Raw genomic sequence first — 72089 nt, forward strand, 5'->3', positions numbered from 1 at the left:
ATCTAATTTTGTTTGTAGCAATTCCTGTGGTGTTCTGGGAAATGAAATGTGATGCCTTATCCTTTGCAACATTGCATTGAGGAAAGCATCAAAGAAACGCGATAGGGAACTTTGGGACACACCTCCAGCAGTAGCTATGACACCCTGGAAGGACCCCGACGCAAGGAGGTGTAGGGAACAAAAGACCTGTACATGGGTTGGTATGGCTTGTGTCCTGCGTGTCTGTCTCTGCAATATTGGGTCTAATTCATCAATCAAATAAAAGATTGAGTCAGCATTGAGTCTATACTTATCATATATTTCAGCTTCTGTCTGCCCTAGTAAGGTGAAACACACTCTAAAAATCCTCTCAAATATCCTCCTCCTCCTTGCTGCTGCTCTCAGCCTCCGTGCCGCGAAAAAGAGTGCTGCCATTGTGAGACATTTTTGGAGCCATTCTGGGCTCCCTTAAATACTATCCTGATGATTTTCACCTGTTTTTTTTTTTCTTCAAATTTTACCACCTGGTCTGAGTTCTTCTAAATTTAAGAATTCTTATTTGCGATTTTTTAAGGAATCGCAAACTGAGGCTTTTCATGCATGTACTTTTTTTCCAAAAAATGAGCGATTCCTTAAATTAGGGAAAAATTAAGGAATCGCAAAAAAATACAGACTCCTTAAATTGCGAAAATGCACAAAAATTATGATGCATCCCCAATATTGAAATTGCATTAGCAAACGGCCGAATTTTGCGATTCGCACCATTTGCGAATGCAATTTCCAATGATGCATGTGCCCCTAGGAATGGTATTCCACTAGAATATCTACTACAGAATATCGTGGGTCAAAAATAATGTGACAAAAGTATAGAGAACCAAAATATTGTAAAGATAATTTTAATCATATGTTTATTATGCTTAACTCCAGATATATGAACCCTGATGATATGCATTGCACAATGTAGAAGATAATGTCCCATACCTTCACTTATGTGAGGACATTTGTCAGCTATGGAATGAGTACAGGTGATCATAGTAGAAATTGGAACACATTTTGGATATGATTGGCAGATCTGTAAATGGATTTTTCAGAATTTCAGTGTATTACAGTACAGTAATGAGAAATAACAATCGAAGGTTTTAAAGAAGATAAAGTGATTATGCTAGGTTTGCGTCATTTAAAAACACGTTATTACAACATTATCCTATTGAGATGAGCTTCTGTAGTGATACTCTAAGGTGGAATAATTGGAGTAATTTCCGTAATATCTCGTTACATTTGTGATGTGAAATTACTACCAATTATGCCCTTTGTATAGTTTGGGGGGAAAATGCCTCCCGAAGAGTACAGGAACATGCTCAAGTGTCTGCTGCTAATCCTGTTCCTTTGCATATATCGCCATTATTTTAGCACAAAATGGATCCTCTGGTTAATTTTGGGCACAAGGGTGTATTTTACTCTAACAACACAGAGCTAATGTTCATTATTTATGGCACTTACTCGCGGTTGAGGATTAACTGGTAGAAATCCCTGATATTCCCAATACATGTTTGGTCGGCGGGGCTACATTACCCCTTCTGCTGAAAGTATAAACTAGGTTCTTCAAATATCTGGGTTTATAGATCTCCAGGGAGGGCTGTACACATTACACGGATAACATAGGCCCCCTGCTGCAGTGACTGAAGGCTGACGTAAAACCAGGGCACAAGTCCTAAAAAAAAAAATGGGGGGACGCTCCAAGTTAGGTGGTGTCACTGGAAGTGACGTCACGACAGGAAGTGACGTCACGAAAGGTAGTCCCCTCTCATTACAGGGAGTCCTTCACTTTGACCTTCAGTCGCCCGTCCGCACTCAGGTCCTGGCTGGCTGACTTAGTGTATGATATTTTTTAAGATTTATGAAATTAGTAGATTAATAATGCATATTTAAGCCATCTCACGGGTTGTCCCGGAAGAGCTCCGGAGCCTCAGTCATCCAGCTCTTCTACCAAGAAAGAACAGTGAGGGGGGGGGCAGCGTCCACCCGGTAAAATAAGTGGGGGGATGCCGTCCACCCGCGTGGTACCCCGACTTGAACCCTGCGTAAAACATTGGAGGACCCTGCCACTCTCACTTATGGGGAGGCCAGCTTTATTTAGGATGATTGATTTACCCATATTTACATACATCTTGCAAAACAACCCCCTTTCAATCCCTGACACATTCTTCCAGGCCACAAATACACTGTTGCAGTCATTCCTCTGGTTGGATGACCTAGCAAAAATTGCACTTTCCACATTGCAGAGATCAATTTTCGAGGGGGGCATAGTGCTCCCGAACATTCGGAAAACCTATGAGGCAGCACAGGTACACATCTGCCACTCTGACTGACCCTGTGTTTGGATGGACAAGTTGATACTGGGACAGGGGGTTACTTTCATGGACCGGTCGATACATGGACAGGGAGTTACCTTCATGTGTTGAATGTTGGGGAAATATCATTGAATGCCCCCTGGATACTGCAATGGCCATATCCATATGGTGCAAACTGACTAGAGAAGTGGGGTGCCAAAAGCGTTATAACAGACTTACCAGGTACTAAGAAAGAGGACTTAATTGGACTCTCAGTCCTGCAGGACATGTGGATGCTAATGGAATGGTTCCATTTACACACTTACAGGCCCAACGTGAAATGGCCACAACCCAGATAGTTAAAAACTTGTAACTGGCTCAACGAACCTTGAGGGGGCCCCCCTGCAGGGTACGTGAAGGGTCCCCCTTCGGACTCAATCTAGAGCTCCCCAGCAGAAGTGCCGTGCTGACGGGGCCCCCTGGAGGGTGAGGGCCCCACCCCCGCACCGCGGGGGCTGCAGGGACCTGTGTTACATCCCTACGACATGCCCTGGAGGCCAAGGTCCCTAGGGACGAGGAAATAAAGGAAGACTTCCCACTAGAATGATGGCTGCTAGATGGCCGCTTGACTGCAAAAGTCATCTCGCTTACATATGCTACACTGATGAGAAACACACAGGGAGAGCTAACATGATAAAGGGCTCGATGGCGAAATAGGGGAGCTGGAGGATGAGAACTGGGTGCCCTACAATTCCAGAGGAATGTGGGCATTCAGGCCAACTTCTATCTCATCCAATTAAAAGTCCTGCACAGAACATTACGCCCGGGTACTGCCGCACAAGATAGGTAGGGCCTCGGACGATCATTGCTTCCGGCAGTGTGGACGGTAAAGTACCTTCTATCACACTGGGGCTGCCCAAAAATTCAGCCCTTCTGGTAGGCGGTGACGAGGTCCCTGGCAGAAGCTGCAGGAGTACCATTGCCACTGTCGAGGTTGCATCAAAGGGTCTAGACGGACTCTGAGGCTACATCATACAATAAGCTACTGATTAACCCGGGCTATATAGTAGTGAAGAGAGATATTGCATACATGGGGCAGCCCTCACTGCCAAGGGTTCCCGGAGTAGAGGGAGGGAAGGAACGGAAGTGCGCAGGACCAGAGTACACATTTCTATGAGAGTAGGGGAAGCAATGGCAAATATGAGAAATATGGGTGACCTGGGAGGAGGAGCTGTAGGAACCTGCCAATGGGAAGAACAGATTGTGGTGCGCGACGGCTGAACAAGAAAGCTTGGAATGCATTTCGAACACATGTGCGACTATGGGATGTCCTGATGAGACTCTGTGGGGGAAAAGGTCTAGGTCATAATTATATGCCAATAATCCATGGATATGACAAGGGGGAAGAGGAAGAGACAGGGTCATGGTTGCTCCACGTTGGCTGCAGTGTCTGCTTTTATTTTAAATGTGTTGATATGTTTAATGACGTTGACCTTTTTTAAATCTGTAAAATGTTTGATGAAAAAGAAAACAGAGCAAAATACAGGTATGTGTTCCTTGCATGAATCGGTGTAATCTCGCATAATATTTGTTTTATTTTCGCTCAATAAATTGTTAGGTCCCCTTCACGATTGAGTGGGCACTCCCGTTAATGCACATAGGACCCGGATCCCCCCAGCATGGCCCCGCCCCCCCTAGTTGACACACCAACCCACAATTGAATCTTCAAAGCATTGAGTGGGTTATAAAAAAGGCCATGTTTAATTTCAACATATCATAAACATGACAAAAGCAAAGTAACATGCATAATCATCATCACAGACACTTTTAATATTCATCTTCATAACTGCAAAATCATAAATGCAAAATTATCTCATTGCCCCCCAGCACCAAGGGGCCTTCAGGCTCGCATCTCGCACTGAGCCTACCACGCCAGGTGCACCGCGCCTGCGCCAAAGAGAAGTGGGCCCCACCCTCTGATCCTTGTCCGCCAATTCCAGGGCCCACTCCCCGACCACCGGACTGCCCAGGGACCCATGAGGCTCGTGATCTGTCGCCCTAGCCTCCCCAGCCGGTGGTCACATCTTCCCAGCGAAGAGCTTACCGTCTCCCCCCTCAGTGCTGGCCTATGGAGTACGTAAGGCAGTCCCTTGTGTTAGTCAATGTCACTGATCGCAGGTCTCTCTTCCGCCAAAAAAACACCCCCTCCAACTCCTAAGCAACAGGGATGGTGGGTGGGAAATTAAGTTTAAGTCAAATGGTGAGGGGGTGGAAAAAGGAGTCGCCCGGCGAGGTCGTCAGCTGGGGTGGCAGAGGGCAAAGAGAGACAGAAGCCACGGTTCCTGACCCTAAATAGGGCAAAGGTCTCCGCCCCCCGACACCCCAGCCGGACATACGTATGCCTGACCCGGAAGTACTTGGGCGACCGAGTGCCGATTGGGCGACCGGCCGCCCATGATCACGTGACCGGGGGCGTGGCCCGGGGGGCCCGGGTCCTAAGGGCGTGCTTCATGATATTCACGCTTGGCATAGGACCCGGATCCCCCCAGCATGGCCCCGCCCCCCCTAGTTGACACACCAACCCACAATTGAATCTTCAAAGCATTGAGTGGGTTATAAAAAAGGCCATGTTTAATTTCAACATATCATAAACATGACAAAAGCAAAGTAACATGCATAATCATCATCACAGACACTTTTAATATTCATCTTCATAACTGCAAAATCATAAATGCAAAATTATCTCATTGCCCCCCAGCACCAAGGGGCCTTCAGGCTCGCATCTCGCACTGAGCCTACCACGCCAGGTGCACCGCGCCTGCGCCAAAGAGAAGTGGGCCCCACCCTCTGATCCTTGTCCGCCAATTCCAGGGCCCACTCCCCGACCACCGGACTGCCCAGGGACCCAGGAGGCTCGTGATCTGTCGCCCTAGCCTCCCCAGCCGGTGGTCACATCTTCCCAGCGAAGAGCTTACCGTCTCCCCCCTCAGTGCTGGCCTATGGAGTACGTAAGGCAGTCCCTTGTGTTAGTCAATGTCACTGATCGCAGGTCTCTCTTCCGCCACAAGGGTGGCCAAGGCCCTCAGGTCTGCCACCCTCCCCACCTGCGCTCTGTATAAATGACCACAGTCCTTTTATCCATGTGTCTGTGCCCAAGTCCGACAAATGCACTCCGTCGTTGTGGTACATAGCCTCTCCCGAGATCATCCGGTGTGGAATATGACATAAGCGGCCCTTCACTGAGCACAACCTTGCCATCTCCCCGTTGAGTCGTCTTACTGACACATTCAAGGACCTTGTTCGAACTCCCGGGCCCCATGTCCTGCGCGGTATCATTGCAGACCAAGCAATCCTGGCCGATGGGAAGATTTTCCCCAACCACGCAAATTCTGTCAGCAACGCCTCTTTGACTGCTAAGCGACCACGATCAACCATATCATTTCCTCCCAAGTGAATGATAATCCAGTCTGGGGACTTGTGCCCTTCTTGATCTCTTAACTCCTCCACGAGCCGCCTTAGGTGACGAATTCGCATGCCCCCGACGCCTCGCCACAGGAATTCCGTCCCGCCCAAGTCTGCCGGTTTCACCACTCGCCGTTGATGTAAACGCACCGTAGCGCGACGCACGAACGAGCGCCCCAACACCCACACCAGCTTCGCGGGCATACTAAGTTAGAGGAGAGAAATGGAAAAGTCAGGCACAAGTCACAGTCAATCCTTGATCCATCATCACAACAATTCAGGCCTCACATATCTGAGATAGCAATCGGACGACCAGCGCCCCACCCTTTTAATCGCATCGCTCTGCAGGCCCGCCCCTGCGGCCAAGGTAGCTGCGCCAATCCTGAATGAATGAGACGAATATCCTGCATCTCCCAGACCTAAACGCGCTAGCACCAGTCCCAGGACCGCCTTAAACTGAAACTGGGACAAACAGTCCCCGTTCTCATGAACAAACAAGGCCTGCCCGCTCCCAACTGGGCGCAGGGCCAGATACGCTCTCATCCGGGTTACCGGGCAGGCCGAAACCCCTGGCGCAGGACCCAGCCGAATGGTGACCCCTTTGCCCAATTGGTCGGTCTTAGATCTCCTTAAAGTCACTGCCAAACTATTTGAAGACAGGCAAATGTCCCTATGTTGGAGGCCCCCTTCCTGGTCAACTCTAGAGGACCCCACCACTTCACCCAGACGGAATGCCCCATAAAATGTTAGAGTGAAGGCCGCCCCCAGCAGATTGCCTTCGAAGGGGGAATCACAAACCAAAGGCAAGAGGTCCACCATAGCACATAAGGTCGGGATGTTCAAAGGCCTACGAGAATCCCGCCTAGGTCCCTCCAGTCTAGCCCAGCCCGCCACAGCTTTCCTGACTAAAAAGGAGCAACCCGGGTCGCGTACCCCTGCAAGTTTTGCAAAGAAGCCTATCGCTGACAAGTTAGCCTTAACGAAAGAGACAGCCCTGCCCTGATCCCTTAACTTCTGTAGGTACCCATGAATAGCATCTGGAGCAAACAATTGAGGCAACCCAGCCTCATCCACAAACGACCTGTAGGAATTAAAATGCCTTTGGTAAGATTTCCTGGTGCGATCGTTCAGGGAAGCACCTACCAGCCCCGCTAATGCGGGGCACCAATTGTCCACAGTGATGGTGGGAACTCTGTCATCCGCTCCTCCGCTTGCGGGTGGAACCTCCGGAATTCCTGCAACTTGGAACGAGACAAAGCATCAGCAGCATTGTTGTCAACCCCCGGTATATGCGCTGCCTTGAAAGTCAAGTTCAGCTTCAAGCATACCAATACCAGTTGTTTCAATAGTCTGAGCACATGCACACAGGAGGCCCCCTGCCTGTTAATAGCTTCCACCACAGCCATGTTGTCAGACCAGAATATCACTGCCCTGTCTCTGAAGCGGTCGGCCCAAATTGTCACCGCTACAACTATAGGAAAGAGTTCTAGGAATGCTATGTTTTTTGTCAGGCCTGTCCTGTGCCACTCTGCTGGCCACTCTGCCCCACACCAGGAAGGACCTAAAATGGCTCCAAAACCGATGCTGCCGGCCGAATCAGTAAACAGGCCGAGTTCCGAGCTGGACACCGGCGGGGCAGGCCATACCACCCTACCATTGAAATCTCTGAGGAAACTGCGCCAAACCCTCAGATCCTCTTTCACCTCTGCCCTCAGCCGAACACGGTGGTGTTTGTGCGTTAACCCCCCCATTGACCTGGCTATGGATCTAGAGAAAGGGCGCCCCATGGGGATGATTCTTAGGGCAAAATTGAGCTGGCCAACAAGTACCTGAAGCTGGTGAAGAGTAACCTTAGGTCCCGCCAGAGTGGCGTCAATCGCTCGGGAAAAGGCCTGAACTTTGTCTAAAGGCAGTCTGCACTCCCCCGCCACCGTGTCAATTTCTATCCCCAGAAAGGACATGCACGTGGCCGGGCCCACTGTTTTTTCCGGGGCCAGGGGGACCCCGAACTCCCGAAACATTGACACCAGTTCCTTGAGCGCTCTGGCGCACTCCCCTGACTCTGCCGGACCCATCACCATGAAATCGTCCAGGTAATGTACCACATTAACACAACCTGTCCTGCGCGAAAAAACCCATTGCAGCATGGAACTAAAGGTCTCAAAATACTTGCAAGACACAGCACAACCCATGGGCATGCACTTATCAAAGTAGAATTGCTGCTGAAACTGGAAACCCAATAGTTTGTAATCCTCGGGATGCACTGGCAACAGACGGAAGGCAGATTCAATATCAGTTTTTGCCAACATCGCCCCCCGCCCTAGTTCCCTCACCAGCTGCACAGCGGTATCAAAGGATGAGTAAGTCACAGAACACAAAGCTGGGTCAATGCAGTCATTCACAGAGAAACCTTTAGGAGCTGAGAGGTTATGTATCATCCTAAACTGCCCAGGATCCTTCTTAGGCACTACTCCTAGGGGGGAACAAACATAACCTGCTAGAGGAGGAGCGGGGAAAGGGCCAGCGACCCTGCCTAAGGCCACTTCCTTCTCTACCTTTGCTGCTACTACTGTTGGGTGCATTCTAGCTGACATGAGATTGTTGCATTGGTCAACAGGAGGAACGCCTAGGGCGGGAATGCGGAAACCTACAGAAAAACCATCAAACAAAACCTTGGCTGCTGCCCTATCTGGGTACTGATTGAGCCAGTAAATCAATTTCCCTAGGTCTACAGGAGAAGGAAGCCTATTGCTGAGGAGGCCTGTGCTCCTTGTTCCCAGCCCCCCCGCGCTCTTTGAACTTCTTATTACATTTAGACTCTGGATGCGAGGAGTGACCACAATAGGAGCAGGCATGTCTGAATTTGCACTGCCCTGCGGGATAATTACATGACTTTCTATTGAATGCCCAGCAGGCTCCTTTCTTTTCCCCTGGGCCACCCTGTGAGGTCCGAAAAGGCTGTTTCGTGTGGTGCCCCCCACCATTAACGTTCTCAAGCCAGGCATTTATTTCCACCTGGTCCCAGCCAATACTCGGGTTCTCCTCTTTAGCCCACCGGAATTCCCTATCATAATCCAGCCATGCAGACCCCCCATGTGTCGCATGCGCTTTCACAATTTTATTCGTGTAGTAAACCAATGGTATCGCTAACTCTGGCCTTTTTTCTAACAGCACCGTCGTGTACACATGGAAGCCAAAGAGCCAATTAGTGAGAGACTCCTCCACCCTTGGCCTCCTGTCTTTGAAGGAGCCCTCTTTACCTTCTCTCTCCCTGAACTCCATGTCCCTCCTAGTAGGCCTGATGAGCGCAAATATATCTACATATGTCCCTTTCCAGATTTTCTCTCTCATTTCCGTGGACACATGTGTGGCTAACATTCCCGGTTGGGATAACACATTCCCGTGCACCCCCCTCGGCGCCATCTCTGCCTCCCCGCCCTTGGTCGCCACCTCGCATGCCTTACCTCCTACAGGTACCGTTGCTACTGCTGGTGACGCTCCTGTAGTCCCACTGGGCTTTGCACTCCGCGCCTCTACTACGAGTGCTAACTGCCTCTGGATTTCTAACAGCGCCCCCTGTTCTACAGCCTGCCCAGGTGCCCATGGGGCTGCCGCTACTGTGCTGGGAGTCTGCCCCGCTGCCGGGGGTGTTAGCTGTCCCACTAGGTTAGCCACAGATGCTAAAAGCCCAGCCATCGGGTCCTGTGTGCCTGCTGCCGCCACCACCACTGGTTGAGGGGGGGGAGGTGCTGGCACATTCACCACGGCCTGGTGTGGATTCCCCGGGGCCAATGCTTTCAGTGCTTCCCTGATCTCTGCCAATGTTGAGCCCACCGCGTCAGCTGGCGTTACTGCAGGTATGGGTGCTCCCCCCACAGGTCCTGCTCCTAGAGGTAGGTCCGCCCTAGGTATGACTGGCATGGGAGCATTAGGAAGTACATCTTCTAATGGGGTAGCAGGTATCTCCTCTAACAGAGGGGGGACGGGACCTACTGATCTCTCGTCCTCAGCTACCCTGCCATGAGATTTCCGCCCTTTCTGTGATGTACCCCCTTTACGTTTTTGCTGGGCTCTAGGCTTCTTTACTAGGGGGGGGAAAGCAGCCCTGGGTGGCACCCCTTCCCTGCGCGGGCGCTCGCTAATGCTCTCCTGCTCTGGCTCATCCTGCGAGGCATCGCTATCACTCGCGCTCTCCTGATCCTTGCCCAGCTTAGCTAATACAAGTTTTAATAACTGCGCAAGCTCGGGGTCCTTCCCCTTCCGTTTATGGCTAACCTTCTTGGGGGCCATCGCTCTCTGCGTGAGGACCGGTGCTCCCACAACGCGATTTAGCGCGGGAAACTGACTGTTGTACCCTCGAGGTGAGCGCTACTACTAACTTCGCCAATGCTGCCTCGTGCGCCCGCCCAGACTCCTGCTGTGCAAGTACCAGCCCCGCTCCCCGGTCTCCCCTTGCCGAGCCGCCCACGCCGCCACAAAGGAACCCGGACCCCAGGAGCCCCACCGGCAGCCACCAACCACCGGAAGTGAGCCCCCAAAAAAACCCGCGAACCCCCTCCCGCAATCAGCGGCTGCAAGCAGGCCCCCAGAACTCCCGGCCCCTTACCTGGCACAATGGGCTTCTCTTCGCTGCGCGCGCTGATCTCCGCCGTCTCTCCTCACAGCCGCCGAGCCTCGCCGCCGGGCTCCGGATCACCGCCTCCAAGCAGCTCCTCGCACTCCCTCGACAATCCAACGGGAGGTGCGAGCGTCGGGGGACGAGGGGCAATCTAAGTCAAATTAAGTTTAAGTCAAATGGTGAAGGGGTGGAAAAAGGAGTCGCCCGGCGAGGTCGTCAGCTGGGGTGGCAGAGGGCAAAGAGAGACAGAAGCCACGGTTCCTGACCCAAAATAGGGCAAAGGTCTCCGCCCCCGACACCCCAGCCGGACATACGTATGCCTGACCCGGAAGTACTTGGGCGACGAGTGCCGATTGGGCGACCGGCCGCCCATGATCACGTGACCGGGGGCGTGGCCCGGGGGGCCCGGGTCCTAAGGGCGCGCTTCATGATATTCGCGCTTGGCAAACTCTTGACTTCCCCCAAAACTTGGATTACAGTGAGGCCGCGACTGGTTGGTGTTCGCTTCTGAGATGTGCGCGTGTGGCGGTGAAACCAGGCACAAATCATGCGAGCAAATAGCTCACAAGTGCTGTTTGTGTTCGTTGTAACAAGGAAATACACACAATATTCGTGCATTTTTCTCCATTCTCAGGTGTCCATCAAATAACCGTGGGCATACTAAACACCAGGGGGCTCATTTATGAGCCCTTGCGTCACTTTTACGCCGCTGGTGCGTCACTTTTTGTGATGCACCAGGGAGTAAAAAATGTGCCTTGTTGCACCATATTTACAAAGTGACGCATCTAGGTAGATGAGTCACTTTGTAAAGCCCTGCGCCATCATACCTGCCCCAGGTATAATGTATGCAATGGGGGCGTTTTGACGCAAGAAAGGGTCATGGAAGTGATGCAGTGAAATCTATAAGATTTCACTGCGCCACTTCTAGGACGCAAATGCGTAATTTTTTTTACGCCTGCCTCACAGCAGGCGTAAGACTGGCGCAGGCCCTTTCACATGGGGCTTGCCACATGTGAAAGGACACATTGCTGGAGTTGCATCACTTTTGTGACACACTCCAGCAATGCGTCACTTTTGCGCCATACAGATTCGTCAGAAATACTGACGTATCTGTAACTTCTTGCGCCATGATGCGTCATACTGTAAATATTACGCATCATTGGTGTCGCAAGGAGGGCGCAGTGAAAAGTGACGCATCGCTGTTTTCACGCAGCGATGCGTCACTTTTCATAAATGAGGCCCCAGCTAATTTGAGAAAATAATGCAATCACAAACCGGCGGTAGCCCCATGTTCTGAAAATATAGGTGGCCAATCACGATCGGGCCCTTAGCGTCGTGCTGCAAATAAAGGGTCATATTACCAAAGGCAAGTATCACCGCTTTCTCGGCAAATTGTGCCGAGAAAGCGTCGATACTGCTAGAGCCCTATTAACAAGGGCACTTTAAAGCCTGGCCCAAGCCCACTTTGCATGTCGGCGATAAACATCGCTAATGACATGCAAAGTGGGCGTTCCCACGTCCAACCACATGAAAAATGTGGTTGGAGGTGGGAACACCCTATTACCAAGGAAGGCGATGGGAGGAAAAGACCTGCGATAAACTCATTTATCGCAGGTCTCCCAATCATAGTTCCCTCTAAACCGCGCGCCTGAGCGGGCGCCCACACTTTGATTTCTCTCCGCGCAGAGACCTACAAACGCCGCGCACAACAAAGGATTCCTCTGCATTTGTGAAGTGTTAAATCGGAGTCTTTGAAATGCGTCCATAGTGATTAAGCTGCGATGTTAAATGCATTTTTAAAGACGTGTTTTTGTTTAAAAATGCTAATCGACCCCGATTAAACGCCTGCAGTGAATGGCAGTCTACATCAGCAGGAGAGCAGCGAGAAACCTTCACTGTAGCCCGAGTCGAAGTTGAGGCTTACCTTGGGAATTATGACCGTTTTCAGATATTAACATACTCTGGAAGAAGTGGCAGCTGCCAGCAGGGATAAATTGTGGGGCAGCGCGGGGGACAATTATAAACTTTTTTGGACCAAAATAACTTCCAAATTGTTTAGTATAGATGTACTAGGTGGTGCAATAAAATAAAGGTGGTGCCTTCTTATGATCGGGCTGAAAGTTTGTTGATAACTCCTCTGCAGCACAACACTAGTTTGCTGATGAGGGTAATTTTTGAAGGTGACAAACATGACAACGAAGTTTGTGAACCCTGGCCTTTCACAACACCCTTGTACACACTGGAGCTCTGTCTCAGGTTCAAAGTTGCTATTTACAATGGATATAGCTTTTTCTTAGTATATTTTTTTAGTAGTTGAATATAAGCAATCACAGCCTTGTTTCTGTATGTTTGGACAGATCTGTAAAGGAATTTTTGTTTGTCTTCACACAAGATACAGGTATAAATCACACAATCCTTCGCTGTAGAATTGAACAAATAACGGGACTTCTGACTGCATCCATGTACAGAGCCATCAGTCTGCAACTGCTGACACCTGCTGGGAAGTCTGCAAGGAATGGGCTCAGAGAAATGTTTTGCATTTCAGTGCTGCCCCTCTGCCTCTGACTCCTTGCACTTCATACAACCGATCTCACCGCAGGCTCTGCACTTCCTACAGATCCCCCAGGGCCGCCCCTTCCAGTCCTTGCCTGGGAGGTTGTGTGGTTAGGTCAGGATGCACAGTGGTGACGTGTCTAGTGAGGGTCTTAACCTTCCCAGGTCCAAATGCATCATGGTTGGTTTCTGCTTTGCATTCTGGTACCTAGAGTGCTATATATCCTATTACTTCAAGACTGCAAGCTCCATAATTTAAAATAAAAACATAGATGGACTGAGCTGCTCCTGCATCATCCTGGGGTGATTGGGAGCTCAGAAAGACGGTGGAAGGGAAAAGTCTGCAATAGCACATTACTGAATAAGTATGCACAGCATTAGGGGGGGCACACTTCTTCCAATTTAGTAATGTCTAACACACCACTGGTGGCACCAGAATCACAAACCAACTCTCACTAGTTATAAGCTTTTACGCACTAGACCGGTTATGGTATGAAGTCAAGGAAAATTACTATATTTACCTTTTTTGAGAATTTTATGTCCGTCTGCATAAAAAATATATTCTTTCGTTTTTGAGCCCATGCTAATTTGTCTAAGTAAGGCCAGCATTATTATATCTGCAGATCCTTTCGTCGCCCATGGTGTATTTTGGGGTTGCTAGCTATTTTTTGAGTGCTATAAGAATTAGGAAAATGTTGGCTCCGGTCTAAATTAATTTGCACTCTCCTTGATTAAATGTAGGTGACCCTTTTTTTAATGATGAATTTTATATGTTGAATTTTTATACTCTGTGAGTTATATACTTATTTTTATTCTCTATTTTTATATGTTTTTACGGAAAATTATATGTGTAACCTGTATTTGCTGTGTATTTATAATGTTCCATTGTCTTGTCTCAATAATTGCTGCTGGTGAATGTATTTATTTATTCTGTGCTTTCATTAGCCGAATAAATAATTTTTGACTGACTGCCTGACTATAGACCTGTTCGATGTTATGTCTGAACTGTTTATTATAAAAAGCTATTACAAAGGCAGTAGGACTGGCTTGATTATTATGAAAGCATCTGTAAAGCCAATAGGCCTATATTGTGGATTGTTACAATACTTAGATGGAATTTCACAGATTACTGTAGTAGGCAAGGGTTTTGGTATGGGCGCCTGACTCGAATAAACTACGGACATAGAAGATTTTCACTAGGCTAATCCTTGTTAGGTCTTCTTAGAGAATTATTTGTATTTTTTAGACAACTGTAATTTTGTATATGTTTACAATTTTACTGATGGTTGCCCTGTAGTAAAGTTTATGCTCAGTACAGTTGGCCTGCCTCTATTACAGTGATGATCCAATCACAAAAGCTATAGATTTGATTAGTTTATTGGGGAATGTAATTGCATATACCATAGGTCGGATCTATCCCTTATGAAAAATTCTAACCCTGGCAGTAGACTTGATTTATTTATTATGAAATACACCTGTTAAAGCGAATAGGCCATTACGGATGGGTTGTTATTGCATCCTGTTAAAGCCTCCTTTGTTACGTGGAATCTCACAAATTCGTTTTTGGCAAGACTGTTGATCAGATTAAACAAGCAGGAGCAGGAGAGCACCAGATTTATCGAAATATGGCACTCTCCTCCCCTCTCCCTAGCGCCAGCGCTGAAATTAGCTCATGTGCACCATGGAGACAACTTTGCGCCACAGTGCAAGGGTGTCTCATGAGTCAAGCATAGGATTTGTACTGGCAGGATATCCTTCCATTACAAAATAGTATGCTTACACTACATATAAACATTTTCCAACTTTGTATGTGTGCTGTACAATGCAGCACACACGTGTATTCAGAAAATAAATATGAAAAACAGCATTCTCCTTCATAGTGCCTTGTTGAAGGGTGCACTATTTTCTGACGGTAAACCCTGTCTACTTTATTTAGTAAATTGGGTTCAGTGCCAGAAACGTAAGGAGGTTCCACGGGAATGTCCATGCACCACCCATGGTACGCACTGCTTTACATTACTTTCACATTATTTCCAGCATTAAACAAGTTTAACGCTGTAAAGAAAATTGGACAAAAAGATTTTGGACCCATTTACATCAATTTTGTGACACAAACAGTGTAAAATCTTAGTAACTCTACCCTATTGTGTTTATTGCTATTTGGACAAACCTGAGGGGTACACAATTTGGACTGTAATGATTTTTTCTAGAATCTCTTCAGAAGGTCTGACAGGCATACAGTGGTATTTATATAAATATATATATATATATATATATATACAAACAACACTTCAGTCATTGACTAGCTTGCCTTGTAAATTACATTTATCTGACCATGTGCACAGCCACCTGAAAATGAGTGCATTTCAGTGCCAGGGATACCGGGTAAGTCCTTTTGTTTTTCAAGTTATAGCTACAGGTCTCTTTTCATTTCGTTCCTTCTTCTCCTTTTATTTTCATGATTAAAGCCTGCCACACCTCCAAAGACAGTTCTAACTCACTGCTTCCTTGTCGCTCACTCCATCTGCAGTGTACCCCAACATGTACAGCCACTGCATCTAAACCACCCGACCACCATGGAATAATATTGATATAAGGTTTTATTGTTTTTAACATTGAAAAATGACCAACATGTTGGTTTTAAACGTGGCAGTTAGATGTAACTATAAAACAATACACTATGTACAGCACCATTGCAAAATGGCCACCTGCTGTTGTGTTCAATTTCATTATTGCAAGCATATGTCTGCCATTTTTAGGATATAGCTTGTTTTCTTTTTTGTGGGGGGGAGGGGTTAATTTCTTGCCTATGTTGCTGAGTTTGTGTATGCATTTTATTGTGGTTGTGTGAATGGGTGAACGCCAGAGTGACTCAGTGATGAACAGATGCATGAATGCAAGGATGAGTAACATATTGCATGTATGGTGACTTATTCTGTACCTAAACCCATAAATGTCTAAAGAGTCAATTTCATATATAAGCCACACCTATTGACATTGCCAATGCTTGTTATCAACCTTCAAGTGGTAGCTAGTCGATTTTCCTGGTTGCACTCGGTTGCGCACACAAGCTAGAAACATGTGCACGCAAACATTCTGTTGCCGCACACAAGGATGAATAATTAGAGGGAACGTTGCTCCCAATGCCTGCTCTGACCAGGCATTAGGCATTGATAACATGGGGGTGTGGATCATAAAGCTGAATCCACCCCCCCATATTATCAAGGCCCACATTAGCGCATGAAAACGTTTGTTTTCATGCGCTAATGTGCCATATCGCCGACTATCGCCGGATTCCTAATCACCTGCCTGATGCGCATTGATAATTGCGCCCTAAAAAGGCGATGAAATCCGGCGATAGCCAGCGATACGGGAATGTGCGTTGTGCGTTTTTCAACGCACTCCTCGGTAATATGCACCAGAAAGCGTTAAGTGGGCATAAACAATCAACTAACGAAATAAATGCTTCTGCCGGTTCAAGAGATGTGCTGGCAGCGTGTCCATGGCGGTGGATAGAGCCTCTTTCTCCCCCACCTACACTAAAGTTGGTACGGACTGGTTCCAGTCCAAGTGGAAGCGTGGCCCCGACAGGCATCAGCCATTCCCCGGCATCTAGAATGTGGTAATATTTTTCCTTGATTCGCGCGCTTTTCCCTGAGCTGCTCCCGAGGCATGGGTCAGCCAGTTTTGTGACCCATTCTTCCCATCTGTTAATTTAACACCTGCCCCTCTGAAGCGCGCACATCCAATCCCATCAATGTTTGTCACAGTCAGTTAGCAGTATCTCAACGGCACATATCTGGCAACACCTCATATTTCCCCCTTCACTATGGAGTATGCAGAAAAGGTCGCCCGTTTGCTTCATTGCCAAAGTTTAATCATTTTACTGTAATGGCTTTTGGCAAAAATGAGTATTATTTGACCAAACAGTTTATAGTTCAGGCTTTGAAAATTTGCTTTATATTAATGCCAATTACAGAGATTGTGTAAGGGGAGTTCTTCGTCTTGTTTTCGGTAAACATGTAGCTCGACGTTGAGCACTAGAGAATGTTTACAGTATCTGATTTATTTTGCAATCGTGATGAAATAAGTGGTAATATTAAAATGCTACCAAAACACTTCAGCTGCGAGTTTTAGTTGGAGTAGACGGTGGTTTTGCATGTTTTAAAGCAACAGTATTACATTCATAGTTGCCTACACAACTTAAATCACAGCTGCCTGTAGCCCACACAGCCAGTGTCCTGCATATAAACTTCTACACAACTAGGCAGACAACTGCTCAAAAACAAACTCACTCTCTCCTCCACATGTGCATGTTTGTTTGTTTGAGTCTCATTCTAAGGCAGCCGCCTTAGATAAGGGGCACTGCAGGAAGGTGTCTTATGATTTCACCACAAGAGACCACAAGAGGGTGCCAGACTGAAACAAGTGCCCTAAAAATGGCACCACTGTTGGAAACAAAATGTGATGCAATAGACCAAGGGAAAAAATATTCTTTTATATTACTGTGATACCAAATGGAACAAAGTGACCTCAATTAAGAATATATTATAAGCTAAATGGTTTCTTCACTACCAATTCTCCATGATCTTTAGCAATGTCACACAGCTAAAGTATGTTAACATGTTTTTAGGGAAATGTGCCTACTCTCAGAAGCAATAAACAAACCTTATGACATTAGAGAAACAAAAAAAATAGTATATTTCCTTTTTCTTTTTACATGGAAATGTATTTTCCATGGAAAGTCTTTCCTTCTTCTCTAACCCTTGTGAAAATCTGAAATTCGGAGACACTTTCTCACTCTTATTACACCACTTACTTTTGAATGCCCCAGGCATACGTTTAAAAATGCAGAGAAATGTGAAATTGTCCATTACCCCCTGATTTTATATAGTATATGAGGGTACGGATGTCTTTCATAGGAAGGAAATAAATGTATACTTTTTTTTAATAAATCGCAACCCTGCAATTGTGGATTTTTCACAAAGTTGAAAATCAGCAGTCCTAGTGGTTCATTCTTACCCTATACAAATTTTGATTCAGCTGCAATAGTTTGTGGCTGAATACAAATTGTGGATTTTTGTTCTTGGTAGTTACTGCTGCCCACTCCCTTTAAACAAAAATTGCCAAGCTTTAACTCATTAAAGTTTGCAGGCGGAGCACATTCTAAGTTTGATCTCCAAGAAAGAGGGTGAAAATATTATTAGCAATTTGCATGTTGATCCCCATTCAGAAGCTCAAAACTCAGACTAGGGCCTTGTTGGTCCGGGCCCTCTCTGCAGGGTAACCACTAAACAGTTAGCCTTCACCCTTTCTGTTTTCTTACCCGTTTGTTTGCCTTTTAGGACTCTCTGTGCTTTGCCTCTGTTAACCAGTTATAAAGTGCTTGTGCTCTCGCCTTTAAACATGGTAAAATTGGCTTACACTCAAGTGGCTATCTAATTTACGTGTAAATCCCAAGTAAAGTGGTACCACATATACCAGGGTCTGTATATTATATGCTAGTAGTGGGCACGCACCCTGATTGTGCCTGCCAATTAAGTAGCCTCTTAAAACATGTCCCAAGGATGTCATTAGAGCCTATGTGTGCAGTTTTAAACTGCCATTTATACCTGGTGAAATAAATCATTTTCCAGGCCAAAATCTTCCTTTTTTTATTACATATAATTCACCCATAGGGTAGCCCCTGGACAGCCCAGAGAGCAGGGTGCAATGTATGTACACGTTGGACATATACTTTAACATTTTACATGTCCTGGTAGTGAAAAACCGCTAAAATCCCATAGAATAACATTGGGTTACCTTATTATATTTAATAAGTGATAACTTTTGATCAGGAGCAGTTAGGAAAGTCATGTTTGGTGCCCGAGGAATTTGCAATTTAAAATCCTCTTTAATGGTAAAGTCAGATTTCAAGTCACAATTCTGAAAATACCACTTTTATAATTTGGCATTTTCTTGTCCTAACCATTTGGTGCATGTAGCCTGTTTATGGGTAACATGACTAGGTGTAGTTGTCAGTTGGCCTTTTATGTATTCCATCCAGACAGTGAGACAAAGGGTATTAGTGGTTGGCAGGATGGGCCATCTCTTGCAGGATGAGAAGGCAGAGCTGTAACCTACCACACTTGTACTTTAATGGGGGTAACTCAGCACACAAACAACGGACTTCACACTAGCCTAGTGTGCCCCCAGACTGGGACCAGGGCAGGGACGCAGGAAATTCCAAACACCTCTGTTGGGAAAGACTTCATAAGCTTCTCCCACTGCAAAGTGGGCACCAGGTATACAAAGGGGACCCTTAGACTCATTCTTTAGTACACTCCTCAAATGATGGAATGAATGAATGAATGAATGAATGAATGAATGAATGAATGAATGAATGAATGAATGAATGAATGAATGAATGAAACTTCTATAAGGCACAGCTACTCAAAATAGTGTCCCAGTGATTTTAGGCTGTGGGTGGGTGCAGCAGAGATTCGCAGATCTCCTGACACCACTGAAGCCTATATAAGAGTGTTTTCAGTTCCTTTTTAACACGTTCCATGCTGATGATGGAACCGCTCCGTCATCAGCTGCGGTTGGGCTGTGCTGATGACGGAGTGGTTCCGTCATGGCCCGGCCGCCGTGCCTGCGCGGCGCTGATTTTGCGCCTGGGCGGCGCGTTCTATTGAGCGGGGCGGGCCATGGCGGAACCGCTCCGTCACGAGCACAGCTCAACCGCGGCTGGTGACGGAGCGGTTCTGTCACCAGCATGCGGCCGCCGCGTGGCCGCCCCGCCCTGTTAGCGCTGCGGCGGAATAGCCACCGCAGCGAAAGGGTTATATTTTCCTTCCTCTGAGATAGACCTCAGTTAGGCAAGCAGCTGATTCCAAATATCATCCCCTCAGACCACGAAGGAAGTGCCTCCTGTCTGTTGTCTTTGGAAGTGAGGAACCATATAAGGCTCTCTTTATTGAAAGGTAGGAACCTCACTGGGCTATATTCCTTAATCCGTTCATTAAGCTACCCTGGCCTCCTGTTGTGAAGGGCTTGATGCGTTAGCGTCAATGCCTTGCACCATATCCGTTGATGAATTGGCAGCCAGAGGAGCCGCTCCTGAATATGATAGCTCTGATACATTGTTCAGTATTTTATACAGTAGGAGGACTGATATGTTCTGCATTATTTATAACTCCTGGATCAGATATTCAGGACATTGGCCCAAGTTACAGTGGTCAGGACCCTGTAACTTTGGTCTCAAATGGAAGCAAATGAAGAAACGTCTTCAATATGCGGAAGATCCAGAAGCAAGCTTTCACCTCTGTTGAAACCTGTACCCCAAACGAGAGTTGAATATCACACATAACGCCCACATTTCTAGCCACCGCCATTGGAGGGGGAGGAGGGGAAATACCATTGGGCCAAACTCCTACCCATCCTGGAACGGGATCCCACCCAAACCATAAGATTTCTGCTTTGTCTGGGTTTAATTGTAGTCTGTTGGTCTTCAGCCAATCAAGCAGCGCAGCCATGCAACAAGCAAATGCAGCCTCTGCATCTGTGGAATCCCCTTCATACATGAGTAGGAGTGTATCATCAGCGTATGAGATGATCTTGATGTTGAAGGATTCAACCAGATATGCCAGAGGAGACATGTAAATGTTGAATAGTGTGGGACAGGGTGGAGACTTGCGGCACTACCCACTTCAACCTTTTTTGCTCCTGAGACAAATGGCATAATCCAGACCACCTGTTCTTATATCATGAGGAAGGAGCCCAGACAACTTAGTGCAGAGCCTGTTACTCCCAGATGTTCTAACCTGTGCCACAAGATATTATGATCTACCATATCAAAATGGATGACAGGTCCAATAACACCACAGCCACATTGAGGCCAGAGTCCAGAATGGACTTGATGGCTTCTGAGACCTCTAATAATGTGGTCTTGGTGCTGTGATGGACTCTAAACTCTTGGGAAGGGTGTAGCAGGTTGTTCTCAGACAAAAACGTGGTCAGGTGTTAATTAAGCAGATTCTCCAGCACCTTTGAGGCTGCTGGAAGCAGAGAGACTGGTCTAAAATTAGCTAGGAATTCAGTATCGGCATTTGCCGTTTTTTAGGAGAGGAATCACATTAGCTCTTTTACAGTCCTCAGGTATGACACCTGAATGGAGGTGGTTGATGAATATCTCCCAATAAATCGGAGCAATAATATTCAAAATAGACCTCACAATGTGATGGGGTAGGGGACCCATTGTGGACCCTGACTTCCAATTTGCGAAAGAAGCTGTCACTTCTTCCAAGGACAGGGTCTGACAAGTTGACAGATTAGAGTTCAATAAAGGACTAGTGAAGTTTCTTAGATCAAGCCCTCCAGTGGCATTATTCACCCCTGAAAGGTTGAACTGAATTCTGAGGATTTTATCCTCCAAAAAATCACTAAAACGGGGACATAGGGGCTGATTAGGCTCGAACAGGGGAGACGTAAACTTGTAATGCATAAAATTGGCTAAAATTTTGAAAATCTCCCTCCTGTCATTGTCAGTCTCCCTAATGCATTTTGCATAGAACATACTACAGTCTTCTTAAGATTTTTATGGTAAAATTTCAAGGCCATTTTGTGGTGGGTTTTATCTGATTCCCGATAAAAACACTGTCATGCTCTTTCCAGTTTCTTGCACACAGCTCTTTCCAAAGATAGTTCCTGTGAGAACCAGCTATCTGAGCGGGTCTTAGTAGCCTTTTAAAGGATGTAGTATGGACAACCAGATCTGCTGCCCTCTTCAGCCATGAAATAATTACAGTTTTCCCTTCACTACCATGTCTGGGTTGAATGTCTGACAAAATATCGAAATCAAAAATATCGAAATACAAAAATATCGGAACAAAAATATCGAAGTCAAAAATATAGGAATCCTATCCCTAACAAGGTAAGTACAAAAATATCGAAAAATTAATATCGTAGTACAAAAATATCGAAATTAAAAATATCGTTTTTTTAAATGTATAAATAATAATGTAAAAATAATTATAAAATACATATAATGTTACAGATATTAAATAAAAATATTAAAACATAATTAAAAAATTAAAACTAATACATATACATTTAAAATAAATTAAAAACTTAATAATTTAATGTAATTTTATATTTTTTAATTTCATTTAATTGATTTAATTTAAATTTATTTTATTTTTACCCTGTACGACTGTACCCCAAAAACCCAAAACTGACCCTGAACCCTAAAAATACCCCTTTACCCAAAAACCCAAAACTGACCCTGAACCCTAAAAATACCCCTTTACCCAAAAACTGAAAACTAACCCTGAACCCTAAAAATACCCCTTTACCCAAAAACTGAAAACTGACCCTGAACCCTAAAAATACCCCTTTACCCAAAAACTGAAAACTGACCCTGAACCCAAAAAATACCCCTTTACCCAAAAACTGAAAACTGACCCTGAACCCTAAAAATACCCCTTTACCCAAAAACTGAAAACTGACCCTGGACCCTAAAAATACCCCTTTACCCAAAAACTGAAAACTGACACTGAACCCTAAAAATACCCCTTTACCAAAGAACTGAAAACTGACCCTGAACCCTAAAAATACCCCTTTACCCAAAAACCCAAAACTGACCCTGAACCCTAAAAATACCCCTTTACCCAAAAACCCAAAACTGACCCTGAACCCTAAAAATACTCCTTTACCCAAAATTAATTAATATTATTTAATTACCAATTAATTATTAATTAACAATAACAATAAAGTAAATATATTAGCACATTAGCTGTAATTAATTAAATTTAATAATTAATATTATTTTTTCCCAATTAATTAATTAACAACAAAAAATTATATATATAAAAAATTACTTTAATTGTTGTAATTAGCTAATTAATATTAATTAATTACCAATTCATTATTAATTAAAAATATGTTCAAAATTATATTAATGAATTAACTAATTAATATTAATTAATTACCAATTAATTATTAATTAAAAATATTTACAAACATATATTAATTAATTGATTATTATTAAATTACTTCCCACCCTATTCCCCTATAAACCCACAACCCGCTACAGTACTATAAGACAATATTTAATTAAATTACATTAAAAATTACATAATATATACATTATAATATAGACAAAATATATTTAAAAATCGATATTAGTAAAATCGAAATTATTGATTTCGATATTATTGACATCGATATTTCAAACTTCGAAATTAGTGATATCATACTCATATCGATATTAAGACTGTCGATATTACTTACCTTCTATATTATGTCCCATCGATATTTAAACTTCGATATAATTGTATTTCGAAATTTAAATCTCGATATTTTGTCTGTGTACCGTCTGGGTTTACTGGCTTTAACTCCAACAGGGTGTTCCTTAAATCAGCCGGGGGTCTCTTGTTCCAACATCTATTCTTGATCTGCGGCAGGGAGAGTCAGGAGGCCTTTAAATAGTCAAATTGCCAAGAGAAGGAGAGTAGGAAGTGATCCGACCATGGCACTTGATGGGGGACCCCCATGTTAATGCTACATTTGGGAATATGCCATCAATAGCATGACCAGCTTCATGAGTGGGTGCAGTAGTGGCTTGCAATAAGTTAATAGTAAGTGTGGGCGGAGAACTCTGCTCTGACAGCTGAGTTCTCTGAGTTTTTGGTACTCTGCCCTCAGCTTGGATTGCGTAGTTTGACAAAAAACTCCACCCACCACCGGTGTCGTTCACCCCTAGCTAACACCCGTAGTTCTCCAAGTGGAAGGGCAATGTTAGCTGTAAAATAGGGTACACAAGCTATGCCACAATGCCACTTGTTCAGTGAACACACATTAAGTATAATGGATAGATACGAATATGTTGAATAAACTTTAAGACACAAACAATATTAAATACATGCAGCAGTGTTAAAAGATGCCATAAAACCGGAGGCCCTGTTTACAAATAAGAGCCCCTGAGTGCTGGCTGCGACAGCCCTTTGCAAACTCCTGGGGCTTATGAATGGCCAGAGTTTGGTTGAAATGTGCACCCCTCTTGCCGGTAGGTCTGAGAGTCTAAAGCTGCCGCCATCTTCCTCTGCCTTTCATCTAGAATAAACCAGTCTTTGCGTGAATGGCTGGCTAATGTTTTTTTAATGTATTGTACCTTTTTGTAGTGCTTAAAGTTACTCAGACAGTAGTAACATGGTCTAAAAGGCAGTTTGCTCCTTGTTTTAATGCAGCCATCTTTAATCTGGCTTACGCTTTCTACAGACAGTGAGCCATAATACAGGCCTGTCCATGAAAGCTACAGGCTGATAGCCACCCTTTGTTCTACTAGTTCATCATAATTTGTACTCCTGTTTCCTCTTCATCATTTCTCCTCCCACCAAATTCAGCGCAGTCTGCACAGAGTGCCCCTCCCCTGCCTGCCGCCACTGGAAGAGGCGGAGTGTGGGCCCAGTTGAGCCTGGGCCGCCAGGGAAAGGGCACGCACAGCTCAGTCCGGTCGCCATTCCGCTGTCCCTGGCGACACCTGTTACTGCAGCAGCAGTGTGGATGGAAGGTAAGAGACTGGAGGCCGCGCGCCAACCCATCCGCTGCACTGAGGAGCAGTGCAGGAAGGGAAAGTGCTGGGAGCCAAGCTTAAAGTATGAGGATTCCCTCCTGCTCACTCATGTCTGCTTCTTTCACTGGTGCATACAGGTGACTCACACCCACGCTGCTTCCCATCAGATACATTGTTTTAGGCAACTCATAGTGGAGAGGACATGTACTTACCAGGTGATGTGTCTGAGCAGTGTCCAGTCACAGCCAGATCCGAATGGAACGTAAGGATGTGCAATTCATTCAGGACACACAAATGGTTTAGAAAGAGGCCTGAATGTTCCCCCTCACAAAATGAAAGGGATGGCCCTTGAATAAAGGGAACTCTGCTTGCCTGCGGAACTCCGCAGAATCCCACTAAGTTATTGGATGATTCTGTGGAATTCCACAGAGTGAAACTCAGTGAACTCTGCCCACCCCTCGTTAATAGGCTAGGGTTTCCCCCAGGAGCATAGTTAAGGGATCCTTTGCCTTCTCTAGGTGAATGTTAAAGTCACAGAGGATGGTGAAATTGGCATATGAGATATAGTAAGGGACTAGTGCTTGGTCAAGAGATGCAACAAACACCCCTGCCTATACAAGGGCGGTAGACCAAGACCACTGAAAAGCAGTGTTGTACATCAGTGGATAAGCTAAAGCCTAGAGCTTCTTCTCGACTTGTGGATATTACAGAAGATGGACTGCCCAGCTGTCCTGCTGCACTTGACCTGCCTGGACCTGAAACTGTACTTGCCTGAGACCTTCAATGCTGTCTGAGAAGGAAGACAGATACGCACTCATCATCGCAGGCTGAAGTAACTTCAATGGTCAGCCAACTGACCTCCTGTTCTGAGGTGATGGGGCAAAACAAGCGCCAGAGGCCTCTTTGCAACTGCCAGCTGAACCTGCTGCAATGGACCTGCAACTGGAACTGTCTGAGCTCTGCTAGCCTCTGATGGAGTGAATTCCGGATCCCTAAGAGGTGCATCCTAGGCTCTGGGCCTTTAGTGCAGAATCATTTTAGCTCCTCCTTAAAAAAAAGGAGAAATCCTGAATAACTTGGTATTTTGCAACCACAAATGGGGCCGTCCACGTAAGATCTTGCTGCCTGTGCCAACTGCCATTATGAAGCTCCAGTGAACTCGACTCTTCTCGCTATAGCGACTGCCAATGCCAGATCTGCGCTTTGCACTACAGCATTGACAGCCCGCGGTGACTACCAATGTAAATCTCCGGCAACCACTATCTGTGACACCCAAAAATATATTGGCGCTACACTGACAACAGTCCATGATGCTCTCTTAGCCCCTCGCTGCCTCCTCCCCTGCAAACTGAGCTCTTTGTGCTGGACTTTAGAAGGTGACTTTTTCAGCAGGATTGACTTGCTCTCTGTATCTGGCCCGCACTCCATTGTGGTGAGCCTGAACTTGTGACTTTCATCTGGTCTCACAAGACCAGATACACACATGTTGTACTGATTGGGTTTTTGTTGTTTTGGTGTGAAATAATATAATACCTGGGTGGTGGTTTTTCTTGTGTTTTCTTTTGTTATGTTCTCACTTTATACTGTTTAAGTGCTGCATACATACTTTACAGATTGCCTGTATATTAAACCTGGTGGCTTTTTGTGCCAAGCTACCCGATGGTTAAGCACAGTTTAATTTGGTAACTTTGTGGTTCACCCTGACGAGGATTGTTGTTGCTGCTTGAGAAGGGCTCACACCCCCCTGAGTCAACAACCAAAATTCCCACAGACATTAATACTGCGAATACAAAATATGATATCTGCAATTCCAGCCAGTACCCTTATACAAAAATGTGGTAATTATGAGATTTGTCTCTGGAATAAACAGTAACCACACATACCTGGAGATACTAGAATATTTTCCCTGATTTCAAGGACAAACCCGTTGAGGTTTTCCACCTGTTCAGAGCAATTTTGAAAATGCCTGTAGAAGGGGGGATCATGAGGGTCATCACAATAGGGGTAAAGGGGAGTGTCCATCTCGAGCAGTGGCACAGGAACACATTTCTGAGTGAGGATTCTGCCATCATTTTTACATAACTGTTCTGGCTAGGGAGAGTGGAAATTTCAAGTGTCATACAAACAAGTGTCGCAAATGAACAACGTCCATTCAGTTGGATAGTGGTAAGACTGTAATTTGTAGCCAGTGGTGCATTTTGGAGCACACTGGTGCAAATATGGTGTGGTAGAGCACACATTTACAGACAGAGCATCTTCCATTGAAATGGGCACTTCATTTGCAAAGACATACATTTTTACTGAGCAAACTAAATAGTTCACATTTGACAATGTAGGGAATTTTGATTCAGCACATATTTGTCATTTGCACATCACCAAGTAAAGTGTCCTGATTTATTTTTATCCTATGAAAGTCTTTGTTTTCATCACACTTCAGAATTACAAAAAACACTTGATTTGTGCTTTCCTAATTGTTGAAATATTTGAAAATATGTGTACAGTTCATTTATAGATATTTAAAAGCCGTTGTGTGTTAGAAAAAAAAATCTCCTGCAGCTATTCCTTTCCCATCAGCAAGATGTCACATAGCTCATTTTATAAAACAAAATTCACTTTAATGTCAGAAAAGGTCACATGAAGAGAAATTACATGGTAAAAGAACAAGTAGTAATTTGTGTGAAAATATAGGCTGACAATAGGCCTGGCTTTGAACACCTAGCCAATGTGACAAGCCAGAAACATGCATCACTTTTTGTGACGTGCCGGTAGCGCAACCTTCTGCCCCATATTCACAAGGACAAGTAAAGCTACCCTGCGTGGCTTTTCGTGTCCTCGTAAATATGGCCCCTTGTTGTAACTTGTAATGTTGCTTTACATCCTTTCCCTTAGATACATGTTCCTTGCTACTCAGCCAGTATGAACGTGATGGGTGTGTGGAATGTTAGAATGCCTGATGACGTAGTGGAATGCTGGAGTGCCTGTGGAGTGGAGAGAGAGACAGTTGGAGTGTGTGGGCTGAGTAGCAAGGATGCTGCTCCTGGGAGGGCTCAACTTTATATATTCTACTTACCATCTAAACCTGCCTGTAACTAATCGTAATAAACCATCTACTTACAACCTACCTCGTGGCTACCAATGGGCTTCTTTCGGAGTGTGACACCCATTTACACGCAACACTTTAAGTGAAAGGAGTATGCCACAAGTGTTGCTGTGGGTGTTCTCACGCAACACCTATGGCTTCTGCCACATTTTCAGATTACAAGAACTTGTAAACATGGAAATGTGTCAGAATGCTTCACCTCCTCAGGGGAGATGTAGGGAGGATCAACTAGGAGAACTGTTTTCATTTATCCTCGTGTTTTCCTCTTTCTATGTGTGCTGCATTCGGCAGCACACATAGAACAAGGAAATCACCTCTTGTGATTGTTTATGTGCAGGAAGGTGTCCCTTCCTGCGCCTATTTTTGTAGATATATAGATATGATGCATCCCTGTGCTTCAGAATTAACGCAGTGCAGCACAGCTAAATGGCTTGCAGCACTGTGCTGTGTTAATTCCTTGTAAATAAGGCCCAGCATTGAAAGGCATCTCTATTTCTCATTAACTTTTGAAACTCCAGCTTTTTCAGGGTGCTGCAGCGCAGCCAGCAGGGGTGTAACTTGGTCCGTAAGTTTGGGGGTATGTGAGCAGCAGATTTTTCAACAATCATGCTGGCATATTTAAAATACATTATATGACAAGCAGGGCACAATAGAAGGGCTATAGTTGAAGTTTGAAGGGAGAGTAATGTGGATTGGTAGGGGTAGGGGTACTAAGTAAGAGAAAACTATTTTTTAAAATAACCAACATTCTTTAAGAGTTTGAAATCCAAGAAAGGGAGAGAGTATGGGCCAGATTCACAGAATGAACTTAAGACTAAATCCTAAACTTACTACTATTTGGTATTCACAGAATGCACTTACTACTTTCGGGATTCACAGAGTGAACTTACTACTTTCGGGATTCACAGAATGAACTTACTACTTTCGGTATTCACAGAATAGATTTAAGACTACTAACTTTACGTCCGCACTCGGGCCGGAAATTCCGGCCCGGAGGCGGAGTTTCCGGCCTGGGAGCGGAGCTTACAGCCCGGAGGCGGAGCTTCCGGGCCGGAGGTGGAGCTTGCGGCTTGGAGGCGGATCTTCCGGCTCAGAGGTGGAGATTTCAGCCATGGCTAAATACCCATCTCCGAGCCGGAAGCTCCACCCCCCGCCGGAAACTCCGCCTCCGGGGAGTGCGGACGTAAAGTTAGTAGCCTTAAATCTATTCTATGAATACCGAAAGTAGTAAGTTCATTCTGTGAATCCCGAAAGTAGTACGTTCATTCTGTGAATCCCGAAAGTAGTAAATTCACTTTGTGAATCCCGAAAGTAGTAAGTGCATTCTGTGAATACCAAATAGTAGTAAGTTTAGGATTTAGTCTTAAATTCATTCTGTGAATCGGGCCCTATGTGTGCAATTTTGTCTCTATGTGTATATAAAAATTCCTGGTGAAATCTGTCAGACACCTCACAATGCCCAACAGAAAGCACCTGTACCCAACTATTTTCTTGAGAATAAATTTTTTAGGGAGCTGTAACACCCCCAAATACTCGCTGAAGCTATGCCCCTGACCGCCAGCACCCCTACTTCAAGCGCCAATGGTCCAAAAGGAGCATTGTCTGCTCCCCCATGTTGTTTTCTTTGTGCGTGGAGGTTGGGTCACACTCTGTGCAGGACTCTGCTAGTGGTGATTGGAATGTTCCATGCCCCCCGCCCCACCCACCAGGGAGTTAACGCCCTGGATGGAATACTGTCACTTTCAATGAGGGCATTATTGTTAAATTACTAATGCCCAACCCAAGCGAGTCATAGAAAGCATGAGTGTTTCATGGAGTAAACCTGAGGTCTTTGTGAATCAGGCTTGCGTTTGGAAATGTCATACCTAATGTAATCCATCTCTCTTCGGAATACAACGGGCTGGGTAGTCGTTGTATAGAGGCGGTGGAGGAAGTTTTCCTGTTTACCCCATGAGAATGAACACTCTTTGGCTTGCTTCGTAGAAGTGGGGGTTGTCTTTTGGACATCTCAAACATCACATTGGGTGTCATTGGAACCCACATAGCCCCCACCTACCCAGCTCCAAAGTAAAGCTGTGGTCAGGGTTTGAGTCAGGGAACCACGGGGTGGATGGCGTACCCCGACCTATTTTACCGGGAGCTGGATAACTGGAGAAAATGGAGCCACACATTCACTCTTTGGCCTCTCTGGGGCGCGATCGGAGCTCATTCAGAACCCTGCTCAAGGCCTGGCTTCTCTGATGCAATTGCATCTAAGGGATGAGAGAGGGGAGGCAATGAGTCTGCTGGTGCAAGCCACCTTTCGTGACGTCGCTTCCTGTCGTGACGTCAGCATCCCCCCACTTTTTTTAGGACTTGTGCCCTGGCTGGGGTTTAGCGGCAAGGAGCAAACGGGCCCTGATGCAAGCAAGGTCAATGCCCCCACCGCTCTGTTGTTTGATAGTGAAAAATAGTCCCTTCCACCCCATATCCCAGTTGCATCTGCTGCTGTAATGGCAGCTACGTCCCTCCAGGGTGCACCAGAGGCTCTCCGTCATTGCCTTTCAGATATTAATTGGATGGAATTAAAACGCTCGAATCTCTCTTAATTCAGATCAACTCAGGCTATAATGTAGTTTGTTTTTCGAACTGCGACATAACTGAAAATCTTTCTCATTGTCAACAAGGGTTGGATAGCTGTTTAATGGCAATCGTGCAGTCGGGGCTTGTAAAGGGACTGCGAGGCTTCGATTTGCCGCCATTTGTTTTTATGTCTTGGCCTCAGAGCAGGAGCAGGTGCAATTCGAAGCATAATAAGAAATAGGGTTCCCGGTGGAAACATTCAGCTGTGGGAAACACACCGAAATCTATTACAAATGTGAGCAGAGTGTCAATGTTTACAGAGGGAGGTCAAATAACAGAACTCTGTTTGATAAATGTCAGCGCTCGTTGAGCGCATCACATTAGGGCCTTCGCCAGCCTTGTCAGGCAGATGCCCCGCCATGCTCGCCTACACTGGGAACTATTTCGAGTTTCATTTATTTCCTTTCTGCCTCAGTTTGATCCAATCAAATCAGACGTGCTCTTTTCACTTCCAGGATGAGATTGGTCTCATCTATTTAGATGCCCTCCGGCCGCATTAAAATGCTGATCCGTAATTCTTATGCATATTATGCATTTGTGCCGCTGGGCCGAGGTGCGAGGGTTGTGATTGCAGACCGATGACCGTCAGTCCCAGAAGACAAATTCCTTATGGCAAGCAAGCCCCAGCCTCTGGCACCACTTACTGACACTGAATACGCTGTAGAACATAATGAGCAATAGGTACTGTGAAACACCTCAGACAGCAACAACGCTGGGGGAATAAACACTTGTACTACTCAACAGGAGCGTAAAACAAGCCCCTGCAGGCCCCAGCCTTTCAGGGGGCGTAACCCTTTAGGGCCCCCCATTCACACCTGGCCAATTAAAATCTGTGAGATATTGGAGGTTAGGGGGCCGCCTTCACATTCTGCAGAGAGCGCCATAACGTTGTGTTTTGCCACTGATTATCAGCTGCTTGGAATAAGTCATGTAACTGACTTTGGGCACTATTCTGAGGCCAACAGGCATAGTGGGTGGTAAAATTACCTGTAGAGAAATTCATTACTGCTATGGGGGTGATTTTACCACGCCGTTCAGATGCCGTTATTTACTGAGGGCCTCATTTATGAGAAATGACGCATCTCTGCGTAAAAGCAGCGATGCGTCGCTTCTCAGTGCGCACTCCTTGCGACATACCTGATGCGTCATATTTAATGTATGACGCATCATGTCGCAAGGAGTTACAGATACGTCAGTTTTTCTGACGTATCTGTAAGCGCAAAAGTGACGCATTGCTGGAGTGTGTCACAAAAGTGACGCAACTCCAGCAATGAGTCCTTTCACACGGGGCAAGCCCCATGTGAAAGGGCCTGCATCAGTCTTACGCCTGTTGTGAGGCAGGCGCAAGATTTTGACACAAGGGCGTCCAAGAAGTGACACAGTGAAATTTCATAGATTTCACTGCGTCACTTCTACGAGGCTTTTTGCAGAGGAACGCCCACCCTGCATACATTGTACCTGTAGCGCAGGGGTTTACAAAGTGACGCATCTGCTTAGATACGTCACTTTGTAAATAGTGCGCAACAGGAAGCATGTTTTACGCCACTGATGCGTCACAAAAAGTGACGCATCGGAAGCGCAAAACTGACGCAAGGCCTCATAAATGAACGCTTTGCGTGGGCACTCATCTAGCACGAAGTAGAGCAAAGCATTACATTATCTACTTACCTTCATAAAAGTCGGTGGGTACAGCACAGAGTTGTGTAGTGCCAGATATGTGGCTCTGCAACCCTTTAGTAAATAAGTCTTTGAGTTGTTCAGGTTTGAATGCAAATATCGTATACTTTTACAACACCCAAATTCTGCAAATTGTCCCCACTGCCAACCTCTTGACGAGCGCGGATAGCTGAACAGCAATCTCTTTGTGAAATTGTCAAATATATTTCCTCATTGGTGGTATGGACCTTTGTCAGTGAACTTGAAGCGAGATAAGGGAGCAAACATCAGAGATACATTTCCAATTTGGTGAAGTCTATGTGACTCCACAATAAAGACCAAGAATCAATAAATTCAACCATGAAATTTATTTAAAAAAAATCCAAACAGTATATTAAGGTACAAGGTTCAAATACACTTTATTTGGATAACGTCGTATCTATAAAAGCACAAAACACAACAGCAAACAAATAAAAACATGCAGGTTAAAAAGTCGTAATAATCATTAAAACCATAACAGCATACAATATACAATAATATTATGATTCATTCATAAAAGACATAAAACCTAGGGACTGGACATCGTTCGTCGTGCTCGAGCAGCAATTCTTAAAAAAGTGCCAGTGCAAAAAACCAACTCTTCATCGTCAAGGTTAAGTAATTTTAAATAAGCATGTTCCAGACTGATTGGTGTATGTTTTTAAAAATATGGAGTTAAGAAACACTTAATATATTTTAAATAGTATTTGCAGAAGAACAGAAAATGCTGGATAGATTGTCCGCTCTGACCATCGCACGGGCATGGAATACGATCGAGGTCATGGTGGTAACCAAGAGGGAAACATAAGACAAATTTGATGGTACCAGCCCTTAAGCGAAACAGAAGGCTCCTCTCCCAATGGCTCATTGGCAGTCTGATATAATTAGCCAACTGATGTGCACAATCTGCAATGGCCATGTAGCTATGGACAGGAGGTTTATTGTATTCCTTCTCATATCTTTCTCTTCTATATAATGAGTAGAGCACGCTCCTAAGCTCACTTTTATTTGCGGCCATCTCTGAACTAGGGTCTGTGTAAAAGCTTTCCTTATTGACACTACAAATGCTGTGGTGCACCCCTGACAGCCATGGTATGTCTTTATCTTTTGCACATGCCATGCAGTCACTAATGATCTCTCTCGTCAGGGATGCTGCCGGGTTTTTCCAGATTGATAACCAGATGAGGGCAGGATGCGCTCTAATAAAATCTTGAATAAAATGTAAATTGAGTTAATTATGGCAAATATATTTAGGTGTAGAGATTGGGACGCCAAGTAATTTCCTACAAAATTTATTTTCTTCCTGTTGGATGCAGGTACTGTTGGAAAACCCCCAAATCTCAGCGCCGTATGTGGTTGTCGGTACACATTGAGACTTGAAAAAATTTCAAATTGCCCCTGTTCTCTTTGAGCGTTGGAGGCTAAGAATCAAGTTGGTGGCCTTTGAGATCTTGCTCCTGGTGTGAACCATATGCTCACTCCAAGAGCCGTTCTCAGCACAGGCCACCCCAAGATAAGGAAAAGAACTAGTAATCCTCAGCATCTGATTATTCACAAGTATAGTATTAAGTTGACGCTTCCTTGGGGCCGCACAACATTAAAAAATACTTTTTTAAATTAGTGAGTAAAGCCAGGCTATCCATTTGACTAAAAAAACCTGTACTAACCTGCCTAGGGAGTTTGGGGTGCGGCCCATAAGGGCCGCATCATCAGCATAAAGGAGTACGGGGAGAGGCCTCCCATTGATTTTTGGAACATCTTGATTTAAGGATATTAAGAATTTATTCAATCCATTGATGTAGATGATAAAAAGGAGGGGGGCCAAGACACAACCCTGTCTGACCCCCTAACTACTTCAATGGCTTCCAAAACCTCACCGCACCTAATTCTCACCCGCGCTTTAAGATCTTTGTGCAGGTGTGCCAGAAAATACACAAGGGGCTTGTCCAATCCATAGGCCAGCAGGATAGACCAAAGCTTTGACCTATTAACAAGGTCAAAAGCTGAGGTCAAATCCATGAAGGCTAAAGACACCGGAAAAGCTTGTGCAATGGTGTATTTCACGATTATTAAGTTGAGGTTAATGCATTGTTCGATAGAGCTAACCTTATTATGGAAGGCTAGTCGACAGGTGTAGGAAGGTGGAATCTGACTATATGGTTAGTGGTTACCCCAACTTTTTTCCTGGTGTTTTGCTGGTTTTAGACTTAGTTGGCCTGAGACCCTGCTATTCAGGGTCCCAGGCTATCTGCTTTCTCTATAAAATGGACTCTATGTACTTTAGGCACATACCAGATTGGTTATTGCTCACTTTTGTGAGCCCCTATATAGTGTACCATAGGTACCCAGGGCACAGGTGCATCCAAGGCCTACCAGGGGCTGCAGCATGTAATATGCCACCCCTGGCTGGCCCTCCAAACTGACACCACAGGTCTGTTCACACAGCCTGGGTAAGGTGTTGTAATCACCCCTTACTTAGATATAGTATACATATATCTAACTTATATATAGACACATATGCACCTATAAGTCACTCCTGTGGATGTTTGACATTACAACGCATGCTTTTACCACGCATGCCTTTACAACATGGTTTTTACAACGAAAACCTTTACAACGCATAGCACTTTGGGGTGCTGGATAGTGAATAGTTTAATTTACTATTCCAACTCCAGTCCCTGTGGACACTAGGGAAGGTGTTGGATAGTAAATTAAACTTATTCCCTATACTAGAGTGCCCCCCGCAATGCGTTGTAATGGTTTGCATTGTAAAAGTTGTGTCGTAAAGGCACTGCGTGGTAAAAGTTGCGTTGTAAAGGATGTTTCCCCACTCCGATGGTAGGCCTCGACAATCCTGAAGGCAGAGTGCTTGGTTTTATGTGAGAGGGTGCTCTGGCATGAGCTGCGCCCCTCTGCAGCTTTCAAAACCATCTCCTTATAGCTGTTCTATGATATAGCCATACCATTTACTCTTAAGCGCATTATAATCCTTGCGGTTAATGCTAACTTTGGTTTGGCTTTATCAAAACATGTCCTGTAAGGTGTCAAACACTTTGGAATACTACCCCCCCCCCCCCCTGCCAACTCTGGCGGCGGGGGTAGCATTCCACCCTCTAGAGGGAAAATACATGTATGTTACTGTTTTACCCGGTTAAAGTTAAACAGAGCCTTAGCATCACAAAATGGATGCTGCTGCCACAGACACGAGTCTTACCTCCTGTTGCTGGGGGAAACTCCAGCAAGGGCAGCCTGGACAATAGGTTTCCTGTCCAGGGAGGTGCCAGCACCTCCCCAGACTGGGGTTTTGTGTATTGGGGCAGGGAGGGCTGCATTCAGTGAATGCATCTAGACACTGCCTGGGGCACACAAGGTGCTCCATGCATAGCCCGGTTCACTCCAGCCCCAGCTCTGGCACGAAACTGGACAAAGGGAAAGGGGTGTAACCACCCCCTTTGCAGGTCCACCCATCGGAGGGACCTAGTCAGGTAATCCAGCCCCCATCCTTAGTATAAGTATAGGAGCTGTGTCCGCAGGACATCAGATTATCCTGGAAAGAAACTTTGATACCGAGCTCTTGGACCTTCGACATTCTATTCTGACTAGAAGACGGAAGACATCTCCCTTGTGGTCAACGAGTGTCCACCCTGTTCAAACCGGCACCATCAGGAACTTTGCCAGTCTGCAGTTTCAAGGCTCCCGCTGGAACCCGAAGACTCTGCAATGCAAGGACTAAAATTCCAGACTTCTCTGACCCCGACCCACATTCACAGCAAAGCTGAGACCTGTGGCAGACACGAGAGATGTGGGAAAGGACATCTTGGACATTCTGCATTTTTCTACCTGCACTCCTTTTCTGAAGTCTCAGTAAGTTTTGCATTGGGGTACAAAAAGCCCCAGCCCCGAGCATCATTTGAACCGAAGCTCAGGCCCCCACACTCCGCGAGTGTCCAGTGGGCCCCACTTTTACATTTGTGCTTGACGTGTCTTCCTGGTTCCTTGCCCATTGGCTAGTGAGCCCCCTGAAGATGCCATCTTGAATCTAACTTGCGATCCTAATTGCTCCAGGCTTGCCCCAGCTTTCCTACAAAGGAGAAGCGCCACAGACCTTGCTGGTCTGCAACAGAGCCAATCTCAACATCCTGCTTGGGTAGCGGTTGCCAAGGCTTGTTGGGTCCAATACGGATACCAACACCGCAGTCACCTAGATCCTTTGTGGTACAGCTCGAATCCAGCACCTAGTCATCGTCGATTCCTCCTGGACCTCGTGGCTGAAGAGACAAACTCACCTTCTTCACCTTCAAGCAGGCAACATCGCCTGGTTCCTTCCTGGTTCCTTCCTGGTCACTGGTTAGTGACCCAGACTCTGTCCCCTCTGCTTTCAGGTTATTCACAACATCAATCCACCCTTGGATCCACCCGGACACTTTTCCTCTGGTCGCCTGCAGCACTTATTTGCAGATCTCCATAGAATACGACGACGAAACCCGACACAAAAAGACATCTTTGCACCCGGCTTTCCTGGGAGAGGTAACACGAGTACTCTGGTTCTCCCGTGGGTCTTGACTCTTGAAGTGTCCTAGTTTAAAAGGGTTCCATCCTAGTCCATCCGGAAGTATCCTTAAACAGTAACTTTGTAACTTCTTCGCTTCCCATTATAAGTCAACGGTAACTCGCGATTGTGTTTAGACACTGCACTCGTCTCCCGTGGGCCATCTCCTTCCTAACCTTTGGTTGTTTAGTGTAGCCCCAGTGATTCTTCAGGCCCTAGGCCTGCTTTCTAACTCTCACGTGGTTCTTATACCACTTTCTTAGTATATGGTTCCTGAGGCCCCTAGGGCATAACTGTATATGTGCAACTTATCGTATGCTAATTGAGTAACTTGTGATGTACTTTTACCTCTGATCTCATAAAGAGTGCAGAGGGGTTGTGTTTAGAATAAATACATATATATTTGATATATACCTTGTGTGGCGTCCTTTCATTTGGTATTCAAGGGATTATAATTGGTAAAACAACTGGCTTCACATGCTCTCTGAAGTCTTAGTCTATTGACTGCTGGTCCATGCTACCACTAGGATAGCTTTCTATAAGGTTGACTTTACAACCACCATCATTAAGGGTTGATTAGACTGGTACAAGGTGCCCACTAGAACTAGTGGACATCATATGCCAGGCTAACTTCTCACAACAGGGATCTAGGATTTCATTTTCCCCATATCACTCTGAAATCTTATTGCATAGGACTCTACCTAAAGTTTTTAAGGTAATATCAATTAGGGAGATAGGCCTATAGCAATCTGGGTGGGAATGATCCCCTTTTTTAAAAATCGGAACGATAATACTTGTGGACCAGGAGCTGGGTGATGGGGCGTACACTAAGTTGTTAAAATACATTTAGGAGTAAAGGAGCCTAAAGTCCGGCTTGTATTTAATGAGGTTGATGGATAGGCCATCTGATCCTGGGGGTTTAGCACCCAAACTCTGGTGAATTGCTTCTTCCACCTCAGGTAGGGTCATCTGTATCTTTGTTAATGGCCCCAGCACAAAGTGGGCAGCCTCCTGTGTGGGTGCAGCATACATTTCTGTAAAGTGCTTTTCCCAGGACTCACTCGCGAGGGTGCAGCTTATCGGAGTGAGGAGCTGGCCCATGGCCCACAAGTCCCTCACAGCTGCCCAGAATGTGTCCCCCTTTTTAGTATTTGCCGCTACCTCTAGAGCCTCCCACCGATTCTTTGGAATCTCCCCTTTCTGATTAAAAATCATAGTTTTGTACCTCCACCTTCCCAATTTTACTTTAAGTGGGCATCTAGGGTCAGATAATAAGGCTCCATGCATTTGTTTGTTGGCCTCCAAGCACTTGTGATAGAACCATCTCGGATCACGCTTCATTCGGGATTTCGGTTTTGACAAAAGCCTTTTTACTGCTGTACAAAATTTGTCAAAGTCATGGGCAACTTCAGGATGCTGGTCTTGAGTTGATAAACACGAATTTATAAGGGGCATGTTTCCCTTAACCATCTTCTGGAAAAGGTCATTGTTATCTACGCCCCTCCATATTAGCCTCAAATTGTCAGTGGAGGGTGTTAAATTCCTAGCCCCGTATTCTGAAATAAACATAGGCCACAAAGCTAGGCTCAGTCCTATTCTGAAGGGATTATGATCCCCTTGGCTCATAAGGATAACTTCAGCTTCCATAAGGTGGTCAGCAAGGTGGGGAGATATGAAGGAAAAATCTATGCTGGAGGAACACCCCCTTCCCCGAAATGTTGGCACAAGGGGATAAATACCACAATTTTTATCTACAATGTCCATCACATCAGTGAGATTATGCATACTCAAAAAAGTGGCCAGCTCAACAACCTTATGACAAGTAGGGCTGGGGTTGTGAAAACCAGAGCTATCTAGTCTATCGATAGGTTTTGCATTGAAATTACCTCCCAGAAGAATGCCAGTAGTTTTTACTGATTCTTGCTGGGAGTCAAGATGGGAGATACATTCAAAAAGTTTATTAACATTTCTATTGGGGATAGTTATAAAATCATTATTATAGAAATTAACCAAATAAAAAGAAACTCTTCTTTTATATAACAAAACTTACAAATTACGACTATTAGTGGGCAGAAACTTGATACTGCCGCCTGCAGCGATATTAATTCCAATAAATAGGTCCCCTGAGGGGCGACCAAATACAGAACTACGAGCTAAAACATTATAACAATGGAACCCATTTAGATGTTGGTCTTGTGTAGCTCAGGTCTCCTAGAACATTACTATATCCTGTTCCTCAATCAGGCCTAACCAGTCCTGGGCCCTTATTTATGAGGCCTTGCGTCAGTTTTGCGTCACTTTTTGTGACGCACCAGCGGCGTTAAAAATGCGCCTTATTGCGCCATATTTAGAAAGTGACGCATCTAGGTAGATGCGTCACTTTTTAAACCCCTGCGCCACATTATACCTGCGTCAGGTATAATGTATGCAGAAGGGGCGTTCCCCCGCAAAAAGCCTCGTAATAGTGACGCATTGAAATCTATGAGATTTCACTGCGTCACTTTTAGGATGCTGTTGCGTCAAAATCTTGCGCCTGCCTCACAGCAGGCGTAAGACTGACGCAGGCCCTTTCACATGGGGCTTTCCCCATGTGAAAGGACGCATTGCTGGAGTTGCGTCACTTTTGTGACACACTCCAGCAATGCGTCACTTTTGCGCTTACAGATACGTCAGAAATACTGACGTATCTGTAAGTCCTTGTGACATGATGCGTCATACATTAAATATGATGCATCATTGGTGTCGCAAGGAGTGCGCAGTGAAAAGTGACGCATCGCTGTTTTCACGCAGCGATGCGTCACTTTTCATAAATGAGGCCCCTGATCGCTAAGCCTCAATTGGAGGCCAGCGACATTCCAGCTCAGAATTCTTAAGTCTGTATCGGCCTTAGCTTTAGACAAGGGGGGCTGGTCGTCTGGAATGGGTATAGGAACAGGAAAGATGGAATCCTGAAGGTTTACCAGAAGACGGGGACGGTGTTCCACTGAGGGTGTTTGTCAATTCTGTGTATCCAAATCTGACAGTACCTGAAATCGGTTGGAAACAGGAATTGCGTTGGACACATAATCTATAGCCCTAAATAGTATTTATAGAAAAAGCCCAAAGGAAGCGCACACATTTTCGAGCTTTGCCTAAAAGATTGTTCACAAAAACTTTGAATACAATGAACCAATTGTGGCCTACAGAAATTAATCACAACACAGTCCCAGTCGATATTTTTGGGAGATTGGCCAATCCACCCTACTCGACGGACCATGAGGATCTCATTCATTCGTGAGGGGTGAAACATTTTGTGTTTGGTTAGCATAGATCAGTCCAGGATTCCTTCTGATCCTCTAGTAGATCAGAGACACCTGCCAAAACCAGTACGTAAGGGTAAGAAGCTGGAGGTAAGTTTAGAACATCTGCATTAGGATTTAAATGTTTTCTTGCCATATTGCGCATTGCATCCTGACTCACAATGGGTTGCGTTGGTGATATGTTACCAGAAGCTAGACATTCCGGCTGGCTATTGCAGGGCCCCAAATTTTTTTGTGTTCGGCCTCCTACGGAGGTCCTGTGAGTTCCTCTGCTCCAGATTGGATTGCAGCTCAGATGATGCTTTAGAGTTACGAGAGGAGATATATGGGTTTACAGATGATGATACTTTATACATATTAGGGCAGGAGGTTGGCAGATTCAATCTTAAATTATCATCTGCCATTATTACAGAATCCTCCCGTACGCTCTCCACTGGTTTTGGAGCCTTAATGATGGTGTGACTATTCAAAGTGTCTAAGGTGGTGACCAAATACTCGACCTTCTCCCGTAGGGGGACAAAATTCTAGTCAAGCAAGTCTTGAAAGTGGGCTAATGCATTCCCCAGTGCTTTGTCCAAGGTACTCTGTATAGCAACGGGAAATACGACACCCCCAACAGTATCTTCCATTGTTACAAATAAGTTAACATCAGTCTGTGTGCTGACAGAGTAGATGGTGCCATGGCCTGGGGCACCTAAAGCAGGGGACACTAGGTTAGTCGGTCTAGTACAGAGTCCTTTCGTACTGCTAAGTTTTTGAGTGGTGACACCCCGCTTCCTTTTGATTGATGGTGCTCTCGCCTTAGTTTCTGCACAGGGTTTTTTGACCTGTGCTCTGGTGGCTCTGGTAGTTATACTAGGCTCATTAGGATGTACCATTAGTGTCATTGGTGTTGCTTCCGGACTTGCCAAAGAAGAGAGCCTGGGTTGAGTGTAAGGAGGAAATGGGTGGTCGGGGATTATCATACGATTTAGAAATGTAGAGTTGACTATATAATGTACTGGGGTCTAAGGAAAGTCGTCTTTCAGTCATTTCTATTTCTTGAGTTAGCAGTGATTCGTATCTCACAATAAATGCATCTAGAGTCCCCACTACACCTTTGTGCTTACTCATAGTGGCAGTTGTGTATATGCAAAACCAGGCCCGAATTAGATGAGGGCTAGTAACTAAAAACGGGTAATCACAGCAGTACCTGAGAGTTGGAAGGAAGTTAGATGCAATTCTCTTGAGCTTGTACCCTGGCAGCCGGGTAGCAGATATCAGCTGTCAGAGGGGGGCCCAGCTCGACTGGTCTCAGATGGGCGCAGACCAGCTTGCTCTTGGCCCACGCTTCACCCGGGCGCAGCCGCGTGCGTCCCACACTGCGGGAACCCTCTGGTGCTTAAGTGCGCCTCCAAGTGCCTCTGGGCGCTGCTGGCGAGACGAGGCAGTGCAGGGGAGCCTGTGAGTTGGAGACCTGTGGACCCGCTGTGCGTGGCTCTCACCCCGGTGCTACTGGTCTCTGTAGTATATATGTAAAGCAAAAATAAATTCAAAAGGTCTAACAATACGGTCTGGAGATAAAAATGTGCCAGTAAATTAAGACTCAATAAAATGAGATACATCCACAATGCAAAGGAAACAGATTGAAGCGATCAGGTGTTCCATTAAGAAACGTTCACTTTCTAGTCTAAACATAGGCTAAAAAAAGTTCTAAAGAAAATATCTAATGGGGAGCATAGAAGGTGTCCACGTAAAATGGAACTTTCAGCGTAAAGCTTCATACTCAGAGAAGCCCATCAGAGAGAGATCTGATCCCTCTCAAAGTCTGGATGAAATCAACCTAACTAACTAGAGAACACCAATTAAAAATACAGTCAACAGTTTCTAGAACATTCATATCTCATTCCCACCACTGAGAACCAATCAGGTAGCCACAAGCAAGGGGAGTTGACATATTCCCTATGCTCCCATCTGCACACCTTGGGTGTTGCATCCTCCTTGTACATCGAGAATAGGAGGCCTCCTATCACTATAACGACTCCGCTCTCATTGCCAACTTTCTCTTCCCAGGCCTCACTATCCACTGTCGGTAGTTCTGTCCGGTGCTACTGCTGTGCTGAAAACAACCAAATCCAACAGTTTTGGTCCACTGCGTCAGTGCGGGCTGGTCGCGGCAACTGTCGCAGTGTGAAGTGGAGCGGTGAGGCGCACAGCGCCCTCAGGTTGCGGTGCAGGCAGCGGCTCAGTGATGATCGTCCAGCGTCATCAGTGGGACCGGGGCGGTGGTGCGAAGTGGGGCAGTGCTTGTTGCGGTGCTGACAGGTCACGGTATTTGTGTCGGTGCCGGTCCATGAGAGCGGGCGTCGGTGAGTCGCGGCTGCGATGTGGGACGGGGTGGTGCTTCGTGCATCTTACATGCAGTGCCCATGGACCATGGTGCACACCACGACAGCAATATCAGCTGGCAAGGGCATCCTTGGTGAGACAGTGGGGTGTAGCAAGGCAGAGCGGAATGTGGTGCCCACAGGACGCAGTGCAAGCAGAGGCTTGGTGGCGTCGATGATTGTCATTGTCAGTGAGACCAGAGTTGCAGTGCGAAGTGCGGCAGTGCCCTCTGCGGTGCCTTCAGAACACAGAACCGCTGGCTGTCTTCGTGGCAGCGTCCGGTTGTGGTTTTGCTCTGTGGCAATGGACACATGCGGTCCCAGAGGCGGTGAAGTCTTTGCTGTTGTTGAGATTTCTTGAACAGGGGGCAAGCCCTTGGAGAAATTCAAACAAAGACGTTGCAGAAAGTTAATTCCAGTCCTTTTCCTATTCAAGACAGAGGCAGCTACTACAGGCTAACACAGCAAAGCACAAAGCAAAGTAGTAGTCTTTCCTCTCAGCTTCTCCAGCTCTTCTTCTTGGTGCAAGTTCCTTGATCCAAGCGAGTTCTAAAGTCCTAGAGTCTGGGCCCCAATATTTATTCCACATTTTTCTTTATTCTCTTGTGGCAGAGAGTGTCTGTGCTCAGTCCAAACCATGTTTGCCCTCTCTGGCCCAGCTTCCTGGCAGGAGGTGGATACAGCATTGTCCAAGGCAGACCAGGCCTATTCAGGTGCAAGGAAATCTCCTCCCCTACTCTAAATGCAGTCCAGGTCTATTCAGCCCAGCCCTGACTCGTCCAGGAAAGGCAACACACACCTCAACCCCACCTAGTGGCTATCCGAAGAGAATGTACATTCCCAGTCCCTGTCACTCCAAGGCCAGACAGTCAATCCACAAACCAGCAGCGGTACACAGGATGTCTAAGCAAGAAAATACCCACTTTCTAAAAGTGGTTTTTTTCAAAGACACAATATAAAAATCAGTGTTACTATAAGATGCGTTTTTATATTCTGAGTTCAGGCATACTAAACCCCAACTTTCAAACTTGTCCCAATTAGTAGTTACACTTATAAGATGTTATAAATAAACTCCCATTCTATCATATGGGACAGATAGCCTTTCCACATTGAAAATTGAAATACACTGTATTTCATTATCAGGACATGTCACACACACCAGTGCATGTCCTACCTTTCACTGGGGGACCTTGGGTCTACCTTTGGGGTGACTCACATGTAACAAAAGGGAAGGTTAAGGCCTGGCTAGTGGGTGCACTTGCCAGGTCGACATGGCAGTAGAGACTGCGTGCAGACACTGCAGTGGCAGGTCTGAGACCCCTTTGAAAGACTGCATGTGTGTTTGTGAGACAATCAGTACTGCAGGCCCACTACCTTGGCAGTTCGGGCTGGACTGTTCCCATGAGGCACAGGGTCAAGACTGATTTTCATATGTTTGGGTTCAAACTGGAATGGGATTGCTAAGAAAATAAAATTATGCAAGTTCCTTGATCCAAGCGAGTTCTAAAGTCCTAGAGTCTGGGCCCCAATATTTATTCCACATTTTTCTTTATTCTCTTGTGGCAGAGAGTGTCTGTGCTCAGTCCAAACCATTTCTGCCCTCTCTGGCCCAGCTTCCTGGCAGGAGGTGGATACAGCATTGTCCAAGGCAGACCAGGCCTATTCAGGTGCAAGGAAATCTCCTCCCCTACTCTAAATGAAGTCCAGGTCTATTCAGCCCAACCCTGACTCATCCAGGAAAGGCAACACACACCTCAACCCCACCTAGTTGCTATCCGAAGAGAATGTACAACCCCAGTCCCTGTCACTCCAAGGCCAGACAGTCAATCCACAAACCAGCAGCGGTACACAGGCTTTCTAAGCAAGAAAATACCCACTTTCTAAAAGTGGTATTTTCAAAGACACAATATAAAAATCAGTGTTACTATAAGATGCGTTTTTATATTCTGAGTTCAGGCATACTAAACCCCAACTTTCTAACTTGTCCCAATTAGTAGTTATACTTATAAGATGTTATAAATAAACTCCCATTCTATCGTATGGGACAGAGAGCCTTTCCACAATGAAAATTGAAATACACTGTATTTCATTATCAGGACATGTCACACACACCAGTGCATGTCCTACCTTTCACTGGGGGACCTTGGGTCTACCTTTGGGGTGACTCACATGTAACAAAAGGGAAGGTTAAGGCCTGGCTAGTGGGTGCACTTGCCAGGTCGACATGGCAGTAGAGACTGCGTGCAGACACTGCAGTGGCAGGTCTGAGACCCCTTTGAAAGACTGCATGTGTGTTTGTGAGACAATCAGTACTGCAGGCCCACTAGCTTGGCAGTTCGGGCTTTACTGTTCCCATGAGGCACAGGGTCAAGACTGATTTGCATATGGTTGGGTTCAAACTGGAATGGGATTGTTAAGAAAAAAAAATTATGGATTTAGCCCCAGATCTCTGTACTGGGTTGAATGTATGACATTGTTCTACATTCTCTCCATCAACTGTTGTTTTTGCATTTGTCACCCTGAGTAGGAAGGGTATGCTCAGATGTGAGTCCTGTGCTCTCCATGCCACTGGAATCAAGCTATCCTGGCTGATGAGGGCTGAAAGCCTGAAACCGGTCTTAGGATGCTTGTTTCCCATCCAGGGAGGACCTGGCTTGGCAGTTCGGGCTGGACTGTTCCCATGGGGTGAATGAAAATAACATAAAGGGAGAGAGAGAGTATTCATGTGAATTCGTTCTCCCTGGCTCAGTATGTATAAACAACAAGAATCCACCAGTTGGTGTAAAGTGTTCCCTACTGTGGTGGGGAGCACATAGTGTTATTAAAATACCCCTCACACACCAAAAGGACCCTTGGTGTCATGCTTCATCATTGGGGTCTTCGCATCCCTCTACGGATGCGGCGTGCTAATTCCTACGACTACTCGGGAGCACTTATTTCAATGACTATGCGTGGTGCGTGTGAAGGTTAAATGTAAATGTGAGTGGGTGGTGGGTGGTGGGGTTAAAAAGTGAGTGATTAATTAAAAAGTACCTGGCTCGTGGGGTGGACTCAAAAATGTAATTGGCTCCCGGGCTGATACTGTTAAAAAGTTGAATTTTGAGGTGTTTATGTAGCGTTATGTACATCACCTCTTGTGTGCGTCAACATGTTTCGGAGATCAACTCCTTCTTCAGGACGGGGTGCACAAATCCCCACCTTACTCACGTTTCTCTATGTAAAAAATCCTTGGTTAATTTTACAGAAAAGTGAAAGTGTAATGCAGGCTAAAATGTACCTACAGCGAAAGTATCAAAGGTTTTCTGCTATTTGCACAACCTAGGGAAAGAAAAGGGGAAAAGAACAAAAATATTGCCTTCCGCTCTATGTACCATTCATGGTTCAGTGACCTGAGAAAAATATATTTATTTATATAGTGTGGGCTGCAATCACTAGACAAAAGTTGTAATTCTAACTGTGATGGTGCACCCTGTAATAAACAGGACAAAGACATGACATACACACATCAAACATAAAAACACACGCTCTATTTCTTAGTCCGTCTGTGACTCTGGGATTTATACTCTGTGAGGAGGGTAATCAAAGATGTTTAGAATGCATACTTGTTTTGTCAATCTTTTGAACCTCATAAGCCTCCTAACGTTGGGGGTTCTCGTGCCAGTGTGCTACCTATAAGTAATAACATGTATCAGGATTTTTGCAACCAGGCAGTCCTGCAGCTACAGGGTCAAGCATAGAAGAAAAATATGCCACAAGTCTTCTAGCAGCCCCATGCATCTGTGTAGGCAGTGAAAGAACACATCCCTCTTACTCACTGCAGAAAAGAGTATAAGCTTGTGTGGGACTACACAAACCAGCTAGCCAATTCCACCTCTTCCAAAGGCCACCTGGGGGTATTTCCAATCTATACAAACCACTCAACAGACCTAGTCATTAAAGAGCATAAGGTGGGCTTTGACATGCTGCAGGCCGCTACAGTGGAAAACAATCAAAACAAAGAAGGCAAATTGGCACTCTTATTAATCAAAGTAGATCTCAATGCCTATTGTCCCATGAAATTGGAGCTAATGGAAACAGCCGTAGCTCACCTAGAAGAGTTACTGTGTCCATACCCATCCATGGACACAATATTTACAGACGACTTTAACCTACATAACTTGGGGGCAGACAACACAAATGAAAGAAGGAGCACCTCGACAGAAAGGACATTTAACAGATTCTTACAAAGTTACAATCTCACTCCTGCAGAGGCCCAAGCACAAAATGCTCAGGCTAGTGCATCCAGCATCTATGTTTCAATAACCACACACCAATCAACTATAATTTCCTAAGCCTTAACCTCAAAAAAAGTTTGTCTGGCTTCACAATGACCCAACACGGAATAAGTGATCCCGTAATGCTCAGAGCTGAGCTCAACCTACAAGGAAGCAGTCAAGAACACACAGTTACCATCAGCCACACAAAAGGAGCTGAGGAGCACACACTGGTGAGAAGGATCAGATGGAACATGGTCAATACCAACAAATTATTGGCTTTGAAGAATGATAGAGAAAATGGAATGACTAGTATGAACTTTATACCCACAATTAACAACTAGGATAAATGAGTCAGGAACGATCCGCTCTGCTGGGGAGAGGCAGAAGGAAGATAAACAAATTACAGTGACAAACAAGGCTCAACCTGAAACACAACAAAAAAACCTCAAGTATTGCACCCACAATCTAAGGCCAATGAAACAAGTCCAGCAGATGGCAAGAACAACTGAGTCTGGGAGAAAGCTAAACAAACTAAACCAGGAATGTAGAATATACATTTGGAGGCTAAAACAAAAACACTATGAAGCAGACTGTATTAAAATCTAAGAGTTAACCATAAGCAACAAATGCCAACAATTCTGGTAATACATTACCCTGCTGGACAATTAAAAAAATGACAGGCACAACTTTGTGACCGTGGAAGCATGGGTAACTCTTGTAGAAAATATATTTACACAGAAACCAAATGAGATACCACCAGGAAAAATAAATGGACCCCTCACTGAAAGGGTCAGCAACGCAAGCGGTTCTACCATGGCCACAGGAGATTAGGTACAGGACAAGCCATCAGTAGTGAAAATAATAAAAAAGATAAGAATGATAGGGGCTCCGGGCCCCTATAGACTTCCAAGTGGAATATTTAGGGAAGATTTGGCATGCTGGGCAGGGATTTTGTCCACTCTGGTCACAGAATGCAGACTGCAAGCATATGTTCCAGATTCATGACAAGGTTCTTTGTTACAGCCAATATTTAAGATAGCGACAATACTGATGACAAGAACTATAGACTAATTGCCTTTCTATACATTCAAGAAAAAGTGTACGCAAGCCACTACTGATGGAACTTAGAAGATAGATTGACGAAGAAGAAGATATACTACCCTTTTACGAAACCGGATTCCACTAGGGCGGATCGACAATTGATAACAACGTTGCTCTAGTCTACATTGAACACCAAGCCAACGGAACAAACAACATGCTGTTATTTTCTTTCTTTGTAGATTACTCCACCACGTCCGAGGAGGTCACGTTTAACAAGTTATGGAGGATACTTAGAAGCTGGAAGATCTCCGATAACCTGCTGAACGCCATCAATTCACTTTATAGCAGGGGCAAGAGTGAGAGTAAAACTGGCTCAGGACACATCCTCAAAATTCCACACAGATCAGGGATTAAAACAGGGGTGTGCCCTCGCCCCAACACTCTTCAACTTATACATGGCTGAGTTGGGCAGGGAGTTGTACAGAACAAATGTAGCCACCATGAAGATAGATCAGAAAAAGGTATATTTATTGCAGTATGCAGATGACCAAGTGATAGTCAGCCACACAAAAACAGGTCTCCAGAAGGGGCTAGGGGTCAGATGTACGTCGCGCAAAATAGCGGCTCGCAAAGTGCGAGTTTATTGCAACTTGCAATTTGCGAGGAGCTATTTTCCATGCACAACAGTGTTTTGACCACTGTTTGCGATTATCAATGGGGTCGCAAATTGCGAGGCTCATTTATATTAATGAGCCTCTTGCAATTTACAAGCCCAATGGGAATGCCAGCCCTCCCAGGGATGGTGACCTGCTGGGCTCAGCAGACCATCATGTCTGGGACTGATTTTTAATAAAGCATTTTTTTTTTAAAGCAGCCCGTTTTCCTTAAAGAAAAACGGGATGCATTTAAATAAATAAAAAATAAAACGTTTTCTTTTAATTTTTTAAGAGGAGGCAGGGGTCCCTGGGACCCCTGCCTACCCTTAAAAAATATTTTGGGACACAGCTACAAAGAGGAAGGGGTCCCCTGGGGACCCCTTCTAAATTGAGACTGCGTTACCACGCTCTTGAAGAGGCTGGTAATTTGCAAGTGTTTTGCGACCGCAATTGCGGTCACAAAACATTTGTACATTAATTTGGAAACGCCCCTTTCCTAATTGCGTCTCTCAATTCCTAAATAGCAAGTTGCAAATTAATTGCAAGTCGCTATTTAGGAATTGTACATGTCCAAGACTGAAATTGCATGCACAAAGGGTCGCAAACTCGTTTGCGCATGCAATTCTAGGTCATACATCTGGCCCTAGACTCCCTACACATTTACAATGAATGCAATGATTTGGTGGCCAACTCAAACAAGACCAAAGTGCTGATTTTCAGCTGCTATGCAAAAAAGCCTTCACACAGATGGAGATTGGGATCCCAGATCATAGCAACCTCAAGAACCTACAACTAACATGGAGCATGGTTTAGCCACACAGGGAAGTCGACAACACACCAAAATACAATGAATACTAAAGACAAAGGTCCAACATATGCTCTGTGCTAACTCTATGAGAAGCTATGCAGACCAACAATGATACCAATCAGGAAATACATTAAAGCCTACTACTGGCTACGGCAGGGTACGCACAACAAGCATTTCCAGGCCAAATAGATGCTTTGCTGGAGAAGGGCCAGGGCTACAAGCATTTTTTCCCGGCTACCAAAATGCACGTGCAACACCCTGATTCAACTGGAGTTCAGCTTTATTCAGCAAAAATATGGTTGTCTGGCCACTCAGGAAAAATATTGTGATCAGGTCCTGAATGCTTCAGTAGGGTCCTTGAAGGAAATACTAAAACCTATCTACGAACCCTTGGCACAGCAATCTGCAAAAAGCGGTCGTGTGTCTAAATTTGGGAATCGAAACTGGACAAAAGATGGCATAAGTTCCATGGCCATAAAGAGTGCATTAAACAAACAAGTCCACCAGCTAGCTATCAAGGGAAGCGGGCATCGCCAGATACAAGTGAATAATGGGCAGCTAACCCGGGACGGCGGGGAAGGCCACCAAGCAACAGTACTCAGAGCCGGCAAATGAAAAATCGTTTTTTTCCATTTGCTGGCTCTGAGCCAATCAGTGGGGTGACGCTCTTTCGCCATTGCGGATGAGCCACCCTTGGGTTCAAGTGTCCCAAAACAATAAAGTCCGTTTTATTCCAAAACTTAAGTGCGGTTGTTCAGGGCTGTTTCGACCAAGCATACTCTGCTTCTTTTAATCTTAGATCAACAGCTCCCTGTAATTTCCACACTTTCTCCCCTGAGTACTCATGCTTCCAGAAGTAGGTTCGCCCAGTCAATACAGGTCCAAGTATGACTTTTAACAGGCCCTGAAACTGCCTACAATGTTCTGAAATAAAGTATTGGATGCAGAGATTAAAGTCGTGGGTGAGACACTATTCTTCTTATAAGCAAAAATTATTTCAGTGGACAGCGAGTCTCCTTCTTCTGATACGAAGATAGTTCGGATATACCACCTGGGAAAGTGATTATTTTTCAAAGGGGAACTCGAATTTTTTGGTGGATGATCCTGACCGATTTCTTTACAAAAATGTGCACACACCCTCACCTTTTTGCCCCCCATGTGTTGCAGCTCCTGTTGTTAAAATTGTGAGCACGGTGTTCACTTTAGGTCCTCTTTTTCTTCCAGGGTGTTCTGCGTGCCTCTTTCAAGTGTGGCTTAAGATGGCTGACGTCGGTGAAAGGTGTTACCTGCAATATGCTTTAAGCTTCCTCTTTTGTTACTGACTCCAGTATGGCATCCCAAGGCATATAAGAGATCAGAAGGCTGAGGCATACTAGTAAGCTGGTCTGTTGCACCTGTATTCCTTTTTTTCAAATCTCAGTTGTTTCGAAAGCTGTATTGTGAAAAGCCTTTAAAACTCATAAGCCTGCACTTTTTTTAATCGTATCCTACGACTGTTTTCCTTATTCTTGCAGACATAGATGCAGATGGTCTCTTACGTCAGCAGGGCAGGCCAATCCTAGCCTTCTACTTTTCGAGGCCAAGGAATGGAATGTTTTACTACCAGTTCTCTGACTATGCTGTTAGTGTGCCTAGTGTGCCAGTGGAATATCATGTCGCCAACTTGTTTCAAGTCTTAGTCAAATCCATCAAGGATGCTAAGGTACTAGATGGGGTCCATCTCAGATGTCAACTGGATTATGTAAAGATCCCTCCAGATTCAGGAACTGTTTCAATTTGCTGGCACCGTATTAAGGCAAAGCAATAAGCTTTTCTGCAGGGAATGTCAAATCACCAATGACTTTCAGAATGATCTGCGATGGTGGCTACATCCCTTTAATCTAGAACGAGGTGTTCATCTGTCCCTCCCCAGTCCTGTGCTAGCCTTTATGGATTTCAGGGATCAGGGATGGGGGCAACTCCAAAAATCTTCACAGCTCAGTGACAAGTGCTTCCTTTGGAGAACATTCATATGTCCAACTGGAGGAAGTTGGCAGTGGTTCTTTGAGCTCTCAGTTAGATTGTTCCTCTCATTTAGAACCGGGTGGTCATGATTCAGACAGCCAACACAGTGGTGAAATTATATGTACGACCAGGAACAGGCTCTTTAACTCTAGCTACCTTGACGTTTTAGATTGCAACCTCTGCAGATACCATCTGATAGCCTTTATTAGCCTCCCACATGAGATGAGGTTCATAAGGTGGTTGAAGATTACCTGAGCAGGGTGTTTTTATACTCCTCACAACTTCATATGAGCTTACCCCAAATTGAATGTATTCATTGGTACCAACAATGCTCCTTTTTCCTGTTTTCTATCCCATTGTCCAGAAGAATGGCTTTTTTAAGACACTAGCTGCCAGATTCATCAAGCTAAATTGCACTCGCAAAGGGCCAGATTCTGAGAATCTGGCCCTTTGCGAGTGCAATTTTTGCATTTGGGATTCATCATCCCAAATGCAAAATTCGCTAATTAAGAATTCGCACATTTGCGAGGAATTGCATTTAAGAAATCTCTATTTGAGATTCCTCAAATGCAATTCATGAACCATTTTTAAATTGCGATATCGCAATTTTGGGCCGCTATTTACCGTGAGGTCAAACCTCGTGGTAAATAGAGAAAACTTAGAAAAATGCTTTGAAAAGCATTTTTCTAAGTTGCATGTTACACACACACACATGTCTTTTGGACATGTGTGTGTGCAACACCAATGTAGATTGCATTACAGGGGTGCTACAGGGTGTCCTTTGGACACCCCTGGCACCCTTGAAATCGCTTCCTTATTTGCGATTAGCTAATTGCTAATCGCAAATAAGGAATGACTCCCCATTCATTCCTATAAGCCTTTAGGCCAATAGGAATGAATGGGGAGTCATTCCTTATTTGCGATTAGCAATTAGCTAATCGCAAATAAGAAATCAGTAGGAATCGCAATTTCAATTGCGATTCCTACTTGAATCCCGTTTTGCGAGTCCTTAATAGCGATTCCTTAATAATCGCTATTAAGGACTCGCAAATCGGGACCATGATGAATCTGGCGTTAAATGCCTCAGAACCACATCAAAGTGCTGAACAGGGTGGCAGGAGGAGTGTCTTTAGAGGGAAAGGAGAAAGAAGAAATGCAAGGAACCACAACTAAAGGAAGACAGAAAGTTAGCAGGATCAGGACATCATTCTAGTGTTCCCCTGTTGACCTTACATGGGGTGGTTTCCGCTTTTGAGGTGCATAGCCCTAGAGTGGATATTTCCTCAGAACCCCTGTCCACTTCAGAACCCTCTTCTTTCTCAAACATGTTTCCAGCAGCTACATCTGTCAGCATGGAGACAGAGGAGGCAGCCTTTGTTTTTTAACTCTGTTTAAGAATTCTAGAGACTTTCTATTCAGCTGTCTTATGCTCATTATTGGACAACTTTATCTTCTAGGAGTTCTTAACAGTCTCTAGATCACTGCAGTTGTAGACACACTTTGCTTTTCCAGACTCTTCAAAGTGGCATTAATCTTAGTTTAGCATTGCCTACCCTAAAGGTCCAGGGTAAAGCTATTAAAGCATCAAGGCTTCCTATGGGAGGCTTGTCAGAGATGGAAGTCTTAGATAGTAGGCTACTCATTGGGGTTCTCTGTGTTGTCCTCCTCAACTCTTGCTTAGCTCTTTGGAGCCTCCCTTGGTTCTTAAGACTCTACAACTGCCATCACCTCTGTACAAGGATTAACTGGATATCTGCTATGTGCCTCCCAGACGGGATTCCACCCCCAACACGGAACCGAAACTGCTTTATTAGCAGTGACGGAAGAAACAAGATCTGTGCTGGACCGGGGAGGGAAAGCAGCCATTATATTATTAGATCTCAGTGCCGCGTTCGACACGGTTAACCATGCCACATTATTACATCGTCTAGAGGGCATGGGCGTGTCGGGCGCGGCCCTGAAATGGCTGACCTCCTTCCTGGGTGAGCGCTTCTTCCAGGTGTTTGAGGGCGAGGTAGTATCCTCTAAGCAACCACTTAGCTGTGGGGTTCCTCAGGGCTCGGCCCTGAGCCCCACGCTCTTTAATGTCTACATGAGCCCTCTAGCTGGGATAGTCCATCCCTTTGGGGTGCGTATTGTCACCTACACAGACGATACCCAACTGGTGGTCTCTCTGGACCACACGGAGGGATCATCCAACACCTTGGGGCCCTGTCTAGAGGCTGTAGCTAAGTGGATGCAATCTTCCTGTCTCAGACTCAACGGGGAGAAGACAGAGAATATGCTGCTGGGCAATCTCGCACCGAACACTCTGGTTACCATCTGGCCCGCTTGTCTTGGCTCCCCTCCCCCCCTAAACCCCACATAAAGAGTCTTGGAGTCTGGCTCGACAAAGCATTAGACTGCTCTGTACAGGCCACCAAAACGGCTTCTACCTGTGTCGGACTAATGAGAATGCTCTGGAAGGTACTCCCTTTGCTTCCTTTTCAGGCGAGGAGAGTCATGGTACAGGCCTTGATACTCTCCCGCCTGGTTTATGGAAATGCGTTATACCTAGGAGCCCCGGCAGCAGTGATCAACAGACTCCAAGTCACCCAAAATTGCGCTGCCCGACTACTGTTCAACATCCCTCGCTGGCAGTCAGCCAAGAAGGCCCTGAAGGAACTTCATTGGCTCCCAGTAGCTGCTAGAATACACTTCAAGGCTATGTGCATTGTACATAAAGCCTTCCATCGAACAGGCCCTGCCATCTTGCTCCCTTTGATTGTACCTTACACCCCTTCGAGAACCGTCAGTTCTAGTGTTTTGCATCTAGCCGCCACAACCAAAATCAAGAAAGCTCGCTGGGGCGAACGGGCATTCTCACATATTGCGGCGAGAATGTGGAATTCACTTCCACCGAATCTCAGGGAGAACAATAACGGGATGGCTTTTAGGAAAGCTTTGAAAACACACCTGTTTGTAAAAGCGTGTTAACGACCCTGGCTCTCGCTACAGTAATCGGTTGAAGCGCTGCGAGGCCTCCGGGTATGTGCGCGCTATATAAATATAATTTTTCATTTCATTTCATTATCTATTAGGATTCCTTACAGGTTTTTACAGATAGATTAGTGCTACATATAGGGCCAGATGTTCAACACAGCATTGTTCTTCTTTTTATTTACTACAAGAAATTACTCCCCATTCCTTTTCCCTTTTTAGGTCGAGCGTAGCGAAGTACCTTTTGTCGGCGGTTTTAGGGGAATCTGAGACAGCGTTCGGGCACGCGCCTCTGCTGTCTCAGATTCCTCCTCGAGGGCGCGCACAGCGCCGTGCACATCCCCTGCCTGCCATTCACATGCTCTCTCAATCACACACAGGCAAAGTCACGCATGCGCACACACATTCCCACGCGCACACACTCACCCCCCTCAGGCATACACACACACACAACTTTGGGCATGGGAGCCCAGCGTCAGTACTGCTTCTCTGCCAATCACTCCGTGGGCACGGGCTTCCCATGGAAAATGGAAGTCCCACCCCACGAGAGTCGTAACGCACCCTAACTTCCGGCTGCACATTCCGACATCACTAGTACGCTGCATACACCAACAATTAAAGACTGTTAAGCCTGTGCTGTGTGGTTTGTTGTTTACTTGGCATCTCTCCTTGAACATCGCTCTACAGGCAAGCTTTAAGTAGAACAGCACACAGTCCACTTCACGAAAACGCTTGTCATAAGATTGCTTCCGCTTCTAAGCAACCAGCGCAGCGGCTCGTCTGCTGCTTTCCGAAATAAAATAGATCTCAGTTTTACCTACAAGCGACGCACTAAACGGAGAAACATAAAATGCTATCAATTAATATTCAAACATAAAGGTAACCTTTAACAATAGATATATGTGAATGTAAAGCTAGAAACTTTTTTGTGCCGTTAAAATATTAGCTACTTTCCCCGATCTGTTTATCAGTAGCTGTTTAGTGTTAATTGATTTTGAGCGTGCATAAACAATTAAGTTGATATTTCCTGTCATTGTTGTATTTTTTTCTGTATGAGAAAGGCGTTCTTGTACTGATAGCAATAAAAACCTCGTTCGCTTTGCAGCTTAGTGCTACTCTGCCCGTTCTGGAGCTTCTCGGCGGCTCCGAGGGTGTTCTGTAAGGCCTATGTAGTTATTCTGAGTTACAGTTTACAGTTCGAGGAGAGCGAACGCATTCTTTGCCTCCCGCCACCACCTATCTGATGCAGACACGTTTCTATTCGTGAAGCACCTCGGGTGTTCTGATGCAAAACAGCCACTCATGGGCCGGGCCTTTTCTTTTTAGAAATAAAGGTGTGTCGTTTTTTTTTAAATTATGAATTTCACTCTCCTTTGTAAAATGTCTTCACCGATTAATTCTGTAACATGCTGGGTGCTTTTGTGCTCTTTTTACTATACAATACCTTCTTTGGCCAAAGCACGTGGTTTTTTTCCATTCCACATTTGCAGCCCCCCTACAGCGTAGAGTCCAGATCAGCCATTGCAAAGCTAAAGTCTGTCGGTCTCCTAGTTAAAAGTCTGTGCCAACAAGCAAGAACCAAGTCCCCCCTTTTACTGAAAATACTTGTGCTACTTCTTTGTAGTCACTGTCATTGTTCTGTAATTTCTTTTTGACGTTAAAGCTCTTGCACTTGTTTCACATGTGCTGCTGTTGATCTGAGTAGAGAGTAGCCCTGCGGTAGTGTCACTAGCCATTAATCAGAAGAGAGCTTCCCAGTACCCAAGCTGTGCAGCCTTCTAGTAGGGAGACTGAGCACTACTCGGAGACCACACTATCTCCCTTGATGAAAGATACCGAATTTGTGCATCCACTTGGTTTTTGCCGCAAAAACTCTCAAGCCAATGAGAACCAGACTTCTACTTCAATACGAACACAACTTATCACAGGAAGGTCCAATGGGTAGGATCAAAATCCGCTTTGGGATCTAATTGAGAGGGTGAGTTCTATCAGTTTCTTCCAAATAGAAACGAACTAGCTCCACAATGCACACTTATCCATTTAACAATCCTATAGGCAGATCAAGCACACAGCATCTTATATATGCTTCCTACAGTATCCCTCTGCTGGAAAGAGGTTTACAGCACCCTATTACCAGGCTGTATCCCCATTCTCTTGAACCAAGGTCACCCTCTAGGAAAGTACCGGTAGTTCACGGACACATGATGCTCTCTCACTTCATCCCAGGAATGCAATGCTGATCTGGTTTTCTGTAGTCTTTACCCGATGACTCTAAGCCTTCAGCCAACCAGCACAGTCTGGCTGAGATGGTGGGGCATGCACGCCCCAGGAGACTGCTTTGCAGTACCTTGAGAGAGCGAACTGGTTTCCTTGCTAACTCTTGTTTCAGCTTCTCTTTCTCGTTTCTTTCTAGCCCTTCATCCACCCTCCACCATCCAACTCCACCCTCCAACTCCACCCTCCAACTACACCCTCCAACTCAAATTCCACCCTCCAACACAACCCCTCAATGTCACAGCACCACTCAATGCCACAGCACCACCCAGCGCACAGCATCCCTCAACGCCACAGCATCCCTCAACGCCACAGCATCACTCAGCACCACAGAATCACTCAGCACCACAGAATCACTCAGCGCCACTGAATGCCACAGCACCACTGAATGCCACAGCACAACTGAATGCCAAAGCACCACTGAATGCCACAGCACCACTGAGTGTAACAGCACCACTCATCGCCACAGCACCACTCATCGCCACAGCACCACTCATCACCACAGCACCACTCAACGCCACAGCATCACTCAACGCCATAGCACCACTCAACGCCACAGCACCACTCAATACAACACATATTGCATTACAAATGCTATAGGTGTCACGTTTGCGAAAGTTAAAACTATTGGCATTGTAAACGACAAAGCTATTAATTTAGCTATTTTCAAAACCAACACATAAATAAAACATTTGTCATTTACAATACCAATAGCTCAAACTTTCCTAATGCGAGACCTATTGCATTGCAAATGCTTGTTTATTACTGATCAGGAGGAGGCATTACATTTGTCGGATGTAACACGCATAGTTCAGTTATACCTTACTTGTTCTGCTGAATACAGACTCTGTGAATTTGTTTTTGTGAATGTTAGTATTTTCTTTATTTTAAATTTTTTTTTTATTTCCAGTTGGTATAAGACAATAATACATACTAAACGGGGAAAAACAAATGTTACATGTTATAATTAATAAACTTGATTTGACGTACATCTTACATTGAAATTAGAATTTGTTTTTACATAAGAATAAAGTATAAAACCATTACCCAAAATATTTTACCGCCTAGATCCAATGTAGTCCAGAAGTTAGTAGACGGATAGAAAGATTGGTATAAGCCGACAAAGTATAAAGTAAGACAAAAAATTCAATTCTAGCAGTGATTTTCCCTTTCTCGAAGCCTGAAAGTTCCTTTGATTACAATCATTCCAGATCCCCCAAAATGTTCTCAAATTTCTTTAATGAGCGTATACCTCTTAGTTCCGCTAGATTCTTCTCCATTGTTGTAATTTCTGTAACTAAATACCACCATTCTATAGCATTTGGTGCATTGCTGTTAATCCAGGCCCTTGCCAAGATTAGTCTAGCGCATGCAATTAGTATCACTGCCAATAATGGACGTGGAGGTTTTATTAAATGTACACCAAGTAGCACCATAGGCGCCGTTATAGAAGAGTTTAAGATATTTTTTGTATTTAGGATTTTTCCCACCTCCTCCCAATATTTCCCGAGCATTGGGCATGAGAACAGCATGTGTGTTAAATCCGCCGCGTAGGCCGCACATTTCGGGCATTTGGTCTTATCACCTTGGATGTTACTACTGGACCATTTTGAGATCTTTTCTGGCGTATAATAGAGTAAATAGGTAGTTCTATATTGTTGAAGTCTGAGACTAGACGATCGAACAGAGTTGTGTATATCAGTATAAGAATCGATTATTTGTTTCCCTGTGATACTTGTCCCAAGTTTCAGGTTCCATTTATTCGCAATTGACTCTCTATCGTCGGAACTAAAGCTTATAAAGCATTTATAAGCCAAACTAATAATTGCCTTCTCTTTCCTAGAATTAACGCAGTCCCATATGCCCCCGCTGGATACGCTATTGATTTTATTTTTGCGCACCAAGAAGTCGTGTATTTGTATGTATTTAAATCTATGTATTTCCGACAAACCATATAGACACTTAAGGGTGGAGAAATCTAACATACCTAAAGAATTATACAGATCGCCAAGACGTGTTATGCCTTTCAGTTGCCATCCACGTGTTAGACCATCCCTAAATATGTCCGGCAGCCCTGGGTTATCCCATAGTTTAAGCTGGGAATGGTAGATAGTGGTTTTACAATAAGTAAGAATGTCTTTCCAGACTCTAATTATGTCTCGCGCCGTCTTAAATTTAACTCGTTTGTAGTAGTTTGGGTCAGTTATGCGATATAGGAATTGGTTTGAGTCATTCTTTAACAATAAATGATGGTAATAGAGTGTGTCGTCGTTATTTAATAATGAGCGTAGCCGTCTGACGAATGAAGCCCAGAAATATAATTTTAGGTCTGGGACGTTAAGACCGCCTAGGTCAGTCTGATTTTTCAATAATTTTAATGACCTCCTAGCTTTCTTATATCCCCAAATAAAGTTTCCAAATATACTATCTAGTTGCTTAAAAAAAAGCCTATTCAGTGCCAAAGGGATTGACCTAAACAGATATAGGTATTTGAGTATAATTTTCATTTTAATCAAGTTTATTCTGCCTATTAAGTTTAAAGGGAGTCAATGCCATTTTTTTAGAGTCGCCGTGGTTGTTTTAATCAGCTCGTTATAATTGATGTTGTTGATTTCTTTAACATTTGATATGATTTTGACTCCAACGTAAGTCGCGACCTTGCAGATTTCAGGGACTGGTGTCAATGGTTTAAAATTAGTTATTATTTGAGTTTTATGTGTATTTAATTTGTATCCTGATACTTTGCCGAAGTTAAGTGCTTCGAGATTGATGGCTTTTAAAGTTTCGATTATTTCAGAGGAATAAATGGCAATGTCATCTGCATATGCAGTAATTTTTAGAGTATGCGGACCTGTCAAAAATTGAGTTATTTTAGGTTGGGAATCCAGAGCTTTTAAAAAAGGTTCTAGTGATAGAGCAAATAATAATGGAGACAGGGGACACCCTTGGCGAGTGCCCCTCAGAATTGGAAAGCATGGCGAAATAAGCCCTCCATAACTAATATGTGCTGTTGGTTTGTCGTAGAGCGCCCGAACTCCATTTAGAAATTGCCCTTCAAAACCCATCGATCCCAGTGTCTGCCAGAGATAGCCCCATCCCACCCGATCAAATGCCTTTTCGGCGTCGGGCTGCGGGCATAATAATAGCCAGTGGGGTATTTTCTACCTCTGCTATATCAAATGCTGTAATTGCGGTATTAACATGTGTCGGCGTGTCCCTCCCTGTTATAAACCCATGTTGTTGTTTGTTTATAATTCTCGGCATTAATGGAGCAAGTCTATTGGCCAAGCATTTTGCGTAAATTTTAGCATCTGTATTGATCAAAGATATGGGTCTGTATGACCCCATCTCCTCTTTGGGTTTTCCCTTTTTGTGAAAAAATATTATTTTAGCTTTGTTCCAGGAGTTAGGGGCCAATCCTGTTATCCCAATGTGTAATATGATTTCTAAAAGAAGAGGTGTTATTTCGTCTGAGCATAATTTATAAATTTCTAATGGAATAGTGTCTTCCTCTGTGGCTTTCCCTGAGGGCAGTGATGATATAGCTAATTTAAGTTCATTTTTAGTTATCCTAGTTGCAAGAGAAGCGCTTTCTGCCGCCATTAACTGATTAGTATGATTCTCCCTTAAATATTCATCAATTAAAAGACTGTTCGGGATGTGTTCAGGAGTATAAAGAGATTCGTAGTATTTGGAAAATTGTTGGACGATATGGATTGGTTGAGTGTATTTCTTATTATCAAGACCTGTTATTTGAGTAATCGTGGAGTCTGCCCTATCTTCTGCGACCTTAAATGCTAACATTTTGCCTATTTTATCTCCACCCTCATAATTGATGAATTTATATTTATGTATCTGAGCACTATTTTTTTTGAGTAGTTTCTCTTTAGTCTTACATTTTAATCGACTAAGCTGTGCGCAGATCTCCAACGTGGGTAAATTATCTCGCAAAGCCAGAGCCAATCGCATCTCTTCACCTGCGATATCAGTCATCAGGGCCTCATCGTTCTTATGTTTTTCAGAGTTTTGTTTCAAGACGTAAGATTGCGTAAACGCCCGGATACTTGCTTTACATGTATCCCACACTGTTAGACACGATGCAGTATTTCTGTTAAAATCTATAAATTCGGTTAAATGATGTTTTAACTGTGAAATGTAGATCTGGTCTGATATTAATTTCCTGGGAAATGTAAAAGGTCTAGGGGGTTTACGAGCCAAAGTGATAGTGATATCTGCCATAATGGGGTTATGATCAGATGTTATACGAGGCAAGATTGCTATTAAAGCAGAGCTCAGCATAAGGTCTGATAAAAAAGCCATATCCAGGCGAGTACATATCTTGTGTGGCGCTGAATAATATGTATAACCAGGAGCGTCTGGATATAAGCACCTCCACCTATCTTTAAGACCATGCATCTTACATAAGTCTTGAATTGAAGCTCTGGTTCTAGACATACGTTTGTTATTGCAAGGTCGGGTAGTATCTCTTTGGCAATTCATAATGCAATTAAAATCTCCCATAATGATCAATTCCCCTTCCCAATCAAGCAAGGCTGTATTTAGCTGATCAAATACCTTAGGTTCGTCTTTGTTAGGACCATATATCACACATACCACAAATTTCCTATCATCTATGATTAGTTGAGCAATTGCCCACCTACCCCTTTTATCGTGTATTGTTTTAATTGTTTCAGTTTGAATCTCTTATCCTTTAAAATTGCCACCCCCCTTATTGGTGAGTCTTATTGGTGAGTCTACGGCTGAACTAACTATGATCTCCATACCCAGTTGGTTCAACAATTTTTTGTCTTTGTTTACGATGTGTGTTTCTGACAAAAAAGCTAGATGAGGGTTATAGAGTTGTAGCTCCTCTGCGACTAAGCGTCTTTTGCGTTTATTGTTCAAGCCTGAGACGTTTCCATGCCAAACATTTAATGTTATGCATTCCAAATTAAAACATGGCGGCCGTAGTCAATATTGTTCTCAGGACATCTATCTAATCTTCTGTATCGTTTCTTCCTAAGCTCTTCAAAAACCAAAGTTTCCCCTCCAAAAACAGATTTCAGAACATGTCTTTCTACCAAACAGGAAATATTTTTAGCTTTTACCCCCCCGTTCCCTCCCCCCCTGCGGAGACCCCCCTCCACCCCCCCTCACTAACTGCTGCCGTTGGAGTGGCAGCTCTGGCGGCAGAGAGACCAAGAAGGGCCTACCCATCCCCCCTGGAGTAGCAGTGTCTGACGATACATCTGTTTGCGCATTTATACAAAGAGAAGAAAACAAAAGAAGAAGAAGAAGAGGGAGTAGAGCACACACAACATTTTTCTTCTACAATCATGGTGTCCACGGCGACCACGGCGACAGCAATGATGGCGGTGAAAATGCCTCAAGGAAACAAAGAGGCTGCCCCTGCTCCTCCTGCTCTGGTTGCCATACAGTGCCCTGTTGGAGATTCAACTGGAATACCTTCTGTTACCACCACTGCTCTGAAGGGGAACGATAAGAAGGTGGCAGGTAAGCCAATTCTGCGCCCTCCTGTGCTTTCTAATTGCGGGACTATACCAAAAACATGTATTCAGAAAAATGTAACTGCTAGTTCCAAACCCGGGGTGGCAGGTGGGAACACACTAGTCTCTTCTCACGTAGATGTAATACAAGATGTTCAGTCTGAGCTAAGGGCAGAGCCAGAAATACAGGCTGGACTAAAGTCACCAGTTTAAAAAAAAGCTGTGGCTATTACCCCAGCAGCAGCTCTAACAAGCCCAGTGATGGGAGATTTTTCGAACTTGCCTGATAACTGTGACATTATATCGACTGAGGGCAAAGAGACCCAAGAAGCTCCTGAAGTGCTAAGTGGGAATAGTGGAGACAACACAGCAGAAATATTAGAAGTGGAACCACATCTAACCGTAAATACAAACAAGATACAAGTAACCTTAACTGATGTAAATACCAAGCAAGATAGGCTTCCCACGGATGACTCTTCTTTGGAGCTGGGGGAAGAAAAATCCTCCTTTGTGGATTATGACACTGAGGCAGATGAAGAGCTGGACAAGACAACAGATAATTATACAATGAGACTGTCTGCACGGAGGCGGAGAGGCAAAGCTAAGTCCTGCTACAAAAGAGTGGGGAAACAATCATCTAACATGACACGTCTCGCAAACGTGGCATCCTTAACAAACAAAAAATCGATCATTGACAAAAGCCCCCTAAGGAAATGGATTGAAGCCAAGGGGCTGGTTAAGAATCTCACATTAAGGCTTTCAGGAGGTAGCCCTATAGATATTGAGGTTGTACAGGTCTCAACAGCCGAGCTATCTAACCCGCCTACCTCCAGGAGTACCTCCTTGGAACAAACTGAAAGGGAAAACAACCATCAGGTATTGGCAGCTGCCCCTAACCCGCTGATTAATACAAAAGTAAATAGAGCGACCGAAGAGACACAACATTTAACAGAGGGGAATGGGAGTACTGATCACTCTCAACTTGACGTGATACTAAACCTCCTGATCAGTCAGCGGGGAGAGGCGCTGGAGCATTATCAGCAACTGAAAAGCGATAATGTGAGACTGCAAACATCCATCTCAGATCTCACGCCCAATCTCAAGGGGGTCACACAAGATATAGCAGAACTTCAGGAATGCACAGTGGCTATGGAGGAGGAAGCAGCAAAGACTGGCTCCAAGGTGGAGCAACATGATTCCCAAATAGCCCTATTACAGGGAAAAGTTGAAGATTCGGAAAATCGGCAAAGGAGATCTAACCTCAAGCTATTTGGTATTCCGGAGGGGTCAGAGGGGGCTGACCCAAGGGCATTTTTGGTGAAATTGCTACCCAAGCCTTTTCAGAACTCTCTGACTGGGATTGGGACTCTCAAATTCAAAGGGCACACCGACTACCATTAGGGTTAAAAAGGCAAGACAGTAAGTTCCCGCGTCTGTTTCTAATATACTTCGGCAACTACCTGCTTCGCCAAGCCGTATGGCAAAAAGCGAGACCGAACACCCCAGTCACTTTTGGCAATATCTCCCTCTTTACCCGCTCTGACCTCAGCAATTTGACGATGGACAAAAGATGGGAGCTAAGAAAACTGATCGATCCAATTAACAAACTGGGGGGACAAGCCTACCTGCAAGAACCAGCGAAACTTAAAGTTGTGAAAAACGTGCGTACATATTTCTTTGGTGATGTTCAAGAAGCACAGGCATTTCTATCTAGCATCACCAAGAATAAGGAAGGTGACAGAGATTGAAGCTAGAATTAAGGCTGAAACTAATCAACCTTTCTAAAAATCACGAGTGATGGGGACTTAATGATATCTTACTAATATGTCAGTTAGACAGAATTGGATACCAGGACTTTGATTTGGCTTACTAGACTGTCACCGGTTTTTGGGGGTTTGAGGTGGTTTTGAGGTTTATCATTGATTATTTTTTGTTAGTTTTTCAGCAATGCCTGACAACTTTGGGGGTGGGGGCGGGCGCCAAAAGGGGGGGATGGGACGGAAAAAAAAAAAAAGATAAAAAGAGGTAAAAAGGTGAATGTTAGTATTTTCTAGAAAATATATAAGGCATCTAGTTTATCTATGTGTAAATGGATAAAGACTTTGATTTCTTAAGCCTATATTTCACAGGACTCTCTTTACTGGGCTTTATATTTGGATGATACATTTCTGGTATGGCTAACTTCTGGGAAAAGGCTAGAGCTGCCATCCTCGACAATAGTCAGGCAGCCACATGGGCAATTACTTCTACTTCTATTTCCCATTATCGTTTGCATGTTGGCGTTCACAGATCCTAAGGTTTTGGAAGCTAAGTTCTTGAAAAGTACTTTCAAAGGAAACCAACTTTGTCATGTTCTTTTTCTTCCAATAAAACAACGAGTAATATGATTTTAGAGAACTGTGTTTTTGTCAGAACTCCTATGTCATAATTCCTTTGCTTTAGTGTATCCTCAGATTAGGAAGGGGTGAATAGTAAGGCTTGAATTACTTACCAATGATCTAAATTCATCAATTATTATTACTCGTCCCTGTACAAACTCCAACCGATCACAAATGATCACTAATTTCAAAGCCATTACTTGATAATATGAGGATGTGGGATGGGCATTTGGCATTCTCTCCCTTAAGGCCTTGATAGAGGAGTAGGGGATGGAAGTTTTTGGGTTTTGGCAAGGTTTACATAACATTTGGTAGGTGGTGAGATTAAATCATAGAAGCAAGTATTGGTTCTAAGAAGGGTTATTGTAGTACTGATGATTACCGATAAGTAATACAAGAATGATCTGGTGTTTTCACCCATTATAAAGAAACCTCAATCCTTACAGTACATTTATTAGAAAAACAGCAAAGTGATGCATGAATGCTTGAATTAATCTGAGCCACTAGCTGTCATTCAGGGCTGAATTTCAGACCATTGTTTGTCACCCACTATGCTACTCTAGACAGAGACCAGCCATATGCAAATCAGTTTTAGTCCAGCTCCAATAGGAAAAGTCCAGCCTAACTGCTAGGCCAGGTCACCTCTAGGTGGGAATACAAGCAGCCCCAGACCAGTTTCTGGCTCTATTCACCTCGTCAGTGAGGCATAGTTTCAATCCTATGGCAAAGTGAGCAAGGGACCCAATTTTGGACAAACCCATCATGATTTTGTTGTTTGTTACAGTACGTTTAGAGCAGCAAGAGGGTATTTTGATGCGGTAAACAGTCAAAATATCGACTACAAAATATTGAATTGACATAATATAGTCTTCAAAATATAGAATGGACAAAATATCGAATGGACAGAATATAGTCATCAAAAATATCATTTTAAGGTTAGCAATGTAATATCGAATAAAAAAACATATAGAAAGTCAAAATATCGAAGTATATAATATAGGTAATTAAAATTATCGAATTTTTAATAATATCTAATTGTTTCTAGTGTTCTTTTATGTTATTATATGAGTGAAAAGGGTGCATATATTTTATAATTTATTTTAATAATGAATTTTATGTTTTTTAATTGTTGCGTAATTTAATTCTGTAGCAGGTTGTGGGTTTTTAGGGGAATAGGGTGGGAAGTAATTTAATTATAAATAACTAAATATGCAAATGTATTTATTGGTATTTATTTTTAATTAATTGTTAATTAATTTCTATTTGGTAATTAATTACATTTTGATTGGCAATTAATTTTAATTAATTGATAATTATGTTAATTTTACTAATTTATTTTCTGTAACAGGTTGTGGGTTTATAGGGGCATTGGGTGGGAAGTAATTTATTTATAATTAATTAAATATGTAAATTTATTTATTGGTATTTATTTTTAATTAATTGTTAATTAATTTTTTGGGGGTAATTAATTAAATTTTAATTGCCAATTGATTTTTTTTAAATGATTATTCGATAATTATGTTAATTTTACTAATGTATTTCCTGTAGCGGGTTGTGGGTTTATAGGGGAATAGGGTGGGAATTAATTTAATTATAATTAATCAAATAATTTAATTTATTTATTTGCATTTAATTTGAATTAATTGTTCATTAATTTTTATTTGGTAATTAATTAAAATATAATTGTTAATTTTTAATTGATTTGTATTAATAGGTAACTAATTGTAATACTTAATTTTAATTTTTAATTTTAATTGATTAATTATTATATTATATTAAATTGGTAATTACTTTTAATTATTTTTTTATAGATATTAATATATATATATATATATATATATATAACTCCAACGAGTCGCCGGCTGCAGCCGTCAGTCAGCGCACAGGTACACAGACTCCAAGAAATAATCACCGCAAACCAGTCTTAAATATGAGAATTATTTATTCCATAAAAATGGAGGTGGTGGTGCCAGTCATTAGACACGTTTCGGACATGCGTCCTTGCTCACATATATATATATATATATTAATAATATATGAAGTATTTACTTTCCCTACTGTTGCACTCCCTGGACTGGGAATAGTCATTTTTACCCCTACGCTATCCAACGCTTTCCCTACGGTTGCACTTACTGGAGTGGGAATAGTAATTTTTACCCCTAAGCTATCCAACGCTTTACCTACTGTTGCACTCACTGGAGTGGGAATAGTAATTTGTACCCCTACGCTATCCAGCGCTTTCCCTACTGTTGCACTCTCTGGAGTGGTCATAGTAATTTTTACCCCTACGCTATCCAACGCTTTCCCTACTGTTGCACTCTCTGGAATGGGAATAGTCATTTTTACCCCTACGCTATCCAGCGCTTTCCCTACTGTTGCACTCTGTGGAGTGGGAATAGTAATTTTTACCCCTACGCTATCCTGCGCTTTCCCTACTTTTGCACTCTCTGGAGTTGGAATAATAATTTTTACCCCTACGCTATCCAACGCTTTCCCTACTGTTGCACTCTCTGGAGTGGGAATAGTAATTTTTACCTCTACACTATCCAACGCTTTCCCTACTGTTGCACTCTCTGGAGTGGGAATAGTAATTTTTACCCGTACGCAATCCAGCGCTTTCCCTACTGTTGCACTCTCTGGAGATGGAATAGTAATTTTTACTCCTACGCTTTACAACGCTTTAACTACTGTTGCACTCTCTGGAGTTGGAATAGTAATTTTTACCCCCTACGCTATCCAACACTTTCCCTACTGTTGCACTCTGGAGTGGGAATAGTAATTTTTACCTCTACACTATTCAACGCTTTCCCTACTGTTGCACTCTCTGGAGTGGGAATAGTAATTTTTATTAATTGGGAAATATACAATTGCCAAAAGGGGTACGCTATATATGTAAATTGTAAATTAAAAAAATTTAAATTGATACTTGTATAGCGCACTACTCACCCGCAAGGTTCTCAATGCGCTTGTACAAATACCGCTGTGGAACCCGTCCTGGCTTTCCCTGTGAGGCGTCCACTCCTGGGCACCCCCAGGGTGAAGTCCAGGCATCCTTAGCATTGTGGGGGCTGTTGTGGAGATTAAGCAAGCTATTGCCCAGAGTTGCAGAATGGGACTCTATGATTAAAATAGGCACTGAGGCGAGAATTCTCAGGTCCGTGAAATTTTGAGCCCAAGGCCCGCCGAGGCGGGGAATTGAACACTGGTCCCGGGCTAGACCTCTGCATCAGGGTCTGCCGCTCTAACCATTGAGCCACACTTCTCCACATATGACACTTCTCCATATATAGCATTTATGGACTTGTCCTCGGCCTTTGACCGAGTGAACAGGTCCAAACTATGGGGTTTGCTATGGGGTTTGCTCCTAAAGTTAGGCATTGATGAAATCATTGTGCATTTCCTAGCAGATCTGCATAGGGACCTCACGGCCACAGTTAGATATGATCGCCAGGGCAACTGCACGGGTAAGATCAGGATTACGAATGGGGTTAGGCAGGGTTGTATTTTAGCCCCCCTACTTTTTACCCGCTATATTAATGAACTGGGTGCTGTGATAGGGGAGGCGTGCAAGGATATACCGAGGGCAGGCAAGTTTTCCATACTGGTATTACTTTATGCGGACGACACCGCTCTTTTAGCGCGCACAGCAGTAGGGTTACAACGCCTTTTAAATTCATTTTATGATTTAATGAAAATATTAGACCTTAGTGTCAATTTCTTAAAATCCCATGTAATGGCGGTGGGCAAAAATGGCAAAAAAATGAAGATCCTGCATTGTGAGGGGAATGTGTTGTCCAGGGTCTCGAGATTTCCTTACCTAGGGGTCATTTTTGATGACAGCTCCACTTGGTTGACCCAATTGGCTGCTAAACGCAATGTCTTTGCAAGGTCCACTCTGGCTGTACTTGGTTTCTCGCAGAAACTAGGAGTAAAGCCGTTACAGGCCGTCCTGAAAGTTTATGATGCCAAATGTGTCTCTTTAGCCATGTATGGAGCAGATTTATGGGGCTTTAAAAATGTAAAGTTGTTGCAGATTGTAGAGGACAAGTTTCTGAAGACTATTTTATTGGCCCCCCAATCGACCCTAGGTTACATTGTCCACCAAGAATGTGGGGTGGAATATTTGGAAGACCGAATAGCTTTAGCACCGCTCTTAAAGTGGATTGCTGTGTGGTTGAACCCTGAACTGGATTTAAATCATGAGGTTTTGAGGGACTGTTTAGCCCTTGAGGATAGCAATTCCATCCCATGGCTGAACTATATAAAAAAAACTAGCTGACATACTAGGTCGCCCAGAACTGTTTGATCAGCCATCTAAACTAGTTAAGGGGGATGTGAAATGGGCAAAAGATACTTATAAGCTCAGTAAGGGACTGGACAGAGAAGATAAGAAGTTGTCCAAACCAACTTTAAGGGCTCACCAGCTATTGAAAAACTCCAGCGAGATGGAACTATATCTGAGAATGGTCAATAATGCTAATCACAGATTCTTGTTGACCAAGTTCAGGTTGAATAAATTCCATCTCCTTCTTACTGAACATACAGGTTGGACTAAGACGATAGACCTGGAGATCTGCCCTTGTGACGGATTCTCCATTATGGACACTACGCACTTTATGTTTTTTTGTAAACATTTTACCTTAATAAGGTCGGTCGATATTTTGGCATTCTATATTATGTCAGTGATCCGTTTTAACAATTTTTTTTTTATATAACTTAAATTCATTATTTAATAATTTTAAGGTTATATAAGTATTCTTAAGTATATTTTAGTTATTTATTTTTAATTTTTTTTAATGTTACATTAATTTTAATAAATTCAATATTTTTACAAAGTACATATTTTTAAACAATATTTTAAAGTCGATATTTTTGTAATCACCTGTTTGTAGATAGGACTTTGATATTTTGTCTTTCGATATTTAGGCATCGATATTTTTAGTACTCTATATTTTGTCTCTCGATATTATGTCAGTGATCCTTTTGATGCAGTTGTTATATTCCTTTAGCAAACATTCCAAGAGGCACACCTTCTTAATCACTGGAAAATGGTGTTTACGTGTTAATTCTCAAAAATACAAGCAATCTGGACCACATGAGTGTAAAATGCAGCTTACATAGACAACTAAAGGATTTTTAAGAGACTTACTAGCTTTGAACACATATCTAAAAATTGTGCAAAGTGATTGGCCCCCAGCCTTCAATCATATATTGACCATGTCCTAGTCAATAAGTATTTGTCATAAAATGCCATTGTGGCCATTTGGTCTTGTTTGACAACTCATCAAAGGTTGATAACTCCAGTTTACATAAAACATGACTGCCCACCACCCACAAATATATATTGAAAAAAATGGTGTAAATTAAAAAACAATACAAAGGGATATACACCCACAAGCACTCAGAATCACTTACATTACCTGTTAAAAACATAAGAACAAAATAATTCAATATAATATACTGAAGTGTATGGGAGAGCATTACTTGTAAATCATGTAAAGTCATTTTAAAAACAAATTATATATATATATATATATATATATATATATATATATATATATATATATATATATATATATATATATATATATATATATATTTTCACTCCAAAAATCTCCTCTATCAAGAAGAACACAGGACACCCAGAGCTTCTGTTCAGGAATTTATTCTGGCAGATGAAAAAGTCTCCACGACGCGTTTCGGCACTAAGGCTTGATCACGCTCGTCAAGTTTGTGTTGACAGCCATTTTTAAAACCATACAACACCCTCGTGCACAGTAAATATTACGAGAAGCGGCGGACATATTGTAATGGACATGAAACGCTGGCATAGTAATAATATAAAAAACATAGCGCAACATATTGGTGCAAACACTATCTTAATAACATGTACTATAATGCTGTATTCAGTGAAACATTATTACGACATGTTTGTTATTATCGCGACAAATATAAAAAATTATTTGATTAATGTCCCAAGCATGTTACAATATATTTATCATGGCAGAACTCATATTGTAAGCAAAACCATCTCATCCTGCATTGTATTCAAAGATATATTACAAATCATGTGGCGTAAATGTCCTTGACTCTGATTGGCCACACTGTGAGAGCTGTCCTATGATTGGTTGTGTGATCACTAGGAGACAATAAACAATTCTCATCGCGTATCGGTCAAAGTACTACAAATCAAGTAGAGACCTGAGGAGTTAGCCTGAGTAAGCAAATATATTACTCCAAAACGGCCTCTAGAAAAAAGCCTCCGTGTAAGATTAACAGTCCCGCCCCAGTGGGCAGTTCGACTGAAAACACAACCATTCATTCCAATAAATTTGAAGGTAGCGAAGAAGTCCCGCCCCAGTGGGCAATTCGAACAACCACAATGTATATCATGATGGTACAGATTCCGCATTATCATCAAATGTCCTCATCTACATCGTATTATGTAAAATCTAAAAATAATAAAAAAAATAACTTTAAAATCTTTAAATGGAAGGCCACAGACAATATATACATAATTCACAATTTCATTCATGTAGATGTATTGCTAATTCTTCACTATTGCTTAACCCTTTAGGGGTTAAACAATCAAAATCCACAATATATTTAGATTCCAATTTTCTGAGGGATAATTTGCGATTACCCCCTCTCACACCAAGATCAACATTGTCAATTACCACCATCTGAACAAGTTTTTCATCTTGCATGTGTTCTAAAAAGAAATGTCTAGCTATGGAATATTGTTTGTTATTGTTGTGGATAGCACGTAGATGTTCCAATACCCTTTTCTTGGCCTCATGCTTGGTGCTGCCAACGTACCATTTGTTGCACGGGCAGATCAGAATGTACACACTGTACGGTGTGTTGCATGTGAGCCGTTTCCGTATCACGAATTCTCTTTTGGTGTTAGGAACAATAAGTGAATTACAGTCATAGCTATTCTTGCACGCTTTGCATCTGCAACAGCATTTAAAGCCTACTGCTCCTTGAGTGTGCCTAGTGCCTGCTGAGGTGACATAATTATGGCTAAGCTCATCTCTCAAGGACATTCCTTTACGGAAAGTGATTTCAGGATTATCACTCAGATATTTTTTAAGATGAGTGTCAGTTTGTAGAACATGCCAATGTTTTTTAAAAATCTTTCGCACCTCATTGGCTTGACCAGAGAAAGTGGTAATAAATCTAACTTTCTCTTGTTCCTGCTTTGCTATTCTGGGGTTCAGTAGTTCTTCTCTGTTCTTTTGTTCAACACGTATTCCAGCTGTGTCGATCATTTTTTGACTGTATCCTCTACTCCGAAATCTTTCACACATAACCCTTTCCTCTTCAATATAGGATTCCTGAGTGCTGCAATTGTGCTTGGCACGGAGAAGTTCTCCATAAGGGATGCTGTATACTAAATTGCGTGGATGACAGCTATTGGCATTCAAAATGCTGTTTCCCGCCGTCTTTTTACGAAAGAGTTTAGTATTCAGTTGACCATTGGAGACTTCCACAATCACATCCAAGAATTCAATTGTTTGTTTACTGAAATGCTCAATCAATGTTAGATTCAAGTTGTTACAATTCAATTTGTCAATAAATGATTGTAGTGATACTTCATCTCCACACCAAATAAAGAAAATATCATCTATGTATCTAAGCCACAGGGCAACGTTGTCAAATTCTGCCATTTCCCTGACGACCTGCTCCTCCCACCAGCCCATGTAAAGATTCGCATAACTGGGGGCGAAGCAGGTCCCCCATGGCTGTGCCCTGTGACTGTCGATACAAGATGTCATTAAAGAAAAAAAGTTATTGTTAAGACAAAAATTGATCATAGATATGATCATTTCAGAATGTCTAAGGTAAGACACAGAGCGTGTTTTGAGAAAGTGTTTTACTGCCTCTAGGCCATAATGGTGTTGGATGCTAGTATACAAGCTGCTCACGTCTAACGTGGCCAGGATGTAGTTCATCTCCCAGTGCAGTCCATTTACAACAGTTAGGAAATGCGTGGTATCTTTAATGTATGATGGAAGAGCCATCACATAGGGTCTAAGATAATGATCTATATACT

This window comes from Lissotriton vulgaris, chromosome 3_1 (assembly GCF_964263255.1).
Source record: "Lissotriton vulgaris chromosome 3_1, aLisVul1.2, whole genome shotgun sequence".
In the NCBI taxonomy this organism is placed as follows: domain Eukaryota; kingdom Metazoa; phylum Chordata; class Amphibia; order Caudata; family Salamandridae; genus Lissotriton; species Lissotriton vulgaris.